The 69,895-nt window shown below is 40.3% G+C and overlaps 6 protein-coding genes across 10 annotated transcripts in view; 4 read left to right on the top strand and 2 right to left on the bottom strand.

Annotated features, from left to right (window-relative positions):
- LOC102295938 (uncharacterized protein C7orf57 homolog) overlaps positions 1 to 253 on the bottom strand; it is a 5,014-nt gene extending 4,761 nt beyond the window's left edge. For 2 of the 3 annotated variants that reach the window (XR_001336148.2, XM_014332380.2), the window contains exon 1: positions 126 to 253. Coding sequence is in view for 2 of the 3 variants with exons in the window: in XM_014332380.2 (XP_014187866.1) it covers positions 126 to 205 (80 nt within the window). In the remaining variant the exon portion in view is untranslated. The remainder of the gene's footprint in view (positions 1 to 125) is intronic. The other variant, XM_014332379.2, reaches the window with a different exon arrangement.
- Positions 254 to 2,549: 2,296 nt separating this feature from the next.
- Positions 2,550 to 28,296, top strand: LOC102296235 (activin receptor type-1). Of its 2 annotated transcripts, none has more exons than XM_005918238.3 (13): positions 2,550 to 2,667; positions 2,771 to 2,885; positions 14,909 to 14,982; positions 15,568 to 15,819; positions 17,610 to 17,882; positions 18,052 to 18,324; positions 19,963 to 20,168; positions 22,314 to 22,413; positions 24,170 to 24,316; positions 24,554 to 24,829; positions 26,259 to 26,456; positions 26,936 to 27,066; positions 27,174 to 28,296. In XM_005918238.3, exons 3-13 carry the CDS (start codon positions 14,916 to 14,918, stop codon positions 27,306 to 27,308), a joined length of 2,058 nt encoding a protein of 685 aa, XP_005918300.1. In that variant the 5' UTR covers positions 2,550 to 2,667; positions 2,771 to 2,885; positions 14,909 to 14,915; the 3' UTR covers positions 27,309 to 28,296. The 2 variants fall into 2 exon arrangements, with proteins under 2 accessions (XP_005918300.1, XP_005918301.1); XM_005918239.3 differs by having other exon boundaries at positions 2,551 to 2,660.
- Positions 28,297 to 31,517: 3,221 nt separating this feature from the next.
- Positions 31,518 to 46,077, top strand: LOC102296951 (activin receptor type-1C). The gene is made up of 9 exons (XM_005918241.3): positions 31,518 to 31,835; positions 36,964 to 37,194; positions 39,624 to 39,866; positions 40,034 to 40,264; positions 40,362 to 40,529; positions 40,945 to 41,101; positions 42,085 to 42,209; positions 42,590 to 42,720; positions 44,047 to 46,077. The coding sequence occupies exons 1-9, from the start codon at positions 31,766 to 31,768 to the stop codon at positions 44,170 to 44,172; spliced, it is 1,482 nt and encodes a 493-aa protein (XP_005918303.1). The 5' UTR covers positions 31,518 to 31,765; the 3' UTR covers positions 44,173 to 46,077.
- Positions 46,078 to 48,703: 2,626 nt separating this feature from the next.
- LOC102297256 (cytohesin 1 interacting protein) lies at positions 48,704 to 52,109 on the top strand. Of its 2 annotated transcripts, none has more exons than XM_014332382.2 (8): positions 48,704 to 48,955; positions 49,256 to 49,332; positions 49,492 to 49,546; positions 49,643 to 49,745; positions 49,956 to 50,049; positions 50,188 to 50,254; positions 50,540 to 50,606; positions 50,823 to 52,109. In XM_014332382.2, exons 1-8 carry the CDS (start codon positions 48,788 to 48,790, stop codon positions 51,299 to 51,301), a joined length of 1,110 nt encoding a protein of 369 aa, XP_014187868.2. In that variant the 5' UTR covers positions 48,704 to 48,787; the 3' UTR covers positions 51,302 to 52,109. The 2 variants fall into 2 exon arrangements, with proteins under 2 accessions (XP_014187868.2, XP_014187869.2); XM_014332383.2 differs by having other exon boundaries at positions 48,706 to 48,955; positions 49,283 to 49,332.
- Positions 52,110 to 54,064: 1,955 nt separating this feature from the next.
- Positions 54,065 to 56,084, top strand: LOC102298065. The gene is made up of 3 exons (XM_005918246.3): positions 54,065 to 54,462; positions 54,544 to 55,127; positions 55,223 to 56,084. The coding sequence occupies exons 2-3, from the start codon at positions 54,557 to 54,559 to the stop codon at positions 55,627 to 55,629; spliced, it is 978 nt and encodes a 325-aa protein (XP_005918308.1). The 5' UTR covers positions 54,065 to 54,462; positions 54,544 to 54,556; the 3' UTR covers positions 55,630 to 56,084.
- On the bottom strand, positions 56,080 to 61,768 carry LOC102297755 (polypeptide N-acetylgalactosaminyltransferase 5). The gene is made up of 10 exons (XM_005918244.3): positions 60,332 to 61,768; positions 60,088 to 60,254; positions 59,523 to 59,642; positions 58,610 to 58,745; positions 58,397 to 58,516; positions 58,184 to 58,301; positions 57,739 to 58,068; positions 57,498 to 57,578; positions 56,968 to 57,120; positions 56,080 to 56,805 (listed from the first exon to the last, which is right to left on the bottom strand). The coding sequence occupies exons 1-10, from the start codon at positions 61,309 to 61,311 to the stop codon at positions 56,668 to 56,670; spliced, it is 2,343 nt and encodes a 780-aa protein (XP_005918306.1). The 5' UTR covers positions 61,312 to 61,768; the 3' UTR covers positions 56,080 to 56,667.
- Positions 61,769 to 69,895: the final 8,127 nt, after the last annotated feature.

Below are 69,895 nucleotides of genomic sequence, written 5' to 3'. Positions count from 1 at the left end.
CGTTGATTTTTACCCACGCCTGTAATTAAACACACATGAAAAGTAACATGACTAATTTGACTAAAGTTAAAGTTTCAAGACAGCGATTAAACTTCTGATTTAAAAGTAAAACGTCTTCGACTTACTCTGAATTCATTGTGAAAGCGGAGTAAGAAGCCGCTGTGAGTGGAGGCAGACTGTTTGGAAGTTGTGATCGCGTTTCCATGGAAATGGGCTTGAGCCCTCTGGAATACAGTTGCTGCTGTCCAGAGAAAAGTGCTGCGCGCAGAGTGAATACTCTCATAGGGTGCATGGAAAATAAACAACAGTCAGTTAGTTAGTTAGTTAGTTACACTCATCATGGGCATGAGTGTCAATGGTAATTTGGGGCTTTTAATGATTTCTTTGAACTGTGAGTTTTGCAAGGTGGAATGATTCTGCAGCGTGCATCTTCGACGACTGCAAAAACTCAGAATTTATTATTTAGCCCCCCCAATATTTGGTTGAAAAACACTTCCTAGAGTTTTGCCTCAAGGCACACCAATGACCCCCCACTAATTGGGGGCTACTGTCTTAGAGCACCGACTTCTTTCTGCCGCCTTTCTATGTGGATGGCATTTAGAGAGAGATTTGATGAGTTGAAAAGCTTTGTGTAAGGTGTATTTGAATAATGTTTTTAAAAATAATCCATTGACAACTTTTCAGTAATTTTCTATAAATAAATACTATCCAAGTATAAACTATCCTTTAGCCAAAGTTCTTCTTTTCAACCAGAACAAATAGGCTGTCTGCACTTTCTTCTTAAAATGTAATAAAGAATTAAAAGTAGATGCAAATCTGTAGGCGATGAGACATTATCTTTACTTTCTGTACATGAATACCTCTTAGGATAATTTTTTTAAAAAGTATTATTTCTTTTCTCTTCAGCAGCCATGCATGCTTTGAAATATACCAATAATTTATGTGGCCTCAGGTATGTTCAGAGCTTCTCTCAAGTGCTAAGGGCATGCGCACAGCAATCCAAATAGCAGAAGGAGCTTGCGTTAACATGTTAAGCTACCCAGAGAGAATATGTCAGTGACAGGAAATGCAGTCTATTCCTTCAGTAGAAAATCGCAATGTCGCAATGAGATCATTTGGTAATAAGAAAACGAATAATGCACAACAGCAAACAAGGCAAAAAACACTTGATGGGTGAACCCAGAGACATTTCACTAGATATGTAGTGCATCTGCGTTTTTAAAAACACTTCACATTAAAAAAAAAAACATAAAATACATTGACACAACACATGTTATTTTTCAGAAAATTGTTTTAATGTGTTTATTATGAGAAAAACAATGTTGTTTGTATTCAAAAATTACATGTTTCTTAATTATACCAAGTTATGACTAAAAAGCACTTTATGACAGGATAATGATAACATTATAGGCATAAATATAAGGCAAAAAAAATTGACACACAATTAGATTGGCATTTGACCCTTATGACAAAAACGCTATTATAAAAGTGTCAGATAGATAGATGATAGATAGATAGATAGATAGATAGATAGATAGATAGATAGATAGATAGATAGATAGATAGATAGATAGATAGATAGATAGATAGATAGATAGATAGATAGATAGATAGATAGATAGATGGATGGATGGATGGATAGATGGATGGATAGATAGGGAAACTACTGTATTACAGCAGCATGATAAAGATAATAAAAACAGTACAATCTACAATAAAAAGAAAACTGCCCAATGTAAAAGTACTGCTGGCCCACAGTGAAGGTGCTTTAATGGGATGTAATACAAACAATTTTTACATAAACAGCAATACTAAAAATAATGAAAATAAAAAGTAAGACCGAAATTGTGCAAAGGAGTAGTGCAAATGATATTAATGTTTGACACAGACATCTGTGTGGAATTCTATGTCCTGGTGTTCATCTGGAGAGAGTTGCTGTACTGTTTTATTGAGAATGATGGGAATGATTTCCTGCAGCGTTCTTTATGGCTGCAGGGTTAAATAAGAGGGAAAGGAGCTCTGCTGCTTCTGTAGTGTAGCATGGAGGAAATGAGATGGATTGTTTGTGATGGAGAGCAGTTTGTTCAGTGACCTCCTGTCCCTCACTGGCTCAAATGCCTCCAGATTCTTGCCAATGATGGTTCCAGCCTTGTGGATTAGTTTGTTCATCCTGCTGGCATCTCTGGCACTGATGCTGCCTGCCCAGCAGACAACAGCAAAATAGATGGCACTCGCTCCCACAGACTGGTAGGAGATCTCCAACATCTTTCTGCACACATTAAAGCATCTGAGCTTCCTCGGAAAGTAGAGTCTTCTCATCCCCTCCTTGTACACGGCATCACTGCTGGTCTTCCAGTCCAGAGCAACAGCACCTGGCTTAGTCTCTTTTTGTCTTGTTGACATTCAGAAGGAGGTGATTTCTGTCAGTCTACGCCACAAAGCTCCTCAGACTAAAATTAAACAGATGAGTTTTATTTTGAAATGGCCGACAGGAAACGTGTCTTTATCGTCTCACCTAGCGTTACTGCGTTCCAAGGTAACTTCCTCCTCCTCCAATCCTGGCTTTTTGCCTTCGAAAACGCCGCCGCCGGGGTGCGAGTTGTGAAGCCCAGACAGCGTAGCAAAAATGCGTCTTCGGTTTTACTCTCTCCTAAAAATGAGTACGGAGTGAGTTTGTCACTTTAACAATTATTATATTTGGCTTCTTTTTTTTCTCTGCCGAGTGAAAGACGGGCGTGAATGTTGGCGTCATGTAGCCTCTGCTTTTCAGACTTTGGAAAACAAATCGGGTATTGTCGGTGAATTCTCGGGAGATGGCAGAATAGTTCGACCCGCGCCGGTTACCTAGCCCTCACAGCACTTTGAAGAAAAAAATACCCCGCGAGGTAAGTTTTTATTATTATTATTATTTATCGTGACGTCTCTAAAATGTCATTTAATCCAGGCTATGCTGGAATATGCGCGCGGACGTTTCGGTAGACGTGGAAAAGTTTGCCGGAGACGGCTTCGTGACGCGCTCCCGTAAGAAACCCGTCTCCCTCTCTCAGCTGCTTTGTAAAATCGTGGCCTGTTTGGTTCTGCAGCCGAGCATATTTTTATCTAACGTGTCTTTCTTGTGACTTTGCAAAAACAAAATAGCCGCTTCTGATAAGCTCCCCGCACAGCTCGGTGTACCATCAGCTAAGAGACCTTGTCAGATGTGTCTCTTGTTAATGAAAGGATGAGCGCCAGGCTAAAATAACCACAATCTGGTTTTCAACTGCGACTGTGCTGGGTTCTGATTTCTCCTAAGCAGTCGAATCAAGCTCACGACATTGCAAGTAGCTGTGACTCGAAGAGTTTTTGTCATGCAGTCTTTAGGAGGGTCGTTCCAGCTCGATCGTGCCCCATCATCGCCCGCTGAGCACTTTTAACATCACAAACGCAGTCCTGCGGGGCGGGGGGCGCCACCAACACTCATGAACACACAGTATGACTAGGAGTGGTTCGGAATTTAATTTTGGGCAAGTTGGAAATATAAAAAAAGCTACTTAAACGTCACTGATAGAGCATCAATTGGATGTGGAATAGATTTAAACCAAACAGAAGATGATATGTGAGAACTACTTGGAGGGACAATCTAATGGAAACCTGGTAGACCCGCTGATGAGAGGGTGCCAACTTCATTAGAAAGGTGTTAATGCTGGCTGAAAACATTCAGAGATAATGGTGCTGATTGCAAGAAGTGTGAATGGGGAACGTCTCACACTTAAGTGCTCTTTCTCAGAATCAACTCATTGTTATAGATCCCACAAAATGACAATCCCACACACTGAGTTTAAATGCCAGGGAAGCCTTTCGAATGTGCACTTTCTGCTTTAGTCGCATCTTTTTAAGTTGGCTGCACTTGATGTGTCTGCGCATGACAATCTGATTGTCACACACACACACGAAGCCCGAAGTCTGGCATGGGAGACTATTTGGGCGAGATCCATACTAATCCATCCATCAATTTTCTTAACGGCTTATGCAACTTAGGGTCAGGGGGGTGACATGTTCATTTTTAAAAGGGTGGTTTAAATTGAAAGCCGTCTCCATTCAAAGCTTTTTTGTCACAGTTTCAGGAAAAATCTCCATCTAGCCCGGGCCCTTTAATTGCTGCTACTAGCTGAAGCACACAGACGACTTGTTCACAAATATAATTTTTCTTTTTTTTTTCCATATTAGCTGCGTAGAGATGTTCAAATCAGTGAAGGCTTGAAGTGGATAGCGCTTTAGGGTTTTGTGTCTTGGTTAGTGGCAGCGTTAAGTGGCACTTAGTGGCTGTGTGGTTGTGTGATCTGGAGAATGTAACCCCATAGCTGGCCAGTCACTGAGCTGTGGCCTCTTGGCCAGCGCCGGTCATCCTCGAGGCCTGGCCTCATGGAGTCTGGCTGATAGCGGTCAGATAAAGCGACGTCAGGCTGTCTGGGTGACTGTGTGTAGTTCAACTCTGGGGGTGGGGGTGTCTTGGGGAGCCTGTTCTGTTCATCTGAGGAAATAACTACCAGTCTGATTGTGGCTGTTGTTCCTACCATTTTGGGCCTTTCCTCCCTCTCACCAACTCTTGGTCTGGTTTCAAACAGACTAACGGTAGTAGCTGAATCGTCAGCCAGTTATGTTTATATTTATAGAGCATCTTTGGTGGCCAGCGTGTACATTTTTCAAAAGGTTTCTAAAAGTGCCACATAACTATGTTACTTTTCAGTGGCTTCATTTTTGGTATGCTCACCCCCCAAAACATACCATGCTAACGTGGCAACTGAATAATCTGAAAATGTGTCCTCTGATATTATTTGTTAACTGCTCGCACGCATGCCGAGTAAAGTAATAATCAAGTTGAGGATGACGCGTTATGAAATGAGAGATGCTGAAAGGCAATGCATAGTTTTTCAGAGAGGTAGACTACAGGCTGCAGTGAAATCAGAATTACTGCAAAAACTGCTGAAAAACAATTAGTAATCGAAGTATCACACCGAATACAGACAACCAGAAATTTGGCTTGTGATAGTGAGATGAGGTTATAACAGTTTTTGTTTTTTTAAATTTCCACATAGCAGCTCCCAGGTTCTTTATATATGAATATCTTGGCCCCTACACCAGTGTTTTCCTGTATCTGTTCCTCTTCTGACGACCATAAATCGCCTCATTTGCCCTGCAAGTCCGGGCTATTTCAGAAAATATGAAGCGAGGGGTTTGCTTTGAGGGGGGGCAGGCTTCCGATAGCAATCATTTAGTGTGCCCAATAATTTGGCTGTCAGAAGCAGCTGGCAGTTTGGGTTGGAACAATATGCGAGTGGAGTGAGAGAAAAGCTCTGAAACCCTGCGAGAGTCTGTGTGTGTCGGGGGAGGCGGGGGAGTGGCGTGTGTATATGCATATGTGTGTGGAATCAGGTTACACAGTCTGTCATTAACAAGGGAACTGCAGTTATGAGACCAAGATAGACTGCTTCATGTCTGAGGCTCATCGCGTTTCCTTGTAGGTGGCTCTCAAGTTGGAGAAGAAAAGGAGGAGGGGCGAGGGAGGAAAGTGTGTGTGGATATGTGTGTAAACAGGTGGTAGGTGCAGGCTCAAGGATTGAAAGGGGAAAGAATCTGGCTTGAAGTGCGGTGTCAGACTAGCTACCTTCAGCTTTCTCGCGTCACGATTTGTCTGCATGTGTGACCCGGGCTTGTTTGTCTGTGTGCTGACTTACTCGAAAGTTTGACTAGCAACAGACCTGGCATCAAACGAGGCGGGCGACTGCAGAGAAACGCGGCATGTGGGTTGAATTTGCTTGCGCTCTACGCTTGTGTCCAGCTTTTTAGAAAGGGGCCCTCTGTCTGCAGTGTTATTTTTAGTCAAAAAATCCTTCAGCCTTTTAATAATCATCAGCCTTATGTAGCCCAAACATATCGCGATGAGAAGAGCTGTCTGGGACTTTGAGGCTCAGCAGGACATGGGAAGTTAGAGAGGGGGGAAGAAGAGAATGAGATAAAAGACTCCCTGTGTTACTGCCAGATTTTTAGTCTTCCTCTGTTTGCTGTTTGGGAGCTCGCTCGTCTCCTCATCTGGTGGCTCTGCGCAGACTTATCGATTCCTCCTGTTCTGTGTTCAAATGTGGATGAAGACCAGTGGAGACAGAGAGAAGAGAGACGAGACGCTGCTGTCTCCTCAGATGCGCACACACACACACACCTAGATCTGCAGTGCTCACGGCTCCACTCCTCTCTCTCCACAATAACCCCAGACTGCACTGGAGACAGTCTGCAATACACATTTTATGAGCCCTTCACTCGCTTCAGTGCTCTTGTCTTATCGCTCAGCTGTTAGGGGAGAAAGTTATGGCTTTGTTTCAGTCTCTGCTTCTCTCTGATCTCATTCCCTGTCCCGGGCACGGGCTCTTATTTGGTGTGGGCACTTTGTCTGTGAATTGAAAATAATCTACGTTTCATCTCACGTGTCATGGGGTTGTAAACTGAAATGGTGCTGTTATGATGGTAGTGCTCTGCTGTCGTAGTCGATGGGGTTTGCTCGAATTCCCGTCCCCCATGCTTGAGGCAAATGGGCCATTTATAACATTTAGACATTCACTGCTTTTGACATCGAAGTAAGGATCGGCAACATGGCTGAAATCAGTGTCACAGTGTAGCAGTATATTTTGCTTCACACATGTGCCAAATCCATGGCTGCTAATTCTAATGACGATTTTAATTAGCAAATACTTAATCAAGTAACCACGAATGCCCCAGAAATTTCCGTGAACCTAAACAGGAGTAAAAAAACCTGACTAAACAGTGTTACCACATGATCATAAATAACAACTGCAGAGTCATAAATGATAGTACAGAATTATCACCCATATCTACTCTCAGAAAATAGTTACATCACATTAATGACTTTATTGTAAAGGATTATTCAAAACGGTTTCCTTGTGCTCAGATTGCCTGAGAAGTCTTTGCTCGTGGAAGGCAGGAAACTCAAAGCCATTAAGGCTCGACTGGCAGGAGGATGTCATGGCCCCGATCAGTCTCTCTGCCGATCACAGATTCATTGTTTTGTTGCAAGCTGTTTACTTAGTGGTTATCACAGTGGTGTGATGAATGTTTTTTCCACGTATGGTTGGTCACTCACTGTGGATTATCTTGTTATCCGGCTGAGTCTTGTCACTCAGCTTTTAGAGCCTTCTCATAGCTTTTGGTAACTGCACTCAATGCTCTTTAGTCTAGTCGCCTGACTTGTTTTACAAGAAACAAAACTGGTGCAATGGGTCCACCTTGATACAAATCAAGGTGTCCTTTTAAGTGAAATATTGCCCCAGGGCGATAACCTTTATAAGATGGTCATTTGGAGGGAGAATGTTTGTGCATTCCTTTGCTGGCAAACGTGGCTCTGGGCCATAAAGTCTGTTTGAACTGGCTGTTTCAGATGTTTTGATGCTGTGTGAAAATGAATGTCTAATTGCTATGGTGACTATTACGTAGAAGACTCGTTAACAGTGCCATCGCAACGCTGTAAAGCATTTAAGTTTGTCCCACCCCAGACGTCCCATACCACAAAGTCACGATACAGCCATAACATTAGTTTGTGAAGAGATTTATTTAGGGTTTCTTTTTGTCTTTGAAGAAGTTGCACTACATTCTGCGTGTGACAAAAAAGGCAAAGGTTTGGTGATTTTTCCCAATCTTTTCCAGAGTTCATGTGTGAGAATGTAATTTGATACTCATTGTTTACATTGCACTGTACTCTCCTGGTCTTTCTATCATACGTGTTTGACATCTATCTAACATTGCCTCAGGTGTTATGTCTTTTTTTTTTTTTTCTTTTCAAATGAATCAAACTTCAGTGAAGTATTATTAGAAATGAAAATGGCTGTTTTTCTTTCTTGTGAAACAAGAAAACATACTTTTCATTCTTTCTTTATTTTTTCCTGTCACACAGCAAATGTTTGTATTGTTGCAAGCGATCTGCTTTATTGATGAAGCATTTATTTACCCATTTCTCAGCCCACTGCCTCTGCTTTAAAAAGCTACATTGCAATGAGATGGGTATTTGTTTCGTTTAAGTTTCTAATCTTTTATTCCAACTTGAGAATCATTGGAAAAACATAGACCTCCAGCATATACCGCACAAAAGATGGATGTAGCTATGGTGATGTCATGAGGAGCGGCGAGTGTGCAACTCTGCGCTCACTGACTTGTCAATCGTAAGTCATTATCCAGTGAGCGAACTGTGGCTAATCCTCCAAACGGAAAATTATGGCCAAGATTTGCAAAACAGTCTTACTTTTTTTTTTTTTTTTATTCACTATGACCTGAAATTAGTGACTGAGTCAGAGGTCAGACAGAGGTCAAGTCAGAAAACAATTTTGTCATAGACTTCTATAGGGCTGGAATTCTTTCTGCGATCGCAGCTATTGCCATCTGCTGGCATACAGATGAAATGCAGGTTTAAGGCACTTTGGATCTGGAAGCTACATCCTTATTTTATACTTTCTGTGGTATACAGTTACAGTTGATATGATTAAATTAAATTAATGTGAGGATTCACCTTTAGAAAATGATTAAAGTTATTACTTCTCAGGTAAGTGTTGCGATTTATGCCACAGCTGTGACCCACTGGAGTTGTAGTTTACATCTTCTTTTTGTGTTACCATCTTATTGTAAAGAACAAAGGGGACAAAGTGGGTCTGTCCCCCGCAGTGTTTAGAACAAATGCCAAGGCTTACAAGTCTATTTCTAAAAAATTGAAACAACACTATATCTTATTAATTCCTCAGTTTTTGCTCCCAAAATGTTTTTGAGACTTTTTGCTTCACAAGGAAAATTGTGTTTGCTTCATAGTAAGATAAGTGGTAAGATGTTGGGTAATGTTTTCAGAGCTTTTGAGGATTGTTTGCTAATTTACCAGCTAATTACATTACAGTAATGTAAAGTTGAAATGTGATTCCCTAAAAAAAAAAATCACTAAACGTAGATAAAAGTGATGTTTTTGGTTTAAATATATGTATTTTTTTAATGTGACTAAGTATATTTTTTTCTCCTGCTAGTTCTACCTCTGTTCATTCTTTTTCCTACCCACTGAACACATTTTTAAGTCAAAACAAAACAAAAACAACAAAAAACCCCATATTGCTTTAGGCCCTGAGAGGTGGAGGGCGAGATGAGACACAACAGGAAGAAAAGAATAGTTTTTTGATTAAATTTGGTTGAGGTCCAGAATAAAGTGTGGGTGTGAGTGTGTGCATACACCTTAGGTAGCACCATACCCACAGAACAAAAACTCGCTATGCTGTTGCCTACCACAATTAATGTGTGAGTGAAACACTGGGCAAACAGAGGGGGGGGGGGCATTTGCATTTGATTACATTCCTCACATTGTAAAAGAGGCCGGCTGCTGAGATACTGCAAGGCCCTAAGAGATGGAGTTTGGCTGGAGCTAATGGGGCGCTGCAGATTCCAGGGGACCTCAGAAGTCCTTTCATCTCCCATTTTGATGAGACCCTCGGAGAAAGAGGAGTGTTTCGAAAGGTTAATTCAACTCGACTCGATTCAATTCAGTTTTATTTGAACTGAATCAAATTCATGTAGAGGTTCAAAGAGCTTCACAGGCATAAAAACATTAAGAGCTTTGCTTTCCAGTGGCTTTCACACACGCATTAGCAGTACAGAGTATTATGATATACGCTGGTCATACAAGGGCGCTGTGGAGTGTGAAATTGTGGGCATTTGAAGTTTGGCAATGGCAAAAATGTGTTTTTTTATGCAGGTTAGTTCTAAAATAACTGGGCCAGGTTGAGGGCGGTTTTCTCGTAGTCTGTATCATGACAGACATTATGTCAATTTAAGTAATCAGTTTTCAGGGCAATATATATTACATAAAATATATAGCTAGCAAGTGGAAAGGTGAGACAACGGGGAAAGGAAGCTGAGTTGGGATTCTCAGTGACCAGGTGATTGTATGACTCAGAGGGAGCAGCCCTAGCTAAAGCCAAAGCTTGCACGTCGGGGACATGCCTCAGCTTTTTCTTCTTTCTAAACCCTGGAAGAGAAATTAAACCAAGTACTGATGTTTGAGCATTTAGTGTGCACTCTACTTTTTAAAGTAAATTTATATTTTTGCCTTCTATTCAGTTTGTAAACATTGAATAAAGGAAGTCTGTTTTACACTCATAACCTTCTAAGATTTGAAGTTAAGCTTGTGCATTTATATTACCTTACCTTTAGTCATTCTGAGTGCTTTATTTTTCTAACCCAAGAGTGGTTTAAGACTGAGGTGAGCATGTTGATTTTCCAAGCTGTAGTGTGAATACGAATGTGGGCTGCTGCAAAGAGGACGATTTTTTTTTTCGCCCTCAGGTCTGTATTACACCCACATCCACCTAGGAGCGAACCATCTGCGTGTCCCTGATGGCATGCTGGCACTTTGGCTGTCTGGGTGTGGGTCAGCAAAGAGGGACAGGGACATGAACAGCAGGATCTGCATTGCCCTAGTCTCTGCCTGTTTCTTCTCTCGCCACCCTGCAGTTTGCTGCAGTTTCCTCGGTGCCCAGGCTATTTGTGCCATGGTAACTGTGCCAGCCTGCCAGCTCAGACACAGATTCCACCTCTCGTCTCCCTCTTTGCCAGCATGATGACTCAGCAGCTCCTGCAGGGCTTCAGCCTCCTCCCTCCTCAACCTCGGTGATACACCATGCTCATCAGACAAAGTAGTGTTTTGTCATCCTCTTCTTTAGCTGACCTGAATACAAAACAGACCCAAATAATAAAGCGTCCAACTAGATTAATATGTGTCTTGTATCACTTTTAAAATGTCAGCTATAAATTATTGTGGCAATAACATGTTGGCTTTAATCATACTTAATGTCTCGTAAGCAGAAAATTCCTCAAATGGTTAAAATCACAGCTGCCTACAGTGGGAGAAATTATTATTTAATCCTCTGCTGATTTGCATTACAAATCACATTGATTTACATGTCATTGAGTGAAATAAGTATTTGATCCCCCAACCAAAACATTAATTAGTACTTGGTGGAGAAACCTTGGAAACATAATGTTTCCACATGTTGTATCTGTGAAGGTTCTCAGTCATCCAGGTCATCGTAGTCTAAAGAGCTTGGAAAGAAAAGTGTCTGGATTTCTTGAAGTTGCTTGAAGACATTTCACGTCTCATCCGAGAAGTCCAGACGCTACGCTTTTGTTTCCACTTGTTCTTTGGGTCATACTCGGCATTTCTCTTCCTCCAAACATGGCGGGTAGAAAGCTTGATTTTTGGTTTCATTTGACCACAGCACTTTCTTCCAAGCACCTCCGAATCATTTAGACCTTTCTTGGCAAACGTAAGATGGTGATGCTGAAAGACTTTTGTCAATGTTACAACTTAGTGTGTCCTAATATTAATTTTTGGGTTTTCCACCACCTTACTCTTGATTATCCTCACCCCATGAGTCAAGATCTTGCATGGAGCTAAAGATCCAGGCTGATTGGTAGTCATTTTATATTATTTATTATATTTCATTCATAATTGCACCAAGGGTTGTCACCTTCTCACCAAAGTTTTTGCATTTGTTCTGGTAGCCCATTCTAGCCCTTGGACAGCTCTTTGGGCTTGTCCACAGTGATGGAGAGGTTGGAATGAAAGGAATTGATGCTGTTGATAGATGTGCTTTATACACATCAGGATATGAGATCAGGTCAAAATTACAAATTCAGCAGGTGATCAAATAATTATATTCCCCACTATGCATGCCTTTTGGTCCAGTTGCACCAGTAACAGCATGTGAGTAGCATGTTTAATTATCTCTATCTAATCACTTTAAGCTCCGCTCAACTTCTTAGAGTAATGCTTATCAAGATGGCCCTCTGGAGTGAGATCACTGGAAAGAGTCTGGGAAGGAATTGTGGCATCATAAAATGGCAGCGGCGACATGCAGGATCACTTTCAAGTTTTTCTAGTAGCGCTCGGCAGCAGTCTACCCTAACATACTTCTCGCTGAGCCATGTCTATTTCAGGTGTTTATCTTAGATTGTACACACAAGGGCTTGTTTGTGTTAAGCTAAATGTAATCTTTTATGTCTGCTCATACAAGGTCGGTACCTACGCAGAGAATCTGAAGCCTCGTAAAGAACGTCTTTGGTGGGAAAAAGTATTTCTATTCTTTACTTTACTGAAAGAAGGAACGTCTCCTCCATTTAGAATGACGGTATTACCACCTGAATGTGCCTCAGAAAATGAAATGCAAAGTTACTGTATAACGAAAGTGCAAGCACCTCAAACTTTTCTTTGTAGCATACTTGAGTCAAATTTTACCACTGGAACAGAGGAGCTCAGAGCATAATAAATGGCATCCAATGCAAACTGACATTTCACTTTCAAGATAGGCAAAGAGAAGGAATGTACATATAACATTATTTTCCTCAAAGTATTTTAATGCATATCAAAATCAGGGCAGCTTTCTCAAGCTCTTAGCATTTCCCTCTGCCTTATAGTATTGTAAGGCTTATTACAATATTGGCTCCAACCACAATAAACAACTGGGGAAAATATATCTTAAGTTATAATAAGCATGTGGCGTTCATACCAGTTTCCTATTACATCACAACTTCAGAGGACATAGGAAGAGGGAATTAGAAGAAAGATGGAGGTTGAGACAGAGTGGGGAAATGAGAGCACACCCTTGGCAGGATGTCAGCTCTGTGAGCACACACTACACGACGCTGCCAGAGAATTCAATACGCAGGGGTAGAGGGACGCAACACACACACATTCACAGTACGACAAAATTGTCTGCTCAGATCAGTTTTGCAGATGCTAGCTCTGCTTCTTTTCCTTCCCTAAGAAAGCCTTCTGAGGTTTCCAATATCATGTCTGGCTCTGTATTTATGAAGCCCAAGCTGTTAGCTGGGTTTATGATATGCTACCAACTAGCCATGGCCTATTCATAGGTGGGAAACAGTTTACTGTGCTTATGCAACATAAATATTGCTATTAATGCATAAAGTATACTTTGAATTCATGCATATGCATACTGTACTGTTTGAAACTTGCAGGGACTTCACGTTTTTTGGTTATCAAATCTAACTGGTACTTTGCTGTATGTTTAGCTGTATGTAAAGGAAGACCCGGTGACTCACGAGGTTTGTTTTGTTTTTTTAAAACTCAGACTAAAATATTTGCTGTCTATCCAAGAAGCACACACATACCCAGTGAGTGCCTCGTTCCTTATAGCTCGTTAAAGACAAAGTGTTTGAGTAGGCGAGATGAACTGAGACAGACATAATTTCATTGCCCCGTGGAGGCTGTTTTGGCAGTAAATATAAACAAAAATGCAGCAAATCATTTGCCTGCACTAATTGATGCCATTAAGCAGAGCCTTGTGACATGCTCTACTTAGTTAATTGAGGTTAGTTATTGATCTGTTCAGTGTTTGAGTCAGCATGTTGTGCTTGATGTTGTCTTTTTTGTTTCTTACCAGTCGTATGAGTCAAAATATCAAGATAACGAGGAACATGCATCTGTTTTATTTGGCCTGGGCCTTTAATTTTTTTTTTTTTTGCCTTCTACACCTCTGCTTATCTCTTTGTCCCGTTTCCTCCGGCTTTCTGACTCCATCACAGCTCTGCCTGTCCCCCCGCTTCACCTACCCCACCCTTCCAACAGCATGGCGCCCTTCTTCTCACTGTCCCTCTGGGCCCTGACACTAGACACCTCCTCGTCTCGCTCCCCCCACAGCCACCTCCCTCCTTTTAGCATAACTGAGTGTTGCGGCCCACCGTGACCCACATCTCTCTCGCACGCTCGCCCCGTTCTCTGCCCTTCTCTGACCCACTGTCCCCGAGTTGCCCCTGGGCCGTTCCTCCCTTGCCTCCTCATGCCCGCCTGCCCCGTGCTCTTCATATCTCCGTTGCTGTTCCCCTCTCCTCTCCGGTCCAAAGGGAGCAGACAGAGCTCCTGATTATCTCTGTGTGGCAGCCTCTGTTTTGTGCTCTGATTAAAGGAGCAGCATGTGGTCTGTGTGTGAGCGGCCTGTGCAGACGCCGCCGTTGGCCTAATGCTAACATTACGTGCTTAATCATTTATGTCTGGGAGACGGGCACAAAAGCTTGGAGGGGTTGGGGTATTTATCAGCGGCGCAGATGCACTGAGGCGCAAACGCACATGGTGCCAAGAAAACGTTCCCGGTGTTTGGTATAGCATAAACGGGGCACGCTCTAAGCTACGTGTATGCTCAACACTTGCATATCAGCTTTATAAAATGGTTATTTTGGAGTTTGCAGTGTGAGATAAACAGGTGAACTGTGACAAAAAAAATCTGTCCAAAATGGAAAAAGCCCTACTACTGCACAGCGTATGTGACGGTTCCTACAAATGCATTAAATATTGAACGATTAGACTGTCACCAGGTCTTTAAACGATAGTATTCGGGCACCCACACTGTCCTCCTCTCTTCTTTCTCCTCCTCCTCCTCTTCATGTCTGTCTGCTCCTCTCCCCTCACTGCCAAGCAGCCTGTCCCTCCAACAGCACACACACACACAAACTCACACACTCACGCACCGAGGCAGCCAATAGGAGAGCACCAGTCTCCCCATTGCTTGCCACTCAATGCCTTGTTGCCAGGACAACAGGAAGGCATGAGACCCACTTTACTTGAGCATTTTAAACTTGGTGTTGACTTTTTCCCCTGAAAACAAGAAAAGGTCTCCCTCTGTAAAATCACTCACTCTAATATTCCTACCTCGATGGGGAAATCCTGCCATTTTCAGTCCGTCTTATGAAGTAGTCCTCTGAAAGGAATTTTCACAAAGATATCACCAGTGTGCTGATACAGAAAGATAAAAATCACAATTTCATAGTTGGAGTGCCACATTCATTTTGTTTTTGTTTTCATTTTTTCCCTCCCCCTCTCCAGGTCTACAATGACGAGTGTGGACATGTTTCTGTTAGTTGTGATCCCACTGGTCCTCCCCTGTTCAAGCTTAGAAGGTAAGTCTCTAATAATAAACCAAAAGGCTGCTTTTTACGTCAGGCCTGAACAGGAGCGGTATCGAAAGGGACAGAAAGTTCCTGTCGACAAAACCAGACGGGATCCAATTCGGTGTAGTGTCCGTGCTAGATATCCAGAGAATAAACAATATGTACAGTGCTTGAAAAGTTGTGTTATGGACATCTGAAACACCCCCTCCTCCTGTGAGCTAATTAAAATACGCAGTGCTACTTCTGTTTCTTTCACTGTCCCCCTCAAGTTTGTTGCATGCATAGAACAAAATTCATGCTGCCCCCCTGTTTCACCACCCCTCCTCAGTCTGTCTGCCTTTCATCTGCTGTCTGTCAGTGTTATTTTAAACTACTGCAGTGGCAGTGGATTACAGTAGAATTTTTTCTTTATTCTGGCAAGCAAAACTTTCTCCATACATCTTCAGTATGTATTATCGCTACATGCAAACAAGTAGCAAGCATTGATCATTTATTGTGATTGAACATGAAGGGTCATATTTCTGCCCTCATCTACTGTGGGACCTCTGTCTTCTCAGAAATAAATCCTGATCTTCTAATTGTTTCCTCTTGCAGGTGAGGGCGGTGTGAGAAATGAATGTTTATGTGACGGATCATCCTGCAGCAGTGGGGACCGATGCTTTGGCCAGGAGTGCTTCAGCTCTCTCGCGGTGATAAACGGGACATCGGTCGTTCGTAAAGGCTGCATTTTGGGGGACGAAGACCGATCCTTGAGCTGCAGATCCACACCAACTCCTCAGCTGGTGGTGAAGTGCTGCTATGGGCATTTGTGTAATATGAACATCTCCCTTAACTTCCCACTAAAAGGTGAGGCATTTGCAAAGAGAATTGTGAAGTTGTCCTGCTTTAAACTCTGCAGAACTTTGTGAAATCGAATTTCAGGACAACTTTTTCAACAGATTTGGAAGTTGTCTGTGGTAGCTGACTCCTTAGCCCCTTTTTTTCCAATTACTACCTACTCAACTCGGCTTGACTGGTTTTCCATTACAATCCAGTACTACCTAATGCGTGTTGTTGTCATCATAGCAACATGTCCGATAGACCTGCTGCTCCGTCTTGGCTGGCTTGTCTTGACCTGGCTTTTCGTCAGACTCGGGGATCATGGCATCGTTTTTTTGTAGCCATTTCCCTCGTTGCCAGGTTTCAAAAATGGTGGTTTTAATTTTCGTAAACAGCGCTTTCGTGACTCATCAAGTGACGCTACCGACCAGCCAATTCAGTCTCACAACGTCACATTTTAGTACCACCTCGGATTGCTTGGAACCCTGACTGATCAGGTACTAAAAAAGCACCTGGTACCAGGTACTATGACCCAATGGAAAACCTTAAAAACCATGGTGAACCGTGCCGAGTTGATTCAAGTAGGTACTAATGAAAAGAGGGCTCTTGCTAACAGCTGTACTGGTGGAATTCACAGATGGAAACCCAGACGAGAAGTGTTTGGACTGTAACACCACTTTTTTTTTCCTCTGAACTGGCAACAGTTGACAATGGATGCATTGTGTTTTGGAATTTGGGTCCATTCATCCCATTCTCATGATCCAGCAAAACAACATTTTGGGCATAACTCAAGAATTCGTACACTAATCATGAAAACACACTTCATAAATACCTAATAGGATAAAATAATCAACAAGCAATCGTGCAGGACACAAGATCTTGTGTGCTGTTTCTAGGTTCTAGCTTTTTTTTTTTTTTTTTTGCAGCAATGTGTATATCTGCAGCACTGCCTGCTGTCATGACTACAACTTTGTTTTCTAACAGAATCAGCTTTCTGTGCTATGCGTGCAAACACATACAAAGAATTTTACCTAGAATATGATAATCTCAGAACAGAAAAAGAAAAAGCTCAGCAAGGTCGAGTCAGATCTCTTGTATTCATCTTTCTCAATACTGTAACTCAGAAAAATGTGCTCAAGTTGTGTATTTCTTTATACATCAAATGCCACTCTTTATCCTAGACCCTCTACTTGACTGGCAATAAACACCCTTTGCTGAATAAAATGTAAACATGCATTTAAACTGAAATTTATTAAGTTATACAAGTGCAAAGTTGTAACTCTTGTTTGTTGTTCAAGCTCTGTGCTTCAGCACATTCAATTTCAAGTAAGCTAATGGACTCTGTTAAAGTCTGTTTAATTTCCAGTAGCTTTATGCTATTATTATTAGAGCCGTGTGTGAGATGCAAACCTGTGTGTGAAATTATTCTACAGTATAGCTGCTTAGTTGTTGTGTGCTTTTACAGTTGATAATGACAATGTATTTAAAATCGCAAGCTAGAAAATCAATTGATCTGTCCCATGAACCATGTGCGTGCTTGTCAACAACTAAAATCAAAGATTTAAATAATCTTTTCTGGTCTGTTTGAGTAGGCCTCCTGAATAAGTGTTGTTTCAACAAAATAGTAAAATTTGTTTTATATCAGGAGATGCTAGATTCAAACAGGCAAAACATTTTCTGCTCTCTTTGGTGAATGTCCAGCAAATGGATCTTTTCAACGTGCATGATTCTGATGTGAGTGAATGCCTTTTAATTTAATGGGTTGCTAATGGTATTGGTCTAATGGGTTTCCCCACATATCTATTTCCTCTTATCAGATGTACAACTGTCTGCTGGCAGACCAGTCCTCAGAGACCAAGAGTGTGTATGCGAGGGCGGTGTGTGCGAGCATGGCCATCGCTGCACAGGCCAGCACTGTTTCTCCGCTCTGAAGATGATTGATGGGGCAGCCGTCCAACAGAAGGGCTGCCTGAGGGACGACGAGGAGGGCAAAGCCACCTGTGCCATGCCACCCTCATCGGCCCATGTTGTCAAGTGCTGCCAGGGCCATCTGTGTAACATGAACGTCACTGTGCAAGCCCCAGGGAAAGGTGACTTTGTACACATTGTACAGATTTCTGTTTGCTGCTGTTCCTTCGCGGGCCTTATGTAACTTAGGATTGTGCAAAAGTTTCATGGATGATTGGGGTTTTTTTTAACCAAAAGATAATCTTAATTCATTGCATTTTTTAAAAAGTTTTCTTTCTGAATCTTTTGCAGGTACAGTAGTCCAGAGTAAGTCCCTGAGCAAAGAGGAGCATGAGTGCGTGTGCGAGGGTGGTTCATGTGGAACACAGAATCGCTGCTTGGGCTACCAGTGTTTCTCATCTCTGACAGTCAGCGGCGGCATCATAATGTCCCAAAAAGGCTGCTTTAAGGTCTTAGAACAGAGCACGATGACCTGCAAGACCCCGCCTTCCACAGACCAGATAGTCGACTGCTGCCAGGGACACCTGTGTAATATGAACATAACTGTGGAGCTCCCTGTCAAAGGTACAGCACAATGCTACCCAGAATGCATCATATATCAGATTGTCCAAGATTTGCAAGAACTCTGCTCTCAGTGTTGAACTCTGAACTCTTTTTCCTTTTTTATCAAATCACTAACCACATTCAAAGTACTACCTAGATGTCTCATATTCAGAGAAGGAGTAGCCGTATGGTTGGTTTATGCTACGGTTTACACTAAGCAACACACATTCATATTCTCCATCATCCTCTACTGAGATGGCTTCAGCTTCAGCTGTGAAATTACCTGCCATGGCTGTTCTGGACTGTTTCTGTTGGCTTGAGTTACACGTCCATGTGGTCACACTCCTGGCATGTCATGAAACAGGAAAAAAAGGGGAGACGGTGGGCAACTGGAGGGAGGTTTTGAATATTATTTAGTCATGGTCCACTTCTCTTCTTTTCTCTCAGTGGCTGTCAGGGCAGGCTGACAAGAGCCCAGAGGGTGAAGCCACCTGGGATTGAAAGAGTCAGGCATCGATACACAGAGCTTTTGTCCTTTTTTATTTCTTTCACCTGTACCTTAGCCTTGACAGTCATGCATTTGATACTATGGCCTACATGACGCATTTAAATCTAATATGCCTTAATCTTATCATCTTGGTTGTGCATTGAAGGGATAGATCAGTTGTGAAAATGATTACATTGTATCCAGCACTTTCCACAAATGGTTAAAATACATATTTACAGTTTATTAATGTCAGTTCATTCTGTATTGTACTAGTAGTACATAGTATTACGCTAATGCTGTTTTGTTATTGAATTTTAGTTTTTCTCAAATATCCTAATTTAAGCCCAAAAATTTGAAAAAAGTCTAAATAAATGGGAGTTGGTTTCAAAGCTGCCCCGCACAGAACATCTTGAGTTTAAAACAAATAAGTGAGGTGATACATCCCCATCTGTAAAAGCCCACATCTGACCACATTTCGGTGATACCATCCAGCAATACATATACCATATACCGCTACTACCATACCATATGCATGACATGCATACTTTCCTATATTGCAATCTTCTGTCTTTTGAATTCTCACAAATGCAGATAATCATGAAATATTTTATGTAACATTTTGCAGCTGAATGCATTTCGCCATGTGTGTTTGATTCAAATATAGTGAGCCCCTAGAAAGTGTTGCTAGTTATGTGTATTTGGAAGAAGGAGTTCATTATGCAAGTTGAGAAAAGGGGATCATTGTCAGTGCTGGAAGCAGAGCCGAGCAGTCTTTTTCCTTGGAATGTTTGGAAAGTGTGAATGGTGGTCAGTTCCTCAGGATGGCCTCTGCTGACTTGATGAGCTCTACTATGTGTGCATATGAGTGAACACTCTTGTCTGTGGATATTCTTTTATGCACCTTCACACCCACCCCGACTTGTTTCTTCAGGAAGCCTGCAGTGCTGCAATCCTCTGTTTTGTGTATGGTTGAATCCTCAACCTGTGTGGTCCAAGACCGCTCCCTCATTGTGTCTGATCCTGAAGCTCAATGAACACTCTCCAGTGTCATTTACTGCAAGCGACCGATACCAACTCTAGATTTTAAAAAAAAGAAAAAAGAAGCTAGATTTAATTTGATTATGTTCTAAAACCATCTAACGGGATGTAAATTTTTTCTGTCCCCTTAACAGCTGATGAGCAATCCAGCTACAGTGTGACCACACTAGCTGTTGTCATCGTGGCACCCATCATTGTCCTCATCATCCTCTCTGCTGTCGCTATCCTGGTGTTCAGACGGATCCACCACAACCAAATGGAGAGGCTAACCTCCCGAGATGCTGAATATGGAACTATTGATGGCCTTATAGCTTCTAATGTGGGGGAGAGCACTCTAGCGGTGAGTAGTCGATGGCACAAAGGTGGCTACCTTCATAACGCACCTGAAAAACCAATTTTATTAGCAGCTCAAGGAATAGTATAATGCACTAGTTTGTTTGATATAAAGCCTAATCAAATTCCAGTCTTTTATTTGCACCCATTACTTTCCCTTTGTATGATGCCAGGTATGATGCACAGTTTCTACTGCAGACTTGCACTGTAACAGAGATCCAATAACAGAGATGTGTGATTCCTATCCTCTAATTATGTGTTGTATTACCTTGAGGGGTTCCTGTGATGATTTTTAAACACTGTTGGATTAGTGGGGACTTTTACCTTCTCTTTGTACCATTTCCACTATTTACAGGATAAAAGAGTTGCATCAGCTTCATAAACAGAATTCAATCTTGTGATTAAGCCGTGATGCGATGGCACTGCAATTATAGTCTCCTTCTCCTGCCATGAGTTAAACCTGTAAAACTCCCATGTTTGCCATTTGATAAAAAAGTACTCGTGTTTTTAGTAATTTGAATGAAATTATAGCTTGATAGTGTCTAAACATAGCCTTATGTAGTTTCCGCTTTAAGTATGCAAGAGTGGTGTTAAGTTCCTTATCATAGAGCAGGAGTAATCCTCTGTGCGGATGTCTAGTGGACATGCAAAAAGTGAGGACAACTACTCATCTGTGGTGTCCGCAGCTGTCAGCATGCATGTCTGCAAGTGTGTGTCATCCCAGCTTTGGTTTACTGGCTGTTTGGGTCGATTTGAGCTAGATCAGTCTCCGAATATGGTTAAATTGAACTGTGCAGACTGTTGCTCTGGACTTTCTTTCTTACTTTTAAGAACCGTTTGTTCTCGAGGAAAGAAAAGTTAAAGCAGTTGTACACTAGATGCATATGTATGAATTTTGTGGCTGAATGTGTGGGTGGTGCCATTGCTCCTCCCAGTTTTTTTCCCCCAGTCGGTTAGAGGGAATGTCTTTTGCTATTTCTTTTCTCTCCACTCATGCATGGATTGTGAGTTTTCTGCGGTTTTGAAGCCCGCTAAACTAATCCAGAATTTAGGTGGAGTCCTGTGGTTAGCATTTAGTCTGAAAGACAACCCAGCACATTCATTGGCTCACACACTGTGTAATCATGTTCAGCATAAACTGAGTCCAATTGGTGCCTTAACAAAATACTTGGTTGTTACCGTGCGTTTTACCATTCAGTAATCTTTCAAGAGTTGTTCTCTTTTGATAAACACGTCTAAACTTGTGGTCTAAACTTTTGAAATTCCAGATTATCTGATTTATTTTTGCAGCACCACGAGAAAGATTATTATGAACAATGGCATGCTTGTGAAAAGTGTTTGTCCCTCGGTAGCTGCTGCCTAGACTTGCTCTCTGGTTCTAATGATATTGCATCGTACTGATCACATTCTGCTGCTTAACAGCCCGGCCCAAAGATGCACTCCTAAAAACAATCCTCCTGCACCAAAGAGAGGGGTTTAAACTCTCTACAGAGCAACTCATCATTCATTTTACGGCCTCTGCCTTGCATTCCTGTGTTGTGATTCCAAATTGTCTCTCAGGCAGCTCTTGCATTATGCATTTGTTTATCTGAGGCATCACTCCCCTCTATTTTCAATCCTCATTCTCCCCTCCTAGTTAGTCATTTGTTTTGCTCAGCTGCTGCTGACTATGTTGCTGTGCACTGCCCTCCTGTGTTAGCGCTGGGATGCTGCACGTCTTGCAGATGAGATAAAAATAAAAGGCTTAGCAGCATTGCGCCTGTTTTGGAGTCTGGCCCTTGGATTAGATAAAATCTTCAGCACCCACACCAGTCACCAGGGAGGGGGTGGTACTTCTGTTATTTACTCAGCAGGGGGCACTCTGCAACACTAGCACAGAAACACACACACACCCACCCACACACATTATCTTGGTACACACAGCTTGGCCCCCTCCATCCCATGTGGGTGCCACATCAAAGACAGCCTGCTTGTTATTAATCTCCATCGGAGTCCCAGATGCTCCATATTTCACCATTTTTAGGCTTGAGCCACAGGATTCTTTTGGGACTGAGCTTTTCATTCATATAGATCACATGCAAATTTATCCACAGACGCACAAATAAATTCATAAGCTCTTTTTCTCAATTTAATTTTTTTTTCTCTTTCCCAGGATTTGCTAGATCATTCCTGCACTTCAGGAAGTGGCTCAGGACTCCCTTTCCTTGTTCAGAGAACTGTTGCACGACAAATCACACTAAATGAGTGTGTGGGTAGGTGTCCTGTCAAAAGCTGTATTCCTATTTGCAATAGCACAGTTGGGGAAACAAAAAATCTGCCGCCTCTTTTCATTTTAAGGTGACACGGTAACTGAGCAGACTAAACGTCCTCCAAAGAAATGTTGAGATGTAAAGGGTACTCCATCACTCAGATTAAGCATAGGGGCAACTTTACAGCTTTGGCAGCACAGATTGTGACGCGACAGACCTGCAGCCATGTATATTGCGTGCTTATATACCGACCAGCAACAACATTAAAAGCACTGATTTGTGAGGTAAATAACATTGCCGCTCTCGTCAGAAATTTGCTGGGAAAACACAGTTCCTGGCATTCATTTGGATGTTACTTTGACACTTACCACCCACTTAAATATTGTTCTTGAGCACCCCCAACTGGGAATCAACACTCACCAAAAGCAGCATCCTCCTCCTGCAGCATAATCTGCCTCACCACAGTTTAAACTGCAGAAACCGACAGAGTCCAAAGTGCTACCCTGCTTTTAAACTTTCTAGAACCCAGTAAAATCGAGCATCTATAAGAGCAGTCTTGTCAAGAAGGCCCATCCTGCAACCAACAGGAACCAGAGGTTATAGTGCTAATGTCCCAGTGCCCAACAACACAAGACACACCCTGAAAGCCTCTGGTTTTAATTTTGTTGTCGATGGGTGTATACCAGATTACAGTACTTTAGAATCTCATGTTTGATATATATTAAGGTAGAGCTGATCATTAATATAGCTAATACAGTAATTTACAACATTTCATGTAGTATTTTACAGTCTGATAAGTCTACAAATAGAAGTTCCTGGTTCATATTTAACTTTTCATATCTTGAAAAAGGTGTAAGACTAAAAAGTCCTGTGTGAGCATTCAAAACATGAAATTCAAGAACTTCCAAATCTTCAGATAAATCATCAAGAGAATAAAAATATGAATTTGAAATTGGTTGCAAAACAGACGAGCAGTGTGAGCTTATCGTGAAAGTGGGCCAGAGTGAATGTGCAACAGTTCAGCAGTGAAGTCCCCAGAGCCACAATTGCAATTCAGTCTTGAGATTGTTTTATGATAAGTGTCAGTGACAATGCTGGCAAGAGTCAGCATATTTTCAGGAAAACAAATTGCCACAATGTGTTGTGGCAATTTGTTTTTATGAAAAGGTACTCATGTTGAAAGTCACTTGTGTTGAAATGACTTCCCTAACCCTGCGTCACTCTAAACCATTTTTTAATTACAGTTATGACTATATTAATTGGTTTTTGGCCACTGGGGGGCAGTATAATAAGCTGTCAAATATAGTAAGCCTACAAAGTTATGGCTACTAATAAAATATAAATAATTTAAGGACATTAGCATTCAAAGTACGCTTTCTTTTTTGCCCTGATACATATTATTTCAAATAATCACTTTCCCTTTAGGTTATCTTGTTTACTAACTTTTAACAGGTAATTGTTTGTAGCTGTTTAATATTACACTTTTTAATATTACACTATCCATTCAGTATCTTGATAAGTTAAAAAGCTGCAGAGATGTTTATGCTATAACAAATATAATGAATCTTCATTGTTGCCACAAAAATGATTAGTGCAGGTTTGAATGTTACACACAATGGAGTCCATCAAGTGTGCTCGTAGTAAATTTGGTGGAATATGAACAAACTGTGTGTGTGTGTGTGTGTGTGTGTGTGTGTTTGTGTGTGTGTGTGTGCGCGCGCGTGTACACAGATTCATAATTTTTCTTTTTACTTGTCAGGCAAGGGCCGTTATGGTGAAGTGTGGAGGGGCCAGTGGCAGGGAGAGAATGTTGCAGTTAAAATTTTCTCCTCTCGAGATGAAAAGTCTTGGTTCAGAGAGACTGAAATCTACAACACTGTGCTGCTGAGACATGAAAACATCTTGGGTATGCAACCTTTAATAAATGATCAGGTTTAGTGAGCTCTGATATGCACTGAAGGACACAACAACCATTAAAGTTGATATCATATCAAGCTGTCACTCTTAGGAGTAATGCATGAAAACTATATAGGTAGTGTGTTGTATAAGGATGTATAAGGATCAATGCATGCTAATTTCTCCTTGGTTGCATGTTTACATTTCTGTTGATGAGCAATATTTAATTTCATATCTCTCCACGTAGGCTTCATCGGTTCAGACATGACCTCAAGGAACTCCAGCACCCAGCTGTGGCTCATCACTCACTTTCACGAGATGGGCTCCTTGTACGATTACCTTCAGCTCAACACCCTTGACGCAACCAGCTGCCTCCGGATGGCGCTCTCCATTGCGAGCGGTCTGGCGCATTTACATGTCGAGATCTTTGGCACTCATGGCAAGCCAGCTATTGCCCACCGAGACCTGAAGAGCAAAAACATATTGGTGAAAAAGAACGGACAGTGCAGCATTGCCGATCTCGGTGAGAATAGTGTGCACGTGTGTTTGTGTTAACACAGCAGGGGTCCACAACGTTGCAATGACACGCATGGCAGGCAGATGTCGCAACAATTCATAAACATGATTCTTTATGGAAAAACTTTGAAGGATACAATTAGCAATGTCTTTGCTTCGAGTTTTGGCTTCTTCTCTTCCTATATGGCAGAGCAAGTCAGCCACTAATCAGAAGGTCGGTGGTTCGATCCCAGGGTGCCTCCTGGCTGCATGCCAAATATCCTTGGGCAAGATACTAACCCCATGTTTGCCTACTGGTGGCGGTCAGAAGGCCCGGTGGCGCCAGTGTCCGGCAGCCTCGCCTCTGTCAGTGCGCCCCAGGGCAGCTGTGGCTACAATGTAGCTTGCCATCACCAGTGTGTGAATGTGTGTGTAAATGGGTGAATGACTGAATGTAGTGTAAAGCGCTTTGGGGTCCTTAGGGACTGAGTAAAGCGCTATACAAATGCAGGCCATATATCAGTGCTGATGTGGCAGTATTCCTTGAAGGGCGACAGTCAGGAGATTACTGCAGCGGCTACATGCGCCTTAACGGCAAAAATTAAAAAAAAAAAAAGTGACTGTTAAAGATATTACTGGTGAATCGTGAAGGCGGGGCCCCTAAGCTGACTACAAAATGTAGACCATCATTTGCAAAGCTGTGTGTAGGGTCTATAATATTCACAGAATAATGGAGCGTCTCGGTTTTAGTATTTTATTCAGTGCAATCATTAATACGGCTTCGATAAAAGCAGATCTGAGCTGATGCACGTGAAGATTAGCTGAAGAGGTTAATTGAAGGTTACAATTTATTCATTGCGTTAGAGACGTATTCGCTTCATGGTCGCTCAATTTGCATCTGTCTGCTCAGCCGCATTAGTTATTTCGAAAAAATATCCTCTTCCAGGTGTATTGCTTTGCCCTTAACCGAAAACACATTTTGAGGACCTTGGTTCACTTTATCTAATGCATCAATGTTCCGTTTGCAGATGCTTGAATAACATCTAATTCGGGGACAAGCCATAACCTGGCGACAGGCTTGACATGTTTACAGGCTCGATTTAATAAATTCTGCTCCGAATGACGCATTTTGCTGTCCTTACAAACATGGTAGCTGCTGTTTGTCTCCTAAGTGAGTTGTTGTTGGGTTGGAGTACATCCTGTTTGGGCGAACAGGGCCACGCATGGTGAACAAATAGCCTTCCGATCGACTGATTTAAAAGATGAATGTCGGAAAACTTAGTCTCCTCTTCACTCCAGTATCTGTATTAGTTATTGTTGCCTCACTTGGATGATGACTTAATTAAAAATATTTACTAATTACCTCCTTCAGAGAGTTAAAGTATTTTCTCTTTTAATCTCATTGATTACATGTGTATAAGAGGCGATTTTAAAGTGTTCTTTTGTTTCCATTTAAGGTCTGGCTGTCATGCATTTTCAAGACACAAACGAGTTAGACGTGGGGAACAACCCTAAAGTTGGAACAAAGCGCTACATGGCCCCTGAAGTGCTCGATGACTCCATCCAGATGGATTGCTTTGAGTCCTACAAGAGAGTGGACATTTGGGCCCTGGGCCTCGTCCTGTGGGAGATCGCCAGGAGGACAGTCAGTAATGGTCAGTACATGTTTTACACAACACTGTCCTGTTGGATTCAGCTCTGACCTGTTGTGATTACGTCACTAAGGCACAAGGCCATCTGTTAGTCTTGGATGGGTGTAGTAGAAACTATAAGAACAGCTGCAAATATTATGTACGCGATCAGAAAATTGGGCATGGCATATTTGTGCTGTTTGCAAAGATACTGCATTGAGGTGGCTATAGACAGGTCTTTCTTCAGAAACAAAACAAGTCATGGCTTCAGCTTGGACTGAGTAAAAGCTTTTTATATATTGATTTAAAGATGTAGCCTTGATACACTTTCTGTGAACTAAAACCCACTTCTTATCTTAACTGTTAAAGGGGCTTTAAGCAAGATTTAAGATATTGAGTGGACATCTCAGTCAGCAATCATTGTAATATATATTTTTATACTTTACACTCTTAAACTGTGCAATCTCCGAAGTAAGCTGTTCTTCTTTGTCTTCTTCTTGTAGGAATTGTAGAAGATTACAAGCCCCCTTTTCATGACGTGGTCCCAAATGATCCGAGCTTTGAAGATATGAGGAAGGTTGTGTGTGTGGATCAGCAGAGACCCAACATCCCAAACAGATGGTTTTCAGACCCAGTAAGTAATGTTACTTTTGTCAGAAATACACAAATGAAGTAAAATCCAGAGTTTTTAGTGTTTACATCAGGCACATTGATCGATTTCCATTTTTCCTCTTTTTTTAGACTTTAACCTCCATGGCTAAACTCATGAAGGAATGCTGGTACCAGAATCCGTCAGCCAGATTAACGGCGCTGCGCATCAAAAAGACTCTCACAAAGATCGACAACTCTCTGGATAAAATAAAAACAGACATTTGAGCCTTCCCCGAGAAGACGAAGCAGGCATGTACTGAGGGCCACTGAAGATGTCCGGAGGATGGACCACCTTAGAGAAAAATCTCAAAAGATAAATGACTCAATAATTTCAGTGCCCTTATAGTGGCACAGACTTATATTTATTTTAAAACATTTGAGGGACATATTTTGGCATCCAAAGATGGCTTACCAGGCATTTCCGAGACTGCTGATGGTCTTAGAAATGGGAAAATATCTATTTCAACTTTTATCATAGGAGCTTGACTATTAGAAATGTTCTTCAAGGAAGAAACTTACCAGGGCATTTGAGTAGGGTTGCTTGTTTTTAGAAGAGCAGATTTTGTTTGAAAACCTTTTTTAGCTTGGAAAATGTCTGAACACGGTCATTTCTTTATCTCTTTAATTGTACTGTGTTGTTCTTTTGCATTACGGTCGATCCATTTGGAAAAGATGTCAACTCGCCGGTTGAACTTGCCTAGTCAGTCAGCAAACTTTGTAACACAGTAAACATGTCGAGGTGTGTCTCACTTTGTGTCCAGTACCACTGTTTACAATGCTGTCAGAACAAGTTTCTTGGGATTTTGTTCAGTTCTGTAACATTTAGTTGTACAGTCAAGTCAGTGGCACCATCCTTTTCCTGATATCGTCCAACTACAAGGTACTCTGTTGCAAACCTTTTGTATATCATCATTAACTTTACATTGAATTATTTTTTTTTTATCTTGTTTTGCTTCTTCAGCTTTACAGAGACATATGCTAAAAGAACAAATACAATATCTGCTAGATGATGCTGAACTGTATTCCTCCAGAGGCCTGTAAGTAAGCCTGTAAAGCCTGTATATTGTCTTAACGCGTGCATTGTCGTCTTAATGCGTGCATTGTCAAAGTAACTGAAGTCAAACTTCAGCGTTTTTTAATTTCTTTAACATTTTATATCAATTAGTTATTTCTATTAATTAAAATGGGAAAAAAAGAAGTAAATTAAATCTGACTGGTGTCTTGATACTGTGTCGAAGTGTGTAGAAATATCTCAAAAGTCTGTAAAAGAAATTCACAACCTTGAGATCAATTCAAATGGTGATGCCTTCTCTTTTTCTTTGCCACCACCTTCATCAGGCTCCTGTTCAGTAAATCTTTCTTCTTTTGATGTGACCTTTCTTCAGAGTCATCACAGGATATCTTGAAGGTTTAATAGATTTTTGGAAGTCCGGCGGCTATGCTTACATGTATTTGATGCCTCGAATGATGAAGCAGTACCTCCGTTTATTTCCCCCATAACCTATCAAAGTTTTGGCAAAGTTTTCTTAATTTCGAGAAGTAATCCACAAGACTACAGAGAGGTTTTCTAGCCTCGCCTGTAAAGTGTTCACTGAAACCTCTTATCATACCTTTGCTTTATTCCTGATTGGTAAATGTTAATATGCTAAAATGCTAAGATGGAAAATTAGTTGTATGAAATCGAGTGGTTAGCCTCAGCATGCTTCTGCTGGCTCTACTCTAAAATGCCCATTTTCATTTCACTTTGTTCAAGCTGGGCTTTGATGTCAAGATGCTATTATGACAGCTGTTAATCTGTTAAGTCTTAACTATCCAGCTGTTTTGTCCTTGCACTTTCTGAGTACAGTGTCTGACTGTTCTGAACTTTTCCAGCTTCTACGAATCTAACAGAAAATTCAGCTCACAGTGCATAATAAGGACCATTTCCATCTCAAGTGGAATATCAGAGCTTTTTATCTTTCCAGCTAAAACAGCAGCTTCTTTTCTGACTGCTGGAGATGTGCTCTAACAATACAAACAGTTAATTTTTTATTTATTTGGTGAAGGTAAGAAGCCCAAACTTTGGGGAGAGCAGAATTTGGCAGTGTCAAACTGGTTACAAACTAATTCATATGAAGAGCTATAGGCCAGATGATTGAATGACAACAGTGGGTGATTAACCATGCTAAGATCCCCTGTGTGTGTTGAAAACAGCTGTCAGACTTTTAAGGTATATAAGTCTTCATATTCAGTGTCATTTGATCCGTCCGGAGACCGCAGAGCAGCGGTTTGACTCCAGCAGTTTTAATGTCCCATCCTGTTTCTTTGAGGTTTAGGGCTAGACTTGGTTGCACTGTATTCATTATCTGAGAGGGTGTAATGGTGACGAAGTATGTGTTACTTTTTTCCATTAAGTAAATATCAAAATATTTGAAAGAATTTAAATGTTAAAAATAAACAATATAGAGTCAATTTATACCAGATTATATAAAGGCACTCATGGATAAACAAAAAAGACCCAACTTCATGAAAATCCTACATCAATCCTACAGTCTTGGATGTTTTTTTTTTTCTTTTCTTAGCACCCTCAACAAACATTGTGCATTTGCCTGTCAGTGTATCTGTACAAGTTCTCATTTTTCTTATGTTGGTTTTGTGACTTGATGTTCTCCTAGTAGTGCCTTGATGAAGATTGTGTCAGTCACCACATTAGTAGTGATTCATTTTCCTGCCAAGGACCACAGCTGGTGCAGTTGGAGCAGAGACTGTTTGTGCTGCGAGAACCCCCAAAAAGCCAAGGTTCCTGGATTCAGAGTTTACTAGTGGCTGCCTCACCACTTCTTGTTTGTAGACAATGTGCATACCGCCCATGAATAAATAGATTTTTTTTTAAAAATCCCGATTTTTGATTGTGTTATGATCGTGTAGTCTGTGGGATCAAACCTTCACTGTCCCTGGATACATTGGCACCTTTTGTTGCTATGCAGCCTCAGCAGCAGAAACATGGCTGGCTGTAAATAACTTCTTTCATGCAGGTGAGTCCAGCTTTGAATGTACAGCAGCGTCATTCACTGTTGATCAACTAAGTGTTTACTTTCTGCCTCACTAGGAGGGAGGTCAGACGTGGCGTCTGTGCAGCCTATTTTTTTTTTTATTCTGTTTTTGCTTCTCTCATCCAGGGAGAGCAGTTGGAATGGCCACAAGATAGGCTGACGGTTGGATTACCAAACTCTCAAAACAGGCAACTGTCAGATCCTTGAGGGCACCACACTTGCAATTAGCTGATTTTTTTTTTTTTTTTTTAAAGGAGTTTGGAAGTACAATATTAATATTGGTGGGACCCGCGTAATTGTCATAGGCTGTATATAAAAGATGGGAGTTATCCACAGGACTGCAAACTCACATTTGAGAGCTTGAAAGAGCCTGAACAATGGTGGGCTAACGCTGCCTTGGCATCCACCTGGCAAAGCAGCTGTACACCAAAGTTTTAAAGGGTAAGTTATCAAAAACATAATAGTAATAATAAAATCACCCTTGTACTGTTGTTACGTGTAGATCAGATACCATTAATAGCTTTTTAAACAAGTTGTAAACATACTTTAAGCTGTAAGTGACTTACTTTCTACAGCAAGCTTGAGGTGCCCATGGGAGGAACTGCACTTCTTAAGTGTGTACTATAAGTGTATACTGCAAAGGTGCACAGTAGATATTTTTATTATGAATGTTCCAAAAAAAGTGCCACAAACCTGTTTAAGATATTGATTCTGATTCGCTGCGATGGTGTGGTGAAGCTGTGTTGGTATCCACCTGTCAGTCATAGCAATCATGACCCCTAATGCATCATTTTAAGGCGTAATGACATTTTAACATGTTAACAGGCAGCTGCAAAGGAGAATAATCCTTGAGCAGTTTTTTTTTTTTTAAATAAAGGGAAACACTGGCTTCCTTAGAGACCAAAACTGTTTTTGTAGCAGGCTGTAAACATGTTTTTAAAGTTGGGCTTTGTAACATGGGAAGTGACTGGCTTTTTGGGGTCAGCCTCCATTGGAGAAACTGAGGTTTTGGCATGTTGCATTGGCTCTATTTTTTAAGCCTGGAAGGCTGCCACTGTGCGTAAAGGGGCTCAGAGTACACATTCAAAGACACATTCATATGACATATTCGTTCCTTCTACATTAACTGACACTAATTGCACTCAGGGAAGCACAGTGCTCATGTTCTCATGTGTTCATTAGGGAGCTCAGCAGTCTTGTTGTGGATTATTTATTAATAATGTATGGGTTGCAGATTGGCCAGATTGTGGCATTGTAGTTAGTAATTTCCACAGATTACACTGTAAATAGTTTAAAATCTCTGCGCATTTAATAAATAAGTGAGACCTCAGTGAGCAGAGGTAATTTCCATATCCCTTTGGCAGACAGGAGGTGGTGTTTCATTGGACCGACAGCAGTTAAATGGATGTGCGACGCACTTTCTCTCTGGCTCCCATTCACATGTCTTTATCAGAGGTCTGCAGCGCTAATCCTCTTAAAGTCCAGTCAACAGAGGCGGAGCAAACTGCGTTTCTCGATCGTTTACAGACGGAGACGTTTGTGGCGGGGGTGCATGGCCGACGGACTTTACCGCAATGTTTATTTGCTCTGTTTTCTGTAGAGTAGCTGTGTAAGCGGTGCGTCAGAGAGGGAGCAGATGCGGCTCTTACCATGACTCGTCCCGGGAAGCAGTGCTTTCAAGCGGCGTTGATTTTCCTGACTGTCGCCCAGCTGACTGCAGGTACACAGTCTCAGGGTGCAACATGATAATAAGCTGTGCCATTTGTTTTTTTTTTAAGGTTTTTAATGAGTTCTTAGACCGCCTACACTAACCCAATTAGTATAGTTGACTTTTCAAAATCACACAAAACTTTATAGCAATAAAAAAAAAGAAGAAGAAGAATTTGTCTCCAAAGATATGATCAAAAGTGGAGCATTTCTTTTTCTTATTTTGCTGCTGTTAAAAAGATCTGAAAGTAAAGTTACCGCCCACAAACAGCATGTGTGCGGTGGGGAAGTATGGGTGTTAAAAGACTGTAATTTCAAGCTGTCAGTAAGTACGTTTGGCTAAAATATGTGGTCAGCTTTAGTACACATGCTGTGATATATCATTTCAAAGACCTTAAAGCATTTGCCTTGTAGCCTGTTTGTGTCTAGGATTAAAACGTTTTGCTTAATATGAAATAGAAATATTAATTATTTGTTTTCTGTGATTGAATTCATACTACACCCCTGAAAGGATAGTTCATCATTCAAAAATAACCTGGAGCTACTCTCATAACTTGATAACTGAGGTAATAATTCAAGTGTCTCTAAGGGGATTTGCAACTTTTTCTTGTCATATGTTTTGCTTTTGAACTACTTGTTGCCCAAAACTACATATTTGCTGAAAACTGGGCTGCAGAAAATCCTAAATTGAAGGCATTACAATTTTCTTTTATTCTACAGACCAAACAGTTCATTATGGAAATAGATGTCAGGTTAACTGATGAAAACAATCCATAGTTTCCATCCACATTCATGCTGCATCTTGAAGTGCTGTAACATTGCATTTGATATTGATGAAATACATTAAGAATTGGAGAATCTGCAGCCACTTAACTCCAGAGCTGGAAAACAGAACAGGTGCTGCTTCATAAACACAGCCTGGCTTGTTTGGCTGCTGGTGGGCTCAGGTACACAGAAAGACATAAACTCCAACTTAGAAAAACTGTGTTAGACTGCAGTGCATGTTTTACTACATTTCCAGTGGGGCAAGTAGATGGTGGGTTGAACTGGATGAAAACTATTGTTTGGCAAACTTTGTTTGTCAGATCTTTGTCTAACGCATTTTGTTGAAAATAATTAAAAAGCACAAGTTTTTTCATCTGACATTCTCTGACTTAAGGTAAAAGGTTACAGGTGATTTAAGGTAAGTTGTACTAGTTGCACTCTCTTAGTCACTCTGGGTCACCTTTAGCTATGTAATAGCTTAATTTCTAATGCAATGATTAAGTGAAACTTTTAAAAACAACCAGTTATTGCTTAATTGCGCTAAATGCCTCTTATTGCTTAATGCCTCCAAATTATTCTACAAGCCTCGGTGCTATTCTTCTAGACACTGGAATTCAATCCGAATAATTGAGCTACTTAAAAGGTTAACAAGGCTCATTGAATGCAGATTTAAGTAAAGCCAGAAAAATAACAAAGTAAAAATGTCTCTATTTCTACATTCTTTGCAGTGAACGTATTCCTTATTTGAGTAATATTGGGGTGATTTTCTAGTGTGGCAGATATTCCCTGTTTCCTGTAATTGTAAACACTTTCTCTGTTATATTAGTGCAGATATTAGTTCAAAGGGAGTCATCGAGTTTGGTCCACAGTTATAACAAGACTTCACAACACTGCAAATAACAGTATTATACTCCCCAACACAGAGAGAGAATTAATTTGTAACTGACTCTGGTGATGCCTGAGGAAATGAGTAATTATTCTTTCAGGATTGAGGGGTGCTGCAGGGCTATCCAAACCTGTTAGTTTATGGAGAATGATTTATAAATGTGAACAGCATGTGCAAAGTTTGCGCAATATTTCATTTAAAAGAGTACTCATTACTGTCACTGCTCAGATTCAGCTGCCCCTTCTAGGGTTTGTCACAAAACAAGCTCTAAAAGCTGCGAACAGTCATTTCAAAACGGATTCAAAGCAAAGATCCACTTCCAAACTGAATGGATGTGGAATCAACTTTGATTCATTGTTGGTTTTCTTTTCACAGCTTTTTAAATGTGCACGCAGAGGCTATGGGGTAATATGAAGTTCCTGAAACAGAGAAAATTAAATATAGATTTGAAATGTAGTTATATATCATCATAAGATGGGGATTTAGAAAGAGGGCAAATGGTTAGACAAGTTTCCTGTTAAACTATTGTTAGATTACGTGAGGTTTCACAGTCCCATTTATTGTAAGAAGTTTAGATTTTTGTTTCTGCTAATTTGATAAATTAAGCCAATAAAAATGTTTTTACTTAAAAGTTTTTGCGCCTTTTATAAACTCTCAACAAGATTTTGAACATGTATATTTTGGAAAAATAGTTTTGCCATTTAAGATGCACGATCCCCAAATCAAGTCTTCGGTCTCCATCAGTGTTATACAAGTGATTAAATACACACACCAGTGCTCAGACGTTCATCAGCTTTAAGAAAGGAAACTCTCGCCGCACCTCGGTGTATTTTAACTTAATTGTCCTTGAACAGGTTGTTACCAAGCAACCCCAGCTATGCTATAAAAAGGCAAAAAGTAGTCTTCACCTGAACTTTTTTTGTGCTGATTTTGTCAGCAGGTCTCTCATCAAGACGAGCTTTACAAAAACCTTTAAAAGAGAAGATTGGTCATATTTCTAACTGTCAATCAGTCCCATTTAAAGACCAAAAGGATGAAGAGTTATTGCTGCTCAGTTGTCCACTGGAGATTATGTTCTATCAGTATAATGAAGATCAAATTTATGTCTTCGTTCCTTCACAGTTTATCCGTTTAGAGTGTTTTGTTGTGAGTTTGGGGCTGGCTGGAGAGATGTCTACCTGCTCTTAAATTCAGTAAATCAGGTGACACGTGGTCTCTAAGTGCTTTATTTTTCTTTGCTGCTAAAAAAAAGAGAAATGTCTCTTTTGGGGTAAAAAAAAAAATGTCCATGAGCACTTTCATGCAGGAGATATTTCCTTTCTTCCGAACTACACCTGCAATCCCTGTCACTCTGCAGAAGGATTCATGTACTCGTGATGAGAGCATTATGGGATGTAAACATTAATGATGTCTTCTCTCAGCAGAGCTATAATTAGCTAGCTGCGCGCTTGTTTTAGTGGTTGTAGACTGTGGGAAGAAAATAGTTGTTACATGACACTGGTCAAAGCAAGATTTGTGGTTGTATTTCTTTTTCTTGTTCTGGAAAAAGAGACATCAGTTCTCTGTTTGTTTTTGGCACCTTAGTCACCACAAGGTGAGTGGCATTTTATTCCATTATAGTCAGAGAGAAGCCAGACATTACAGCCAGCATGTCCAAAACTGGGCAGCTCGCATCAAAACCACCTGAATGAACAGCACAGCAGGCTGGAGGAAAAATATACTCTAATTGAATTTTTCAAAAACTTCTCCTTTGAGACCGTCCACCGCTGTTTACTGTGGGCTGAAATTTTTTTCACTTTAATGGTTAGGCTACAAGATGTTGAAAATAAAGATTATGTTTATAAAGATATTATTTTGTTATGTAATGATATTTGTTTAAATCCCCTTTTTATACTTTGGCTCTTCCAGATTTTAGGTACCATATAACCTCTGTGTGACATGCATATTGTAAGTCAGATTTACTTATAAGGCATTCATAGTTCATGGGAACTGAGCCAAGTGAGCAATGTGGTTCCAGATTTAGTACAAAACGCAGAGTCAATAAAAAATTGATCAGCTTTCCAGGAGATTCGCGAGGGAGCAGAAAAAAACAAGAGTCTGGAATAAACAGGGATTGATTTCTGATATCGCTACGTATCAATGAATTTATGATTTATACGATTTTTTAAAAAAACATAATAATACAGCTGATTAATCTCATTTCTTAACATTTTGCTTCCAGTGAGCCAGACTTTATTGTATTTTTAGAAAACTGGTCTCCAGGTTTGGACATTGGATGCTTTTTCACTTGTTTTCCATCCAGTCCTGTATCCAAACATTTTCAGAATTTGTTTTTGTTTGTTTTTTACATTGATCTATGTTTAAGTATAAAAAGGCGACTAAGTGAAGGAACTAGTGTTTATCCAGGCAATTATAACAGGCAACTTTGAATCTTTAGGCCTTTTGTTTCTAAGAGCATGTCAAAAAGAAATTATTCCCATTTATTTAGTTGAACGTACAAAAACAGCATAAAGTATTTTTTGCACCAACAAGGTGAATTCCAAAGAGTTATCAGCAGAAGACTTGGCACAGCATGGTATTCAGAGGGCCCTTAGAAATTCTGTAAAAACTGGATAAGTGGAGGACAAATGAAGAAATGTCAGGGATAAAAATATCTACAGTAGATGGACAGTATCTGAAATTCATATCCTAAAGAAATAGGAAAAAAAATCCAGCTAAGACCTGACGCAGAACCTGCGAGATGCATCTGGTCCTTCAGTTGATCTGTCTGCTGTCCACTGCAGAGTCATCAGAAAAGGTCTCAGTGGCTGTAAAGAAGCCATTCTGACAACAGGTCTTATGGCGTGGTGGATCCAAATTAAGGCAGTGAAGAATGACTTAAGATTATTACAGAGTACAGTAAGTAAAATAATTACTGCATACATACAGCAGTCATGACTGGAAACTGATTTAAGGTATTGTCACTTAGCTGTTGATAATTATATTTCAGGATCAGCCATCAGTGTCTATAAAAAAATGTATGAATGGGTGATACTTGTTACAAAATATTACAATTTACAAGATAAGGCTGTGGAGACCTTTAGCTTGAAAACTGAAGGTGCCATAAAAAACATTGCACACAATTAAATAATTAGCAATTTTTAAAGCTATTTGTTTTTCTTCCTTGTGAGCAGGCAGTGCACTCTTGCTTATCAGACACTGCTTATGGAACAAAGCATGACAACAGCTCCAAGTAGAACACAAGATTATGTGGGTGTTAAACTAAGAGGCATTAATCTGGTTCCTCCACCTCCATCCATTAAGAGCATAGATGTCATTGTGTAACAGGAGCATCCTGCTACTAAAGAGTTAAAAACCACTGTTCACGCGAGTCAGTATATTGTCCTCCCCCCAGCCCCCCTCAGTCACTCACAGATAAATGAAGTGCAGTGACTGCTGTCAGCTGTAAAGTGTCTGAAGACAAAAATCACCAAATCTCAATGTCTTTCAGGTTTGAAGTGTGTGTGCCAGCTGTGTGCCAACAACACCTGTGAGACAGCAGCAGACGGCGCTTGCTGGAACTCTGTGATGCTGATCGATGGGAAGGAGGAGGCAGTGAAGTCCTGCCTGTCCCCCTCTGAGATGAAAGGCCAGGTCTTCTGCTACAGCTCCAGAAATGTCTCCAAAAGGAACTGTTGCTTCACTGACTTCTGCAACAACGAGACCCTGCACCTATACCCAGGTACAGCCCACACGATGCTACTGACCTGAGGCCGCTGTGTCTATTTGCCTCTACTATTTTTTGGTCGTGTTTTGAAGCAGAAATAATACAGAGTTATATATAAACAGTGCACAGTGTGGTAATGCAGCAGCATGTGGCGAGACCACCTGGCCAGCTGGGGCCTCTCTGTGTGCAGTTTGCATGTGCGCTTGTGCGGGTTTACTCTGGATACTCTGGCTTCCTCCCAGTCTCCAAAGACATGAATGTTAGTTAGCCTGTCGTTCTAAATTAGCAGTGGGTATGACTGTAAATGCTTGTCTGTATGTTTGGGTTAGACCTGCAATGGGCTACTTGTCCAGGGTGTACTCTGCCCTACATAAGCTGTGACAGCAGATACAAAAATGAATAGATTTATATATAAACAGTTTACGAATAATTGTAAAAATGAAATAAAGGAAAAATGCATTCAGCCCCTCAGACAGTCTTTTAATGTTCCACTGCTTCAGTAGCATACACTCAGCGGCAACACCAACTCAATCTGTGTGGGATTTCCCACTCATTCTGGTCCCGGCTAGACGAGGTGGATGCTGATCCTCCTAGATCCTGTGACATAACAAATCTGGCAGAGGCTATGGGACGTCAGTTAGTGATCCTCCCCCTCCCTCGCCTGATTTATAAATAAATACTTTGTCAGGCATGTAGTCCCAAAAGCCTCTCATGGGTCTGCCGGGTGGAAGTTGGGCTTAATGCAGAGAAGGATTACTCACACCTTTGTATATGCAGCTGGCTAAAAAAATTACTGAAATGGTTTGTTATTTATTAAAAAACTGCAGATTATCAGTTGATTTCCTAATGGATTCATTTACTGATTGTTTCCAATTTGCAAGCAGAAAGGTATAGATGGTCAGTGAGAAACAAAACAAATATATGATCATATTCATATGTTTGGTGCTGAAGTGTCTGATGCTGCAGATTTTTAATGAGAGTGGTTGGGGCAGTGCCCCGAGGCCATGATGGTGCTGACTGTGAATGAGGACAGCGCAATCAATCTGTTCCACTGCTTTGCTACATATCAGCTCATCCGTTTAGCTGTGGATTTTTTTTTTATACATAAAGAATTCATGACCTCGCTTTGACTTCCATGCATTTCTATACTCAGACATTTAAGTGCTAGGTAGTGTTTAGTGGTTTGTGTAGCTGTACAATTTGATTTACTTTAGAGTTTTTCAACACACGGGAAGAGATACTTTAAGTGTTCCTTTGTACCTAATTTCCAAACTCCTCTTAGCTGTAGTAAACAGTTTAAAAGCAGATATGAGCTTTGAGATGACCCCAATCACCTAAGAGGGAAGAAAAGAGTGTGTAGAAGGTCTTATAAGCCAGAGGAGAGAGTAAGGTCTTGTTTTGCACCATATCTGCTGAGCACTAGTTGGACACATGGCAGGATCTGTATTTAGGTAAAAGGCTAAAGATGTCTTAAGAAACTGTGGTTTAGTTCACAATGTGTTCCTTTGCACATTGGGCCATCTGCAGATGTTGCACATTTTAGGATCACTTGGTGAGGACAGTTCATCCTTTGGGGACTTGGGTTTTTTTCAAACCTTTATTTTTTTTATTACAGTACCCACATGTGCACATATATGTTGAAAGAGTTAGTTGTAGCTCCTGCAATCCTGAAGTTGGCCAAATAATCGTTACAGAATTCTCCCTCTTTATTTCCCCAGACCAAACAAATTTAGCACTAGGTCATGGTAGTAATGCAGCACTGACAGCACATTATTTTGCCAGCATGTCTCTAAATCTCATATTATCACAGAGCCCACCTGTTTTTGTTTGTGTCCAGGTTTTCCTCTGGCCACCCACAGACAGAATGAAGGTCAGGGACAGAAACGTCAAGTTATTTTGTTTTGCCAAGCCCAGATCTTTATTTGCGAGGTCTGACGGTGCACCTGTTGCTGATTAGTTCACTGCACGTATTTTTTGAGGAGTGAAAGCTTGCTGGCACCAAAAGATTCAATATCTTTATTCCTTTTTGATTAATGACACTTACAGGCGGTGATGAAAATTTTCAGACGCGCTGGAAAAACAAGAAAACATTGCATCTGCCAAACGTTCAATTTCCACCTCTCTAAAGTTTAGGACTGCAGAATAAGTGGTGTTTTAATTTTGCTGAGCTTTTCTAAAAGTCTGAAAAAGCTGACTCATCTATGCTAGCTGGAGTTTTATGTAACACCTGATGTGTTGAGTTGTGCTAATTGCCCCCTATGCTGTTGCCATGTTTTCTAGTAACCACCAGGGTGTGCAGCAGACACAGCAGGGACCTTAGACCCATTAAACACAGTTGCAAATCTTACCCCATTCTACATTCTACTGATTATTGAACCAAAGAAAGTACTAGGAATGTTAGAAAAGGACTACACGCTAATAATATTGGCTATGTTGTTGTTCAGAGAGGCCTTCAGAAGAACCCGGCTGGAGCAGGCTGCAGCTCATCGTGGTGATCCTGGTGCCCTCCTGCTTGCTGTGTGTAGGGATCCTGCTAGGCGTCTTTGTTGTGCAGGGCCACCGTTGTGCCTATAGGCGATCCCACAAGCAGGACCCGGAGGAGCCTCTGGATGATCAGTTGCTAATGTCACCTGACAAAAGTCTCAAAGATCTGATATATGACATGAGCACTTCTGGTTCAGGATCAGGTGAGAGAACTGCTTGAACTTGTCACATGGTTACTGACACGATGGCCCGGATTGTGACCATTGTGGTACAAGTATAATCCAGTAATTGCACACATTTTGTTGATTCCTCCAGCTATGATCTGCTGAGACAAAACCACTGCTCTTCTCTTCCCGTCTGCATCTTGCAGGGCTGCCACTGCTGGTCCAGCGAACCATAGCTCGAACCATCGTCCTGCAGGAGACCATCGGAAAAGGTCGATACGGCGAGGTGTGGCGCGGCAAGTGGAGGGGCGAGGACGTGGCAGTTAAGATCTTCTCTTCCAGGGACGAGCGCTCGTGGTTCCGTGAAGCTGAGATCTATCAGACTGTCATGCTCAGGCACGAAAACATCCTGGGCTTTATTGCTGCTGATAACAAAGGTCTTACAACTAGGCACTAAATACAAATGTATTCACAAATTAAGCTATGAAATAAATTCGCCAACATATAACGTTGTCATTCGCTGCCTTTTTGCAGATAACGGCTCATGGACTCAGCTCTGGTTGGTGTCAGAGTACCATGAGCACGGCTCCCTGTATGATTACCTGAACAGGCACACGGTCTCAGTGGAAGGCATGATTATTCTTGCTCTGTCCATAGCCAGTGGGCTGGCACATCTCCACATGGAAATCATTGGCACACAGGGTATGAATGTACTTAGTAAATAAAGAACTTGAATTCTAGGACAGTGAAGTCACATCAGAGAGGCTCAAGGGGTGCTCTATTTCCTTTAATATATATATATCTTTTAATCTTATTAAAAGGAGCAAATGTATTTTGGCCATGTGCTTCCTATATCTCAATGCGATATCTTTATATATTAAAACCTGAAGAAAAAATTTCCATTGACTGACCATTAATTTGCTAATCAACTCAGCGCTACAGTGTAACCACAAGGCAAACCCTGCTGTGATATGATAAGGTGACATTTTATGACATTAAGGCTGGAAAATGATCCTCAATTTCATCCATCTCTAAAAGACCCAAAATATTTGCTGTAATATAAAGAACATTTTTGGGGCTTCCAGAATAACCTTAATTGTTACTTTCTTGCTTCTAGGGAAGCCAGCCATTGCTCACAGAGACCTAAAATCTAAAAATGTCTTAGTGAAGAAGAACGGGACGGCGGTGATTGCAGATTTGGGTTTGGCCGTGAAACTCGACTCCAGCACAAACACCATAGACATACCATCCAACCACAGAGTGGGAACTAAGAGGTTGGATTTATGTCACAATACAAAAAACACACACAAAACAGAAATGTGAAATTAAACTGAAGTGCCTTTAAACCTAAATCACTTCCATGTTCTTTAAATATTATTGGTGATTTTGAGTTGTTCTCTCATGTCGGTGTGTTTTAAAGTAATACTATTAATTGGCCCTTAAACATTAAGAGGAAGCCAGCATCTTTGGTTTTGGTTTCAGCAAGAAAAGCAGAACCCACAGTAACAAATAAGGCCCTCCAGGTGTCATGCTGGAATAACTGGCCTTGTTTATTTAGAGAGTAATATTAGCCGTGTATGTACACATTGCACAAGGGGTTTCTGGCACAGCTTCACCTATTTCCAAGATGCATGGAGGAAAGGACAAAGTTTAAAGAGGTCAAAAGTGCAGGAACACATGTGTAGAACAGCTTTCCCCCCCGATTGATGCATAAATAATACTCTTTATAGAGGAGACATCATCATGTAGTGTCTGTGCACACAGTTCACACAGCCCGTTTGAGAAAAATGCTGAGTAAAAGTCAATTTATTTGGTGTGAGAGAACAAACAGCAGTGATGCAACTGTAAACGGTACAAAAACAAATGTATTTATTTAGCAGCAGTCCATTCTCAAGCATTTAGGCTTTGGCGACTCCTAGTGGTTGTGGACTTGTTTTTGGTCAGTCTATAAGGCTTGAGTAAGTGCTGTGTTTTCTTTTAAAGATGATATATTTGTCCTTTTAAAAAGTGATAACCATTCCTACAAGAGCAGCACTTGAATCTTTGCTGTCTTCAGCAATGAAGACGGATGCATGTCCTGCAGCTTATATGTTCTGCTGGTTTTGACGAGGGTGATGTGACCTGTGGTTTCACATTTTTAGAATATGGGTGACAAAGTTTTGAACCCAACCCACACAAACAAATTCATTAAAGTATATACTGCAAGAGGTACTGGGCTTTTTATTTCATTAGACAGTAATCATTCTGTCCTCTGCAGGTACATGGCTCCAGAAATCCTGGATGAGACAATCAATATAAACACCTTTGAGTCGTTTAAGCGGGCGGATATCTATTCATTAGGCCTGGTGTTCTGGGAACTGGCCAGAAGATGCTCCGATAGGGGTATTTCAAACTACGCACACACACACATACACTCTACCACAAGTTTCATGCAAATTTCCAAAACAATACTTTTATTTTGCGACTGTGAGAGACTTGCTTTGCATAATACACAGTTGAAAAAAAGCTTATACTGACTCTCAGTGCAGACTGTCTGAAATGAGCGGCCATATTAACGTCATTAACTAAGGCCTGAACTTGTGGCTCGCAAGTATTACTTGCACATACGCTGCCATATTATAGCATTACACTGAGTATCACCACAGTATGTAATCATAGAAAAAAGGAAAAGCATGCACTGCTTCAAGAAGAGTGCATACATGAAACTGTAAAAAAACCCAGACAATAAACAAAATGCTTTTTTGCTTTTTGCATTTTCACAGGACTTCATGAGGATTTTCAGCTGCCTTATTATGACATGGTGCCTTCAGATCCATCCATTGAGGACATGAGGAAAGTGGTTTGCGATCAGAAGCTCAGACCCAGCATTCCCAATCAGTGGCAGAGCTGTGAGGTGAGACAGAAATCTGATCTGAAATCTGAAATATGCTTTAGTGTGAACCGAGAAATGCAGTAAGATAATCTAGGGGATCTTAAAGCATGTATATGACTGTGTCTAGATTTTATCTAGATAAAACTGAGCAGACCTTACTGAGTCTTGTAAGCTGCAAACCAAGCTGCACAACTGAGGTGACATGCTTATTTAAGCTGAGGTGGCTGTCAAAGATTAGTCTGTTGTCCCAACTTTATACATAAGGAGCTCATGTAACAGCTATTGAGGTTATAGATAATAGCTATCACCCTCCATGCTTGATGCACTCTGGCCACAAACTACTACCTCAGTCTTATCCATAGGTCAATAAATTTACCATAATTTTTCCTGTGTACAACGCATCATGACATCACAAGTTTTGCCAGTTTGAGGGAGATTTCTTTATTCTACCAGGAAGGGAGGGAGTATATTATGTCATTTGTCTGTTTGCTAGCAGTCTAATGTCAACAGTTTTCAATGTATCATTTTAAAATTTTGTGTGATATTACATACCAATAACAACTCGAGCTGATTTCATTTTGGGGAAAATCGGGTCAAGGTCAAGGCACCAAATTTCAAATCAGTAAGAGCTTTTTATTACCCACAATTTTTATGGCTCGTCTTCAAACTTTCAAACAATATGCTAGGCCTTGGAGGACACGAGTACCATGATTGGCTAAGCATTTGACCTCGATAGGCCGATGTCAGCATGATGTAATAAAAAAACATCAAAGTTGTAGTATAGCCCTTGCCTTTCAGGGGGAGTTGCACTTTAGTGGACACTGTTCACTATCGTCACAGATATCATCAGAGAACTCGGTGATTCAAATATATACATATTACAGCCATATGAAAGTGGAAATTCTCTTAAAGCTTTTTAAAATGTACAGAAAACTTGATATTTAAGAAGTCAGGACGGCACTGGAGGGATGACACACATAGCAGTGGTTAACTTCAAGGCCTCGGGTAATGGGCTAAAAGTGATTGACAGAACAGGGTGAGGTCTGAGACTTCTTTGTCTCAGATCTCATTTCTTGTTAAACCACTTCCCGACAGAAGAGAATTGGGCGTTATTCTGACACACCACTGTATTCAATTTTAGCTACCAAAAACTATTACTACCACTGCAAAGGCTGCAAAGATATTTGCAAAGATGCAATCAAAGAGGTTGGATTGCATGTTTAGTTACCGGTGAAACTGTTCAGATCAGATGTTTGATATTTGTTATTCCAGTACACACTGGAGCCTGACCTGTGATTTTCCGGGTTTTGTAACTTATAACGTCATCTCATCTCGTTGCTACACCAGGCTCTGCGTGTGATGGGCAAGCTGATGAGGGAGTGCTGGTACGCAAACTCTGCTGCGCGACTGACTGCTCTGCGGGTCAAGAAAACCTTGTCTCAGCTATCCGTTATCAAGGACATCAAAGAATAGTTAGATTTGTTGCTCTGCAGATCGGCACTGGTGCTGGCGCTGGTGTAAAATAATTGACCTCTCTTACTGCCCGAGACCGCCCTCCTTGGGACACAACCACACCGTCTGAGAGCTTCATCGTGTCGTCGTTGGTGCCAAAGTACTGTAGGAGTCGTTTTTTAAAGCTTTGCACTTAGACACCTTGTGAAGCAACATTTTAACCAAACAGCTAAACTCTTGGTAGGAAGAGCCATTTTAAATAAGTCGTGTTTGATGTATAAATAGATTATTTTGCTACCTCAGTATCATAAGTGCCCAAAGCTTGAAGTTGCACATTGATATTTGTGCCATATCTTGTAGCCAATACAGTATTGCTGGGTAGTTAATGTGCTAAATGACAATCTTGTAGGATACTGGATTTAAACGAAACAAAACAGCTGGTTTGACTGTTTTTTAATGACAGACACACATACAGATTTTCCCTGTTAATCAGAAGTGCTTCTGCTTGACCGGCACTCATGTACACAAACCACTACTAAACTTACAAGTAAAAGATCATCTTTAGCTCAATGCATCCAAGGTTTGTTAATGAAAAATTAACTCACAGGAATTGGATAATTAAGGGTGTTATAAGCAGAAGAAATGTAATGGAGTGATGAACTTTTCATCCACTGGTGCCAATGGTCACTACATGAAAAGGGTATTTCAGCATATAGAGTGCAACTTGAACTAATGAAAGTTTATCCCGACAAAGAAATATTTCTGACATTGTTTGATTAACCATAAAAATCACTGCAAATACATATTTTTAATATAAAGATAAGAAAATCTATGAATGTCTATTCTATTCTTTTTCTAAAAAAAGCTTTCTGCTGCTGAACAAAAACGAGCAATTATCCGATAAATGCAAAATAAAACATCTAAACAAAAGCCTATATATAATTCAAATCCATTGTTTTTATATAAACCTGACTTATTTTTGCATTAGGTGAAAAAAAATTTTGCAAAAAAAGCTGCCGAAGGTGCAAACGTAGCGCAACATGCTGCTGATTACTTTTACATACCACATAAGGGGAGCACAGTTTGAATATGGGTTCACATTAGCATCACTAGCACCACTGACTAACATGGCCTACAGAGCCTCGACATAAACAGGCTTAGAGGAAGTGCAGAAATCTGAATCTGCACACGATTTGTGCACACATGTGTAGGTGTGCTTGCATGTGTGTTTGAAATCATGCAAAGTGACTCCTTATTTAAAGCTGTGGATTGAAATAATCTGAACAATCGGTGTAGTGATTGTGAAACTGTGAAACATGACAAATATACACTGAGGCTTTTCATTCACATCCTGTCCATATGTTCATGTTTTTAGTTTCAGAGACAAGTGACATACTTCAATATCTGTGCTTGGTATCAGTGTTCGCCTATTTTGCAGTATGAAAGCACTTATTGTCAGAATGACTGAATAATATGTAGTATCAGCAGTGTTGCCTCTGAAAATAAGCTATGTACAGTAGCCTGTTGCTCTCTTGGCAAAATGTGCAAGTCTTCAGTTTTTATTTCTGTAAAACTATAAGGTACTTTTTTCTATAATTACTGAAAATTAGAATGTTATTATTATTTATATGTTCTGTATTGTGTCTTATCTGCTTCTCTATGAAGACACAAAAAGGGACAGAAAGCAGATAGCAAAGCATATCACCGTGTGCAATTTCTGGTTTCTGATCTCACATATAATATAGAATTTTAAACAAAGTAAGACCTACTTTTGATTTTAAGCCCGCCATCATTTAAATATACATGTTTGATGTATCGAAAACTGTTTTGTGTTACTTCCTCATACTGCATTGTGTCGTCTCTTTTTGCACTATTTATTATCCATATAAAATGTGATGTCAGTGGGTAAATAAACTTTTTCACTGACTGAGCATCATTCATGACTTTGACAGAAAGATGGGATGTTTTGCTCTCCCTACATTTCAAGGGTAATTTTGTAAGAAATGACTGTGCAGAACTGCGCAAGTTACAGGGGCAGAATTTCCCGGAGCCATTTATCTGAAGCTGATCTTTTTTTCTTTATCATCTTCCCATTCGCACTTTCAACTGGCGTGACTCATCTGCGTTTCTGTTCTGCTGCTCTTTCTGCATACGCTGTTAATGTCCGTTAGACAGAGGAAATAAAGCGCTGACACTGAAGCCATCAGCGCTACATGGATGAGTCAACCCCCTTTTTCTGTGTTGCATTAACAGATTTTTACAGTGAAGGCTGTCACGTAAGAGGAGGTCATGTTGTGTCACTTCGGGGCATCAAAACACGCACATAAGAATTTAAAAGTTAGGTTTTAAAAGTATTTTTAGCTGCTTTTAATTTTTCATCAGCACCATCAGCAGAACAGACACGTTTATTCAATCTTTTGCTATAAAGTCACACCACCAGGCTACAAGCTCAAAACAAACCCAGCCTTGCTAAATTAACACAAAGACAGCTGTAATGTAAGCATTACAGCAAGCAAGGGACAAACGAGAGATCACCACAATCACACTCATTCATCATTCATCAATCATTTCCTGTGGAACAGGTTCTAGATACATCATACACATAACGCACAGTGTGACTGCAAATTTTCAACAAATGCGTGTCAACAATGTGTCAGTCATCTCTAAAAACATGAACTACTAACCCACCAGAGCTTTATCTTTCCGGCCTTGCGCTCAGCAAAGTCATTGACTACATTGCTCAGAAACAAGAACGGGTCATCTCTTTCCCCTTATGGTTGAAGGTGATAGAGATAAAATAGAGAAGTCAAAAGGCACGCTATGGACGAGAGCCAGAGTTTAATAATTACTAATGGTTAAATACAGTAGTGGTGTAAAAACACAGAGTGAGAAGAGATGCTTGAACAACAACAACAAAAAAATGTTCAGTGCATCATGGAAAGACTTCAGCGGCCTGTTGCAACATGACGAAGGAATGGTCACTTCAATCTGAACTACAGGCTTTGTAAAAATGGAAAAGTTAAGAACACATTCAAAAGTAGAGAAGATGTCTGAATCCAAACTGCGAGATGGTTTGATAGAAGTGGTGTTTGATAGCTTAAGATGCTGCCTCTCATTCTACTTTTAAATACCCTAGGAACCAAAAGTACTGTCTTTAAGATATGATGGGGCCTGAGGAGAAGGATTTTAAATTCGATTCTGGATTTAAAGGGTAACCAGTGACGTGAAATGAATATGGGACAATATCTTTCTAGTCCTAGTTAATACTCTCTTGGCTGTTCTGGATCACCTGAAGGCTTTTCAGTCATGAATAAATGCATGAGCTAGCTGTTCAGCATCAATTTGAGACAGGATGTTTCTAATTTTAGTGATATTGCGCAAATGAATAAAGACAGTCCTACATATTTGTTTAATGTGCTCACTGAAGGACATATCCTGATTAAAAAGGACTCGAAGATTTCTCAGAGTGTTGCTGGAGGCTAAGGGAATGCCATCCAGAGTAAGCATCTGGTTAGACACCGTGTTTCAAAGATTTTTTAGGACCAGGTACAATAATGTAGTGAATTTTGTGTCTTTGTATATGCTTTCACTGCATTTGGATGAGTGTTTGGGATAAACGTCATGCTTAAAAATTAACCATTGCCAATCACATGCTTTAAAATTGGTACTGCATGTTATGAAGGACATGACCTGGCTATAAACTCTGGGTTGTTGAAAGTACAATATAAAGACGGGTAGTGCAAAATTTTGATACTCTACATAAATCAATTTCCAACCCAATTATGCAAGTAATGGATTGAATGGAGCACACGGGACTTCAGTGTCCAGACGGTCTCGTGGTTATTTAGCAAACTGTTCCTGAGGGTCAGTGGGGCAGAGTGGATTGCTGTAAGGCAGCCTGCTTCTTACATGGGCTTTATACAATGGAGTGTAAAGCAACTCTGTATATGTTTTAAAGGCAATGGTGTTGGCGAGAGAAAGAGGAAGTTTGTGCACCATAGCTTAGTTTTCTTTAACCACTGTCTGCACGCCTGCCAGCCTGCCTGTGTGTGTGTTTTTTTTCTTTTGATCCAACCATGTCTGATGCCTTCGGCCCAATGACCCGTGCTGTCTGTTTAGGAAGCATGAAACTGGCCTTGAGCTAAATCAGCCTTTTGTCTGGCCCTATAAGACAAGTCTCCCTGCTTGGCAGAGCACAGAACACAGGCTTAGCCCCATTGACAAAACTGAGAGTGAGTGAGGCTGGAAGCAGGTGCTGCTGGAGAGGTGAGGTGGCCAGTTTCTCATGCATTGCTGATTTCTGACAGACCATAAATCAAATTGCAAAGACTGCTAAAAGAAAAGGGGACTGTTTGAAGGGGAATTCAAAAAGAAACAGCTTAAACACTCTCCTTGCTTTTTCTTTTCAAACCAACACAGAAGCACTTCTTGAGAAAAGACAGAAAAAAGTTAAAGGCGGTGAACAGGAAACAAGGTACGTGAAGCTGAGAAGTGCAGATGCGGTTTACCACAGCTATCACATGATGTGGATTTCCGCTTGATGCATTTGCTTTTGGCTGCACGGCAGGGCAGGACCACACAATCGCTGAAGAGCTGCTGCAGCAGGACACGATGCTGCTTTGAGGACTATTCTACCATGCACTCCATCATGAATATCAATGGACTTCAGCGCCAGGGCAGCCAGGAGAGTTACATTCTGGATAATACCCCAAAGAAGAAAAGTTCTCTGTGGTACCGAGCTTCACTGAGGGGGAACAGTGATCGGCACCGTCACAGCACTGGCTCACAGCCCAGAGTTTGCAAGGTGAGACAATATGTCAAGTGCAATACACGTATGTGTGTTTATAATTTCACATCAGTAAATACTCAGACTTCTGCTGTCTAAATCAAATAACCGAAACACTGATTTGCAACGTGAGATTACAGCTGAGATTTAAGCTGTAATGTGATATAGTTTCACCAATTCACGAGAAATAAACAAAGCAGCTCTCTGCAGCTCACCAAATAATTTTTAAATCTCTATTGTTATTTTTAAAAAAACAACACTTTTATACTTTCTAGGAAGGATTAAAAGTTTAAAAAGTGCCCTTTGTTGTTTTTAAAGAGGAACTCTGCATCTCTCTGTTTGCAGTCCAAGCCGGCTTACTCCAACTCACTGGTTGATTACACAGACCCACAACGGTAAATATATCAGAATTGATGTGCAACTTTTCATCTTTTTTCCTTTTATACGTGTAAAAGAAAAACTGTCTACTGGACTTTTTGTGCATGAACAGTTTATTACATTTCTTAAAAATTGACATTAATTAATAGTCGTTTGCTTTTTCTGCTTTTGCACAGAACCACGATTATTTTGGAAAAGCAAGACAATGAGACATTTGGTTTTGAAATTCAGGTAAGCAAACACTGAAGCATGCTTAAGTTGTGTGGGGGAAAAAAAAAGGGTTGTTTTTGGCTCGCTTTTTTGTGACACGTTTGTCTCTCTTTGCAGACTTACGGGCTGCAGCTGAAAAACAGCCCTGCAGTGGAGATGTGCACATTTGTTTGCAAGGTGAACGAGGACAGTGTTGCTGAGAGTGCTGGCCTGACCGCAGGTGAGCCGCCCACATCCTTTCTACCGTATAGGCCCCGTTTGGGCTGCGTGACGATTGACAGATATATCGCTTACCACATATGTGAATACCTACATGCCTTCACACCTACGCCTGCAATCTCACGCACTGATGTGCACATGCAGTTTACAGCTATGTTGTGTAATCATAACCAATTCGTTCCTTATATTTCTGCATCCTTATCTTTTACAGGCGATATAATTGTCACGGTCAATGGCGTCAGCATTGAAGGCTCATCTCACCAGTGCGTGCTTGATCAGATAAGAAAATCCACCAACTGTCTAAAGTGAGTGACAACATTTATAACTTCCTAAATACTGCTAGAAAAAAAAAGCACAACAGATGATAACTAAAAAAGTCACTATAGCAATAGTTTATAATAGGATTATAACAGAGTGTAATTATGTGTTATATATTCTTCCAGACTAGAGACTGTTTGTGGGAATATAGTGAAGCAGATAGAGTTGGAGAAGAAGATGGACGCCCTCAAGGTGAGTCTCTTAAATCCTGTCTGTGTTTGATGGTGACACCATTTAGCTGTGTGTTGTAGGCAAAGAAAAAAAAAAAGAGCAGTCACCAAGCCATGCAGTAGTGAAGCCTCAAACGCCCCCAGCAATACTTTCTAACCTGCAGCTGCACAGCTGAATTACTCAGGCTATACTCTGCATGGACATTGTGTGCAAATATCTTTGTAGGCAAATGTTCTCAGCGAATTAGTTAAGAGTTTTACTGGAAGCACAAGTGTAATGTTTTTGTTGTCTTTTTTGCCCATACAGCAATCACTACGTGAGAAATTGGTGGAGCTGCAGGGCCTGAATTTACAGGAAAAGCGTCTAATGCGAGGTGAGAAGTATGCTCAGCTGTCAGACCACACTACTTCCTTTCTCACAGCCATTAACATTTCTCTGAAGCATGTGCCATCGATGATGTGAATTGATGTGTAAACTCCAGATAATTCAAATGGCCTTCCCCTGACAGATAAACATACAGCGGAAGTTGCTGATGAGCTTCCTGATACAAATTTCTTATCAGCTAACTGGGATTTTGTTGTGCTTTCAGGTAATTTAAACGACAGCAGTCTCGACCTCCTGATAGACTCCACAGCTATTTTGAGCTCCCCCATCAGGCGCTTGGGCCGGCGTTTTTCCAGTGACAGCAGCTACAGGAGTGTGATGACAGATGATAGTGACCAAGCCAGTGTGTTTGGGGACGTGATCTCACCCTGTCCCAGCAGTGCAGCCAGCACCACAGATGATAACTGCTTCTTCTCCAAAGACTTTCCTTCGCAAGACAGCTCTTCAGCTCACACATCGAGCTCCAGCAATCACCACCAACCTCTTGGCCGCTCTAGCAGCTCCAGTTTGGCCGGCAGCACCAGCTCTCTGTCTCCGTCCTGGGAGGAAACAAGGATCTCGTCCTTGTTTGGCACCCTGCCCAGAAGAGGCAGGAGAACCAGTGTCCGCAAACACATTCTCAAGTTAATTCCTGGACTTCAACGATCAGTTGAAGAGGAGGAGATGGGAACAAACACTCAGTGATTCGCTTTCCAAATGCTCCTTGTGTCTATTCAGTATTAAGTGTTGGTAAACAGGGTCTGTCAAGTTCCTAACACATTACAAATAGAAACAGACAATGCAACCAAGTGTTTCACCACACTTAAAAGCCTGGGTTAACCCTTCACGGGAATGCAAACAAGTTGGACACTTTTATACTGTATGCATTTACCCCTATAGTTCCTGCCTGGCTCGCTCGCTTGGCTTTAACTTGTGGCACAAAAGCATTACAAAAACAAATGCAGGCTGAATGAATGTAAACTGAACAGACTGTAAAGTGAGTGTGACAGATGAAATTATATATCCTACTTACTTGAATTCTTTTTTTTTGTCATATTCACAGATTGTGATGAGCATTAATCGATTTAAATCGCAGCAACTGTATCAATGTAGCCAACTTCAAAATTTAACACAAACATGTAGCCTAAAGCACATGAGAAGACATAAATCACTTATGACATATTCAGGTGCTCAAAACCAAAGCCAAGCCTCTACGCCCTACAGATAGCTGCTCAGCTCAAAAACAGGATGTGGGTATGAGAGTACTACTTAAGTGCTTTCATTTCCAAATTGTTTTTTCCGACTGTGTATAAGTTTCTTTCAGTATTCAGAAACACTGAAAGTAACAATTTCTTGTAAATTGTTGAAATTGCTGTAAAAATGTATCATTTATTTTCTGTGGCAAGAGTGTCATTAATGTCGATGATCCACAGTCTTTTTTCTTTTGTAAATAAAATCATGATGTACAGAAAATTCTTAACGAACAATAAACTTTTAAAGATGTTTCCAGTCACCGGTGCTTCCTTTTACTTTTCATGTAGCATTGCAGTCTCAATGTTGGTGAAGATGCAACTTTGGAGTGAGCCACACTCACTGAAAATTACTGGTGCAAGATGCAGGTAGTGAAAAAAATTACTGTGTCATTAAAAGATGAATTAATTGAAGAAATGAATACGGCTTTAAAACTAGTTGAGAAGAATTCATCTATATCCTGTAAAATAACTACTTCTGTTGTTTCAAGTTGCTGCTACAGAAAGAGGGCTTGTACTACAACTGATGGATAAATTGGAAAGGGTTGTTACCTTCACAAAGAAAGCAAGTTACCCCCGATACAATGTATCGCATTATTACAGCAGCTTCAAGGCCAGATGAAGCCCGTTTCCTAGATAATCCATAACAATTAAGTTGTGTTGAAGTGTTGAAGTTGTATATGGTGAGAGAGATTTGGTGAATGAGATTACAAATCTGTTTGAAAAACAAAATAAACTTACGAGAGAGACAGAAAACCTTAAGAATGACGAAATAAACAAAATAGTTCATTGGGCAACAACAAACATCTTGAAGAAAATGGAAAACAACACAATAAGAAAACCTCCTTCCCAACTTCTAACCATGTCAGAAACACACTTATGGAGCCAGACACATCATTGTCATAGTCTGCAATCAAAAGACAGACAGATGAAACTTAGATCAACTTGTACCAGAACAATGCAAAGAGAAAAATGTGGAGAAGGAAAGGAGCAGCTCAAAATCTGAAGTAAACCACACCATCTGTCAAACATGATGGAGTAACAGGAAGTGTGTATACAGGGCTATCTGGTCGTTAAGTCTGACGTCACTAGCCGTGTCTGGGCCTAAACTCCGCTGCAGGTCCATATATCAAACGATCACTATGGCATTACTGAGAGTTGAAAAACTGTCTAAAGTCTTTCATCTTTAATAAAATGATCAGCGTTCTCCTCTACCAGGTGTAACAATTGAGTTTAACATCCAACAAGCTAATTTTTTTTTCCACTCGATAAAAGTTAACGTGAGGGTTCTCGGTGGTCAGGAACAAATGTAATTGCATGGCAGGATGCTGTAAAAGGACCAAACTTCAGCCAGGAGAACAACTGAGATAATCCATCTACAATACAAGGTTAGTCATTCATATACTGCTGCATGGGCTGGGCTGTAGTTACATCCTAAGGTTTTAAAAACTGAGCTTAAATAAATGATTAGCGGTAATAGAAGGTCAACAGTGATCACTGACTGTTTTAGGAGCTTTTTGAGATCAAATAGAAGAAAATACAAAACATTAAACATGTTAACAACACAAAGCCGTATTAAACGCAGACTACTTTAGACCCGGAAGTAGGATTCGTCACGTCATCACTTAACGACCGGATACCCTACTCAGTCAAATGCTGCAAAAACTGATGGGATGGATAAAGATGGATATTAATAGATAATGACCAAAAGCATACTGCAAAATCAACCCAAGAGTATCAAGGCAAACAAACCAAAAAGGGTCTTTACAATGAGCAAGAAATTAGTGATCAAGTATAAAACTAAATGCTAAAGAGTCAACACAATACTTTTGTTACACCCGCTGAATTAAAATTAAAAGGCTGCACTTCAGTCATATCTTAAATGTTTGATTTAAAATCCACTGTAGTGGTGTAAAGAGGCAAAATGACAAAAACTGTGCTATTGCTCAAATACTTCTGACCTGAAGACGCAAGATCACTTTCAGCTTTAAATCATGTACAGACATAATCACTCTTTATACTATTAACAGCCTGGCCTAAAAAGAGCTACCTGCTATTGGTCAAAGTTTCCTATCATAGAAAAGCCACAGAGCAGATAAGGTGCAAATGTCTAGTTCCTTTTTGTAGTCCACTTGAATTGCAGTATGTTATAGCATATTAATGGAATTTCCACTTCTATGTGGAATGAATCAGTGGTGATTTTACTGTATGTTTCGTTAGCAATTTAGTTGTTCTAGAACCTTGAAGTCTTTATGTTCTTAAGCTGTTTCAGGGTGTACAAACTTTGTTGGTTCGGACTGTAAGTAGTGCATTGAAAACAGAATAATCAGAATGTTAATCTTGACTCAAAACACTGCAGAATGAAGGTGGTCACCAAGTACAGATTTAAATATGAGTACAATCGTAGGTCCCAGAGCCACAATGAACCTTTGTTTGGACTACAGCAAAGCCTCTGTTCTTTGGTGATTCAACACAAACAGAGATTTACATGGTACTAGCGGTACAGAGCCCACCACAGAGCCCGAGCTTGCATCGCTCATTGAAAAGCACGATGGATACTTTCTCAGTTGACTGACAAAGCAAAACAGGAGCAACACATTCGGACCAGCGGAGAAGGTAATGTGACAATACTTGTTTAAGTTGGGATTTAAGAGAAAGTGCATCAGAACTGATTTGCCATTTTCAACACTACTCAAGAACCAAAAGACAGATGGAGATGAGTGCAATCCCTCCAAATACCCCAAAACGCAGTGCAGAAGAAGAAGATGCACTGGCACCTCAGGTACTGGAGATTCTCAGTGGGATCAGCATTGAAGCCTTTAAGACTCTGAAGGAACCTGAAGATAGAGATGTGTGGACCCTGGAAGAGGGAGATGACTCTGTGTTTTACAGTGATGAGGAGCAAGCTCAGCTGAACATCGTTACTGCATCTACTGCATCAACCGGCATCAAGTGCCGACATCTTGCAAACACTGTGGCAGATGAACCTAGCCATCAGAGAGAGGTAAAGGCAGGGGAAGAACATGAAGCCAATATTGCCAAAGAAAATTTAGACATGGGAATGGAAATGACCCATCAGATCACTTGGACCCAAGAAGAACCCCAAAAGTTTCATACAGCCAAAGCTAAACTAATGTTTGCATTAGACTCTGGGGAACAAGGTGCTGATTCTGAACAGACTCCAGGAGAGTTTATGAGAATGTGTAAGGAGTTTTTGCAGCCACACTGGACAACTGTAGAAATGCAAGCTCACCCTGAACAAAATGTATCAGCGGAAGAGGGTAAGAGGAATTTCATATAACTTCGCATTGAAATAAAAGTGGTCTTTGTTTAAAGACTGTAAAAGAAAAGATTTTGTCTTTCGTTTTCTCTTTAGCAAATCGGCAAATCAAAGAGGAAGAAGTGGAACTAGAAACTCACACACCAGCCCTAAGCTTTGATGTACCTAATGAGGAGAGTTATGCAAGGCTGCACAGGGAGGCAAACTACCCAGACCAGCTGTTTGGTGCTGAAGGCCAGAAATCAGGTGCTGGTCGGCTTCAAGTGGATCAGAAAGCTGAGCAGGGTCCGAACTTTAATGTCCATGCTGGTCTTTATCAAAACCCCCACCTGGGTTACTCCAGCCTGCCTTTGGTAAAGAAATCTGGCTGCAGTGAGAGCCACCAGCATTCATTTAACCATCTCACATCTACCAAGTACAGCACCGTGTCCTATCGCAGGATCCGCAGAGGCAACACCCGTCAGAAGATAGATGAGTTTGAGTACATGACAATTAATCACTAAGAATCTGGTTTCAATGTCCATCTAATGAAACCATAACAGAAAAACAAAAGGAACATGTGTGCTTTACAGTTTACACAGAAATATCCAATGTAACACCCCATTATGTGCAAACCTTACATGCATACATAACAGTCACAGTTAAGGTACTTGGCTCAATAGAGCGAAAACATCTCATATTTGTAAAGAAAACCGCTGATTTATATTGTTACTATTGGCTATTAAGATTTTTGGTATGAGAAATCCAGCGTTAAAAGTTTTAAATTCCTCAGAAGTAACCTCAGTAAATAACTATTAAAAAGAAATTCAAATGGCAGATGGAGGGAAATAACAAAATATATACTGTTGCACATTCATCAACTTGTTATTATTTTCACCTACTTTCACCAAAAATGCATTTTCATTCATGTCTTTTTCTTGAAATGTTTGTGATCATGTAATAAACTCATGAAATCAGAGCACAGGTTTATTGAGTGTTTTGAAGCAACACTTCCCTCTAGTGACAAAAACAAAATCATCAAGTTTTCACAGCAAAACCGACACATAAAAACCCCACAAAAGCAGCTTTCCCCCCCAAATGACCGCTCAAAGCACACATCTCATCTCGAGATATTTAAAAAAAAAAGTGTTTTACACAAACAGCTTCATGCAATTTAACTCATTATTTAGTCCCAGCAATGATGAATCTATAAGGCACTGTTTAACCTTTGATCTTTGTAAATGTTTTACTAAAGAACTGAAGTGTTAAACAAAGATGTCCATCTGAATCTCACTTTTTCCCCAGGTGATAGTGTAGAGGATATTATTTTTTTAAATTACTAAGTCCCAGTCCTTTGGCACACAATCCCACATCAGTCACTTAAAAAAAAAGGAAAAAAAAAGAGAAAAGAAATCATGCTTATTAATGCCCCCAAAACGCTTCTTTTGTACCCTGGAAAGTCCTGATTTGAGGCTGGACCACGGACCGTGCTGTAGCATGAGGCCACTGAAAGTTTTTTGTAGTGCATTTTTATCACATAAAACTCATTTCAGTCTCATCCACTACACAAGGTAGTTCGTGAACTGCCACTTCTGGAAGCTACTGCTGGGTTCACAAGGGTTGAGACGAAGGTCGTCACTCCTAGGTCCTGCTTCCAGGCACATATGGTTGGAAACAAACTCTGCTATGAGGTGCTCCGCCTTAAAGACAAAAAAAAAAAAAAAAGGTGGGAGGGACATGAATGCAACTCTTGCATCTAAACACTCCTTACGTGGATTTAAAGGAGGCCAGCTCTGTGGTTTGGACTAAAGACAAAACAAAGATATTGTACAAAGCAAATGGCACACCCTTAGTCAACCTACCAGAGCAGAGTTGGAGGATTTGTGGAACCAGCGGAGCTCAGGCTTGGTGCCGTCACATGACCGTAAAGCAAACCTATTGCTGCTGCCTTGGGCAGCAACACACAGGTTCTGCTGCTGAATGTGTTTAATCCAGGTGTAATTAAAGTGCTGACCCTGAAAATGAGAGAAAAGGAGACAGAGTGACCAGCAGGTAAATATGCTGCATGTCCAACAATGTAAGATTTTGAAAGACGCCTCAGTGGTGCTGACTTGAATCCAAAGAGGCCACATTTAGAAAAACTTGGTCTCGTCTTGGACTCCACACTTGTTTATAGTGGCTTGGGTCCTTTCTCAGACTTTGACTGCATTTGTCTTGGTTATTTCTGGGTATTTTTGTTATTCCCCCACCATAATGACCACAGTCATGACCACCAAACATGCAAATCATCCACATTTTTTGCCTGTGTAAAGACCAAGAAAAACACATACAAAAAGCCCTACTACAGATCATTTGGTGATATTTACATTTAAATAATCTGTTAAACACCTACCTGCTTGCTGAGATCACACGTCTCAAAGCACAAAGAGCCGTTATGCAAAGCCAGGCATTTTCTCAAGCCACGATTGAAGACCTAAAAAAAAAAGAAAAAAAGAAAGCATTTTAAGAGAAGTGAAACCCCAGTAAACACAGGATTTGTTTACTGATTTACAAGAACACAAGAAAATAGTCTGTTTATATTCCAATCAGACAGAATGCTGACACTGGGTTAAATGAACAGATAGAGTACATACCAGGCCTTCAGCTTTCACTAAAGGAGCAACCATGTCCGGATAAACATTATCCAGGTACCACTTGAAGCTTTTGCATTTCAGCTTCTTCCTTAGCTCAATCTGCTCTGTGAGGTTGCCAATATCAATGCGCTTTTGATCCAGCAGGTGGTGGTATCCATGGCCATAGAAAAGATCCTTGTACTCATCTAGCCACACTTCAGCCACCCTTGCCAGGTTACGCTCCACTGTCTTCTGCCGGTCTTTGGGAAATTTATACGGATTCTGCCCGCGGAAAATGTGTCCCACACGAGAGCAGGGGATAATCTCAATTTCTCCGCCGCACATCCAGATCTGTTCAAACGGCAACAGGTACAGCACATCATCAGCCATGTGACAAACACTAACTTGAAGGCTGTTTCCAAACAGCTGTGACCAATATTCCCAGTAAATTAGCTGAGTGACAAACCTTAAATGAAATCTCCATATTCTCCCCACCCCACACATCCAGACCGGGATCATAGGTACCAAGTTCGAAGAAGTATTGTTTGTCAATTGAGAAAAGGCCCCCAGCCATAACTGGGCATCTACAGGACAGAAAACAAACAAAAGAGATTACTAAAAATAGCCACTAGAGCTATAAAAAAACAACAACAACAAAAAAACAAAACATAAATTTTACCTGATAGGATCAGAGATGGTCAAATTAAATTTCTTGATATCCTCTGGTGGTACTGCACTCCAACCAAACACCAAAGGCCATTTGAAAATACCCCTTTGGAAGTTGTCAACCATCATATAACTGAGGATGAAAAGCCACAACACAATTAATTTTTTGGCCGTTATTATACCAAAACACATAACTAATTAATTAAACATGGTATTATCCACTTACCTCATGTCCTTATCACTGATAACTTCAATAACTGGACAGGGTACTTTCTTTCGATCCAGATAGACTCTCTCCAAGAGCGGCTCCAGCCACCCCACATTGCATTCAATATGGGAGTCAAGAAAGGTAAGAACCTCACCTGCATCAAAGGAAAGCATAAGAGTCCTGCTGCAGTTAAACGTTTTAAGAACCCTACAATGCACACAACCCTCATGAGTCACTTTTGTCAATGCATGTAAAGAACATTTGCAGTAACATCAATAATAATAATAGTATTACTGCATATATTGCATAATGTTTTTACAGTTCTAATCTGAAAGGTGTAAAAACAGGGACATACATCTGACCACCTGCATTTGCCATGCACGCTGGTGTCAGAAGAGTAACGCTGCATTATGGATTATATGTTGCTGGTCCTGAGACCTGATCCACCACCCTTGGCCTTGAGGACTGCAAGCGCTTCCATTTATAAGTATTGTTTGGTTTCTTGAGTCATAATTAGAGACCCAACAAGAACATTTGGTCAACAGAGCAGCAGGCTGTGCAGAGGTGCAAAAGGTGGCAGCCATGAAGGGTTCAGGTAAGATTTTTGTGCTTTGTGAAGTCGAACATTTTTTACAGCACCTCAAACATTAAATCAAAACATAGTTCAAATTAAATTATAGAATACTTCACAACAAAGCTGTCACATGAATGTAGTTCCATTAAATATATTAGCCTGCTGACATTATTTATGACCCTTGTTCCTACATTAGTTTACCTGAGCACACAATTTGACATATTAATGCATATTCTATTGCTGTCTTTATCTTTCTTTTTTGGGAGCCGTATCCTCTAACCCGTATCTATACCATGTTTATAGACTCATAAAGTATAAGAGACACCCTTATATGAGATTAGTCTTGATCATACATACCTTTGGCAACAGCAGCTCCAGCTAGCCTAGCTCTGATCAAGCCCTGGCGCTCCTTGAGACGAACGATTCGCACTTTGGGAAACTGGGCCATGTAATCATCCAGCTGCTTTTTAAGATAGTCTGCCAGAGTAAAAGCTCTTGGTAAAGCTACTTCATGCATGCAAGTTACACTGACAGCAGAGAACAATTAAAAATGACAATGTGAAAGCCAATAAAATTATGATCATTTATATTGTTGCTAAGCCTGCATAGATTATACAGAAATTAAAATAAATAAATAAAAAATCAATCATCCAATCAATCACTTAAGTAATAGTAGGTACATGTAAAATAAATCAATGGTTTAATTGTAAAACCAATATGAAGCTGTCACATATTTTAACACTTCTGGCTGATCAATAATGATCTAATGGTTTTCCTAACAATCTATATAGTACATTGCATTTGAGCATACAATGAAAAAGATATTTGAATAGCCAACATTTAATAACAAATTTTTAATCAACCCAACTGAGATACCCCATGAAGACAAGGCCAAGCTATGATGAATTCCAGACACTGTTACCTTTTGTGCTGAAGTCATCCACCAGAATAATCTCTTTAAGGAGGTGGGGTGGAGATCTGTTGAGCACACTGTGCACGGAGCGGAGGAGCGTTGACCACACTTCATCCACGAAGCAGAAGATCACGCTGGTGGAAGGTAAGTCATCGTGGACCAGACTCTGTTCACACCTGGAAAACACAGCAAAAATTAACATTCAAGCTTTGCAAGTGGTGGCAGCTTCAGAGATGACGTGCAGAAGACTCACATCTGCGGCCTGGTGTCTGGAATGGCACGGTCCACTGGAATCTTGTCACTGAGGTAGACGTTAAAATGGCCTTCGTCCCATCTCTTCTTCACCTCTGCATCCTCTTTCCAGCCAACGACAGCTGGCTGACCAAACTGGCCTACTGCGTTAGCATCTCTAGGACTGGAAGTCAAATCCAGAGAAAGCACTTTGTGGACACCTGATTTTCTAACAGCAGAGTTATTCTTGGAGTCGGATCCTCCTTGGAGAACGACTAAAGGCTTCACAGGTTCCTTTTTTTCATTCACAGGACTTTTAACAGTCTCGCTGAGCTGCTCCCTTTCTTTTGTATCTTCGTTCTCTAGTCTTTTTACATCCTTGTTGGGAGGTTGTTTGGGTGTTGTTTTATCTGGGTGTGCCTCCTCAGCCTCAAGCTGCTTTTTAACTGCTTTATTTGCCTTATCCGTCTTGTCCCGATGACTTTGTGCAACTTCAACAGGCTCCTCCTTTAAGGCAAGTTTATTTTTCTGGGTTACATTTGCCACTGCTACATTTAGATCAAAATGTACAGGTTTCTTCTTCCTATGAACTTCCTGATTTGGAGTAAAATTGTGCAGGGAAGCTCCATTATCACGTTTGGGAACATTGTCTCCTTGACTTTTAATAAAGTTCCTCTTTTGATCCCGTTCTTTGCCTCCATGTCTGTAAACCTGGTCAAGTTTGACACCTGAAGTGAGTGGTCCTTTCCCCGCCTGTGTCCAGTCCATCCTCTGCACCGGGTGTTTAAACCCCCTTCTAGTGTGCTGCGTGGCCTTCAGCTGCTGTTTGAAAAGCTCCTTTTCTCGTATCACACGCTCTTTTAGCAGCTCGGTATTCACTTCGTTTAGTGACATGCGGAGTGCAGCCATGTCAAACAGCAGCCAAATGACAGAAGCTACGAACACAAACGCCAGCACCCTCCCGCTGTCCCTTAAATATCTTCTAATCCTCATTATTGACATAGTTTTAATTTAAACAAACAAACAAACAAACCCTTTGTAAATGTAAAAACACGTCAAAGAACCATACTGAAAGTGCCGCCTCTGTGGCACACTTTTCTAGTCTTTGGAGAAGTTATCTGCCTGCGTGGCATGCTAGAAATATTTCACGGAGCAGCAGCGGTAGTCAGTGTTGTCACTCATCAATACAGCAGGGTCCGACTCCCGTGGCGCAGCACGTAGGTACAATGTTAAAGCACTAATTTGCCTTAACGTACAGTACCGGTTCGGTCATGTCCACATCCGCGAGCCATTACGTCTACCTCGAAATACTCCACAAACCTTTCGACGTCAAAGAGAAAAGTTTTCAGTTTCGCCGCAGGGTCTATCCACGCCACAACTTTAACTTCAGTTTTGTATGAGGACGTTGCAGCCGACTTCCACATAGTCAGTAAAGTGATTGGACGGAGTTTCTGCCCGGAAAGCAAGTCAGCGGGAAAGAACGCGGACGGTACAGGAAACTGGACGTTTCGCCTTCAAAATAAAGGAATCTAAAGAAATTATTTCACAATCCGTAATGAACGAGGGAATATTAGGGTCACATTTAAAAAAAAATGAATAAAAGACATGAAATAAAAAAGGCGAAATTTCGAGATTAAGCAGAGCTAACAAATATTTAAACTAAGGATATTTCCTCTATTTTTTATTTTATTTTCTTTTAGTTAATTTTCCAAGGTCACAAAATCATTTCAGTTAGTTTTAATTTTACAAAATCTAATGTTTATTTATTTATTTTTTATCACAATTAAAACTAAATGTGATATTTATTTATTTATTTTTATCACAATTAGCTTTAGTTTTAAGTGTATTTTAGTTAACTGTGATGACCTATTTTTCTTAGAAGTGTGACCTTATTTATTTTATATTTTATATTAATTGGAATAGATTATGAATTTATGTTGGATATTAGATTTTGCAATATTATTTACAACTTTGGATAGTTTGGATATTATATATTTAGTTACCTGATTATTATTTATCTCACCTTATAATTTTGTGTAACATTTAAAATATTTATAACGGCACCTCGTGAGAGGTAATTTTGGTTCCTGTCTGACAGTATTTATGGTGTGACTGTTTTAAGAATTAAACTTAAGTTACACTCTAAAAATAATTAGCTCTGAGTATCATGTGGGTTAATAAGTTAAAAATATAAAACTTGGGCTAAAGTCCAGCAGGCTTACACAAACCAAATCTATTTCTCCATTCGTCTAAAGTTGTAGACAACTCCATCATTTTCCTCCTCCGTGAACTAATACAAACTCAGCTGATTAAAGTGCAAGAGATTACTGAATGACATTACTGCAATAGAGAAAAATATAATATGATTCCAGTAATAGGTCTGGTAATAGCACTGGTAATGTTAACTAATATAACATGTAGTAAAAGCTAATAGCTAAATTATATATGGGAAACCATACATTTGTAATTTCAAGAAGACGGACACTCCCTCGTGTACCTAAATTTTAGCTACATCTACAAATGAATGTTTATTCACATTCAAATCATTATGAATGTAAATGAATTTTCATCCAGTTTTCACGTGCTTTTTTAAAAAAATTTGTTTTATTTCTGATAGAATTTTCTGTGAAGTTCCTGGGTTTGAATCCACACTGGGGCCTCTCTGAGTGGAAGTTATACACATTTCTGTGTCAGTTCTCTCCAGATTATCTCAGTTTCTCCCAGAGTCCATAGACATATATTTAAGGTTAACTGGTGATTCCGAAGTGAATGTGTGTGTGAATGGTTTTCTTTCTATGTGTTAGCCCTGTGACAGATTTGCAGCTTATCCATGGCTGACTGGCTTCTCACCCTATGACAGCTGTGACCCTGAGTTGGATAATCAGAAGAAAATGGATGGATCCATGGAAAAAAAGGTATTGAAAATGAATAAAATAAGATGAATATATAGATCATGAGTTTGTAATGTAACGTAAGAGTATAGTAAACTCCAGGGGAATTTCTATGCAGTATCTGGTAAACCCTGATCTTTGCATGCATCACTGAATTTTATTTCAATATTCATGATCCTTATTGGATAAAGAAATTACTAGCTCAACCAAAACTAATTATGGAAGCTTGTTTCTACCACAGGACAGCATGGTGATGCAGTGGTCAGAACTGTTGCCTCATAGTGAGAAAGTCTTGGATTGAAATCCATGATCTGGTTTGGATTTTGGAAACAACCGTCTATAATTGGAAAATATATATTTTAATAAATAAAACTGGCCATGACAAATTATTACATCTAATTCTTTAAGAACTTTTACTTTGGAGGTTATAACCGGAAGCGCTCTGTTAACTCAGTTCCGTGTTTCCCCGTTCACTTTACACCAGGAACAATATTGCCAAGTAGTATGGAAGCTACGCAGGACGCGTAGTTTCACGGTGATGTGACTATGGCTGCGCCTTTTTCAATTGTTCGGTCACCTTTGTTAAAATTAGTCTGACGTTATTCGTCTTGTTCTCATTTTTAGAGGAGATTACACTGCACACACCTGAATTGTGTGGGTGTTTTCTCCAGAAATAGTTGCCTATTCTTATTGTAATCGAGTTTTCATACAGTCACTTCGATCCATTAATCTAGGGCTTTTAGATATGGACACACCACTAGGATTAAGGAGTCACCAGCTTGTTATATTTAGCTTAAAAGTTATAAACATGATTGGCCCACTGAAGCAGTCAGATTTAGATTGTCGTTAAACTGTGAGGACTTGGGTACTTTTCTAGTCAAGCTTTCATTATTATTATTATTATTATTATTATTATTATTATTTTGGCCTGCTTTAAATCAACACAGCTGTCAAACAAAAGAGAAAACACCCCCATTCTCCATACCAGATTTTCCACATTCCCCCAGGAAATTGACTTAAAAGGAATCCAAAAGGGCCTGGACTGGTTTGACAGTTCCTGGGTCCAAGCAAGATGGTGCAGTGTGGCCGAGAAGTGAGAAACAAACAAATGAATTGAATACAAATCTTAAAGCTAGCATTGTTAATCAGGCTCTCTAGAATTTCACAAGTGACTTGGCAGCAACACAAATGCATACAACACAGCTGAGTTGTGAGCACTACATTGTGTGTGGAGGTCACGGGTCTCGCCATGGTAAGGGGGTCTTTGTCAGGAGAATATTGTATATTACAACACAATATCAGTGACTGTAACTATTGTAAAATGGCAACAGTTTGTCAAAGAAATTTGCTCACAGTCATACAGGCATCCCAGTCTCAATAAACACATGCACAAAACCTCCATTTCTTTACATTTCTATTTGCTGTTATGAGTTCACTTTGTTTTTCCTTTCAAAAGTCCAGTTTGTATTTTTTCAGTTTACTAATATGTTTTTTTTGGGTACATTTAATTTTATGTTTTAGTTTCATTAACTATAATAACCTTGGCTGGGTACACACACACACAAACACACACGTGTACAATTGCATTTGTAAAACCTGTGTTACTGCAGCCATTAGGCAGTGATTAGTGGAGGCAAGGACAGGTTTTCCTCTTCATCAGCAGGCCTCTCATGGGAGTACCATTGGCTCCATCCAGCCTATTAACAGTCTCCAACATGAGGAGGGAGGGGAGTGTTACCTCCCATGGTGGCTGCCCTTAGCTGCACTACACACACTTTCATTAGCGTGTTAGCTAAATGATTGGCCTCAGGATAGCCCCCGAGCCTTGCAATGCATGTGCAAGCTTATATGCTCCATCCACTGGCCAAATTATTCATGTATTCACAGATTTCTGCATCTCACTCATGCTGGCATCATTTGGCCAATTTGAGTGCATTTTGTGTAAATTAAATAGGCACGGGGGTTAGGAAACAGTACCAAGTTAAAGGTGACAGCGCCGTGATTGTCAAGCTTTAAATGCAGTACAACAGAACGGACACAAACAGGTAATAGTAGTGGACTTGGAATGAGCTTATGGAGAGGAAATCTACCAGTTCATCAATTTAAATACAGGTAAAATTGCTGATTAAGTCTAAATCTGGCAGCGAGTTTCAATGTTGTATGCCATTTGAGCCTATAGTTAATGAATAAATTGAGTAAATTATCAGCAGTTTGATCAATAATAAACGTTGTATCCTTAATTCTTACTAGTTGTAATGATTTATATTCATTTCCTATGTGTAAATGTTGCCATTAACCAAACTTTGATCCACCCACGTAAAAGAAGATCCTTACGAGATTAGTCTAAGGGGAAAACTATTCTTTTTAGGTTCTTTTCCAACTCAAAACCCATTAAAAATAATCCCAGAAATAATCAGTTACTGCCTATAATCACGGGACATTATTTATTCACTCTGCAGTTACAAATACACCGGTGACAAAGATCATTTCAGCCTTGCTGACTTTAATTGTGTGTTCTGACCTCGACACTATGGAGTGAGTTATTGAGATAAGTGTTAAAAAAAACCTAAGAGGTAGCCAACATTCCCATCTTCATTAGAAATTGTGTAGTAATTTACATGCAAGTGGGTTTTGAATGAGCCAAATCACAGGATCTGCACAAGCATGAAGGTCCACTAGCCTTAGGTTTTGAGAGTGGTAAGTCACCTTGACGAGAAAGTTCAGCACTTAATGTAAGAAGCATAAAAGCAATAACAGGCTTTCTGCCATGACCGAACGTCTGAAACTTGCACTGTCATCAAGTTTCCCATCAAAAGGAGTCCACAAAATTAAAGCAAGTGGAAATCATCAGCTGACACTAGCACGTGTAAAATGAGCTAAATGCACTTGTATGATATCTTCGGAACATGTTAATTTGACTCTGGAATTAAAATTACAACAGTTGGTCTGTGTAATTTACATAGAGGTCATGTTGTGCTAATATGGCACTCGTTGAAATAGACAGCCAGCAACAATATGGTTAAGTCTGACCCACTGACATTTTCAGCTCCAAATTATGCACATTGTGTGAATTAAATTAATTAGAGAATTCATTAAGAAATATGGCTTGCGGAAACGAGGATAATATTTAGTTATGTGATGTAATTTTCTTTCATTGTTAAAGCTAATTTGTTTCATAACAGTTCCTGCGGTAGTTTTCCCCCTTTACTAACTATGATGTATGTAATTTGTTAGCCATTTAATTAATTATGATTAGAATTAGTGGATGTGTGGCTTGTTTTGACAGATGGCTCCCATCAGAGAGACCTTTGCACAATTAACTTATAATCAATTATATCCCATTTCTTGCTGTTTGTTACATCTTGAAGTTTGTGTAGAAAACACTCACAGCATATGCATCATGTGAATGCTTTCCCGTGAATACACTAAATGAGGAATTATCTACAATTTGCCCAATAACACAAAGCAGGTAAACAAGTGGGATTTATTTCACGCTTTGTGTGCCCTGTCTGCCAGTGTATACTTCTCAGTGACGGTCTCATCTGTATTTAATTGTCAGCTGTTTGATGAATTAATGAGATTCCCACATTAAAAAATGTGTCTCCCGCTAAATGAGGGCACTATAAAATATTTATTGATTGCTTTAATAGGTGTTTTTATTTTTTCTTATTAAAAAATGTGCCGTATTATTTAACTCGTATGCCTTATGCAGTGTGTGGTTCGACTAGTAACGCGTTATTTTACACACTATTATTTCAGGGGTTTAAATGCACCTCTGTAGCTTAACCTGTAAACTGAAAACCTGGCAGACAGTGCCTGTATCTCTTTGCTGTACTTGTTTAAGTCCACAAGATGGCGCTTTAGTTCTGCTCATGCTCACGGACTCTCCGTGGGAGGACAATCTGCTTCAGGAAGATCTTAAGGAAGGATCTGCATCAAAGACTGTTGTTTTATTTGCGTTCCCAAATACATTTACAGAGGTAAAGCAAAACCAGGCAATTCTACCTTGCAAAGTGCTGTCATGCAACATCAAAATATTGATATCTTTTAAAAAGTGCTGAGATTTTCTGTCAAATCATGATAAATAATATCCATTTCAGCAGTGGCATGACACAGGTGCATTGTTTCAGAACACAGCATTCAGCCCAGTTAAAAGTTTTTCTCTGCATTTAAAATAAACCCTTGGATCAAACACCTCATTCAGTCTCCTCTTTTCTGCGTTTAAGGCTTTGCAGAGACAGTTACGACAGAGGGAAGGAAAAGAGTGCACCATCTGCAGCACAGACGTAGCAAATATTTTCAAAAAAGCTCTGTGTTTTTTTAAAAAACAAATTACTGGGAATATTACTTTCTCTTGGGGTGTTGAGAGAACCCTTTGGGAACTAATAGCTCGATTGCATGAAAGTCTTGCATTAAAAAAATAACAATTTAGCTGAATATCAGTTTATAATCAAATTTTTTGTATGTTAGGGGGTCGTATTTCGTTCCAATCTTGATGTGTAAGACCAGAATTGAATAATGCCCCTGTTTAAGAAGTCCACATCCTTTATCGTTTTTTTTCCAGGTGACATGAAGGTGATACTGATTTGGCTCCCACTGGGTATGGCTTAATGTCTGACATAAAAAATAACTACATAATTTGTCTCAATCCAGAAGGCTGACTTGGCATGGACAGCAGCAGTCCTAAATGTCACCCTATAATGAGTTCTGGCCAAAGGTACACAGTTAGGACAGTGCCCGCTGGCACCTGGGATGCCCACTGGCTAGCTTTTTACCCCAAAGCCATTTGGACAACCCCAGTTTTCTTTGTGAACACTGGCGTACACGATTTGCATCCAAACAAAAAGTTTCAGTCTCAAAGTTGAATTTTCACTGGTAATGGAATAACATAGAGTAAAGATTTAACAAAGACTGTTTCATTTTATTGCAAAAAATCCCCCAAGAAGCATAATCAATGTAAAAGAACTGACAAGAGAATAGAAAATGTGCAGAAGAAGTATGCCTCCTTCACCCCCATCGAGTTAAATTTAAGCACAGAACAAATGTTATAGAGTATACTGTTTCATCTCAACTTATGCAAAAGTAAATATTGCTAATATTTTAAGATCATGCGCTGTTGTCATACAAGAATTGCATGGACTGAAATTACTGCGATGATCATCCAGCACTTTGAATGATTCACCGAGTTGTTATCGCTTCAAATGGTTAAGGAAGAAGACTTTTAGTTTTGAGGAACTTGACTTCTTTTGTTTGACTGGTGCGGGACCTATTGGCAACACGCTGGGTTTATTATCTTACAAAGGCACAGGAGATGAGGGAACATTGTATCTAAATTAACTTTTTCTATTTCCTGGTGAATGAAATCAATTCCATCCTTTTATGTTACTTTTCATCTGCCTTTTGTCTTGTTGCGGAATCTTTTCTCTTTCTCTCTCATTCATCTGTTTTGCCCTTTCCTTGATCTGATAGCATTAAACATATAATTAAGTCATAAAGGAGGGGACTGATGAGTGTAGCAGATGGTAATTGCGTCCCACATTTGAATGAAATGATATGCATTGCTACAATTTACAGCCTTTGCCTCATATTTTATTCAGCAACCTTTTATCTCTTTTCCTGCAGAATTATTCTGCAATAAATTTAGACATCTTATCAATAGCTGGAATGATAGTGGCAGAAACATGGAAAAAATGAGCCCCGCCGTTTTATGCTGTTTAAAATAATTTTCCATAATAAAGGAGCTATCAGAGCTGCTCTATCACTGTAGAGAGGCGGATATCCCTATTCCTGGTAAGGCTGCCTTTGGTTTGTGGACAAGCTGTCACTCTCCCGTTAGTCTGAAGAAATGTGAAATGACGGAGGGAAGCACTAAGTTCAGCCGAGGTTTTGGTAATCTCTCACAGGCACGTTATAGTCGGCATTTAATAACTCAGAAAGCAGAATTGACTCAGCTATAAAAAGAAGTTATTGTACTTGTTTACCACACGGTTGTTGCCGCATGATTTTGTTTATTAAATGCATCTTTACTGATGCTGACCACATCCCTGAATGCGGCACAAAATGATGACGATGATGTCCAACAACTAAATAATTTGAAGACTTACCGTAACTTAAAAGTCACTCACTCAAAACTGCAGCTGCTATTTTATTTGTTTTTATGTATTTCTTTATCACATATCCACACTGTTTACCTGTTTCGGAATATTTCAGTGCAATTCAACCAAAAACCCAAAGGGCCAAACACCTTCATTTAAACACTTCAAACACCTGAACATTATAACCTCCCAGAACACATTGCAGTCTTGTTGCATTAGACTGCGTTAATTTTTAGAAATGTATAGCACATGATGAGTGACTGTACAGTGTGTGAAGATGACAGGTTAGTCTAGTTCTTTGCAGCTTTTTGCATCTCTCTGCAGCATTCAGCAGAAGTCCTTAAAGCCTAAACAGTAAGTTTAGTCTGAAAACATTTTGTCCATCAAACCGAACGTTAGACGCAGCCTACATACATCGCTTTGTTATCCAACTTTCAGATGGATTCCGCCTTCATGCGATCATTTGTACCTACTGTAATTCCTAATGAAAACTTTGCTCCTGTAACAGCAGTGAGCAGAACACTTGAGTGGAGTATTGCCAGAAGGAGCTTTTTGTTCCACTAACATGTTTTCCTTTCACCAGTCCCTGGTGAAGTGCTG

This window comes from Haplochromis burtoni, unplaced genomic scaffold, assembly GCF_018398535.1.
Source record: "Haplochromis burtoni strain Fernald_Lab_line unplaced genomic scaffold, NCSU_Asbu1 Contig_29, whole genome shotgun sequence".
NCBI classification, from domain to species: Eukaryota; Metazoa; Chordata; class Actinopteri; order Cichliformes; family Cichlidae; genus Haplochromis; species Haplochromis burtoni.
Note: the sequence above shows the minus strand (reverse complement) of the source record. Positions and strands in the feature narration are given on the sequence as shown.

What these genes read in the sequence shown, in the direction of transcription:
- LOC102296235 (XM_005918238.3), top strand. Translation starts at nt 14,916, where the DNA reads ATGACGAGTGTGGACATGTTTCTGTTAGTTGTGATCCCACTGGTCCTC. An exon ending in TGTGCAAGCCCCAGGGAAAG is followed by an intron (nt 17,883 to 18,051) that starts GTGACTTTGTAC and finishes AATCTTTTGCAG; the next exon opens with GTACAGTAGTCCAGAGTAAG. An exon ending in TGGGGGAGAGCACTCTAGCG is followed by an intron (nt 20,169 to 22,313) that starts GTGAGTAGTCGA and finishes TCTCTTTCCCAG; the next exon opens with GATTTGCTAGATCATTCCTG.
- LOC102296951 (XM_005918241.3), top strand. Translation starts at nt 31,766, where the DNA reads ATGACTCGTCCCGGGAAGCAGTGCTTTCAAGCGGCGTTGATTTTCCTG. An exon ending in TGTCGCCCAGCTGACTGCAG is followed by an intron (nt 31,836 to 36,963) that starts GTACACAGTCTC and finishes AATGTCTTTCAG; the next exon opens with GTTTGAAGTGTGTGTGCCAG. An exon ending in TATTGCTGCTGATAACAAAG is followed by an intron (nt 40,265 to 40,361) that starts GTCTTACAACTA and finishes GCCTTTTTGCAG; the next exon opens with ATAACGGCTCATGGACTCAG.
- LOC102297256 (XM_014332382.2), top strand. Translation starts at nt 48,788, where the DNA reads ATGCACTCCATCATGAATATCAATGGACTTCAGCGCCAGGGCAGCCAG. An exon ending in CATTTGGTTTTGAAATTCAG is followed by an intron (nt 49,547 to 49,642) that starts GTAAGCAAACAC and finishes CTCTCTTTGCAG; the next exon opens with ACTTACGGGCTGCAGCTGAA. An exon ending in AGAAGATGGACGCCCTCAAG is followed by an intron (nt 50,255 to 50,539) that starts GTGAGTCTCTTA and finishes TTGCCCATACAG; the next exon opens with CAATCACTACGTGAGAAATT.
- LOC102298065 (XM_005918246.3), top strand. Translation starts at nt 54,557, where the DNA reads ATGGAGATGAGTGCAATCCCTCCAAATACCCCAAAACGCAGTGCAGAA. An exon ending in AAATGTATCAGCGGAAGAGG is followed by an intron (nt 55,128 to 55,222) that starts GTAAGAGGAATT and finishes TTTTCTCTTTAG; the next exon opens with CAAATCGGCAAATCAAAGAG.
- LOC102297755 (XM_005918244.3), bottom strand. Translation starts at nt 61,311, where the DNA reads ATGTCAATAATGAGGATTAGAAGATATTTAAGGGACAGCGGGAGGGTG. An exon ending in GGATGACTTCAGCACAAAAG is followed by an intron (nt 59,643 to 60,087) that starts GTAACAGTGTCT and finishes TTACTCTGGCAG; the next exon opens with ACTATCTTAAAAAGCAGCTG. An exon ending in AATCCTCCAACTCTGCTCTG is followed by an intron (nt 56,806 to 56,967) that starts GTAGGTTGACTA and finishes TTTGTCTTTAAG; the next exon opens with GCGGAGCACCTCATAGCAGA.